At 39.0% G+C, this 65,707-nt stretch overlaps 3 protein-coding genes across 6 annotated transcripts; all 3 read right to left on the bottom strand.

Moving 5' to 3' along the window:
• Nucleotides 1-33,599: 33,599 nt before the first annotated feature.
• LOC103423008 (G-type lectin S-receptor-like serine/threonine-protein kinase At4g27290) lies at nt 33,600-37,556 on the bottom strand. Of its 3 annotated transcripts, none has more exons than XM_008361078.4 (7): nt 35,966-37,556; nt 35,729-35,845; nt 35,195-35,331; nt 34,898-35,108; nt 34,558-34,798; nt 34,328-34,478; nt 33,600-34,253 (listed from the first exon to the last, which is right to left on the bottom strand). In XM_008361078.4, the coding sequence occupies exons 1-7, from the start codon at nt 37,245-37,247 to the stop codon at nt 33,963-33,965; spliced, it is 2,430 nt and encodes an 809-aa protein (XP_008359300.2). In that variant the 5' UTR covers nt 37,248-37,556; the 3' UTR covers nt 33,600-33,962. The 3 variants fall into 3 exon arrangements, with proteins under 3 accessions (XP_008359300.2, XP_008359301.2, XP_070664930.1); XM_008361079.4 differs by having other exon boundaries at nt 35,729-35,842; nt 35,966-37,398; XM_070808829.1 differs by lacking the exon at nt 35,729-35,845 and having other exon boundaries at nt 35,966-37,382.
• Nucleotides 37,557-48,231: 10,675 nt separating this feature from the next.
• LOC139189533 (polyadenylate-binding protein RBP47-like) lies at nt 48,232-48,774 on the bottom strand. The gene has a single exon (XM_070808502.1). It carries the CDS (start codon nt 48,772-48,774, stop codon nt 48,232-48,234), a length of 543 nt encoding a protein of 180 aa, XP_070664603.1.
• Nucleotides 48,775-53,967: 5,193 nt separating this feature from the next.
• Nucleotides 53,968-59,261, bottom strand: LOC108172806 (G-type lectin S-receptor-like serine/threonine-protein kinase At4g27290). 2 transcript variants are annotated; one of them, XM_029088964.2, is made up of 7 exons: nt 57,773-59,261; nt 57,544-57,660; nt 57,242-57,390; nt 55,306-55,516; nt 54,950-55,220; nt 54,706-54,853; nt 53,968-54,624 (listed from the first exon to the last, which is right to left on the bottom strand). In XM_029088964.2, the coding sequence occupies exons 1-7, from the start codon at nt 59,067-59,069 to the stop codon at nt 54,340-54,342; spliced, it is 2,478 nt and encodes an 825-aa protein (XP_028944797.1). In that variant the 5' UTR covers nt 59,070-59,261; the 3' UTR covers nt 53,968-54,339. The 2 variants fall into 2 exon arrangements, with proteins under 2 accessions (XP_028944797.1, XP_028944798.1); XM_029088965.2 differs by having other exon boundaries at nt 54,950-55,193; nt 57,773-59,260.
• Between the last annotated feature and the right edge of the window lie 6,446 nt (nt 59,262-65,707).

The raw sequence follows: 65,707 nt of genomic DNA on the forward strand, positions 1-65,707 counted from the left end.
GTAGCAAGTGGAGGTTTTTTTTTTTTTTTGGGACAAACAATATTATTTACACTAAGGTGGGAGAGGGCTTAGCCTCGCAATAGGCTAGCAATATTGTGCCTCAAATTCGTCATTGACGAGAATCGAACTTAAGACCTTTCACTTACAAATGTAAAATAATATTATTAAACCGTAGTACTAAGTGACTTTAAGTTAATGAGAGAATGAATGGTTGCAATGACGGTGGTTTAAACTTTTAATAGTTGACTCTGTAAATCTTGATTTAATCACTAGGTTATACGATTTTTCTTTGTTTTGAAATAAATATGTGAGAGGAATTTGTAACGATTCGTTCTAATTAGAGTAAAATCATGAAAACCAAAGAGTCAACATTGCAACCAATCAAATTTCACCTGCCACCTAGTACTACGGTCTAGTAGGATTTCTCTTCACTTGTAAGTAAGAGGTCTTAGATTCAATTCTCGTCAAAGGAGAATTTGAACCACATTATTACTAGTTCATTATGAGGCTAAGTTCACCCCCTATCCTTTAGCGTAGATAATATCGTTTGTTAAAAAAGAGAACATTTGATCAAATAATATTTGAACACATGTTTTATTGTTTAAAAAGCCACTTAGTACTACGGTTTAATAATATTATTCTTTACTTGTAAGTGAAATGCCTTAGGTTCAACTCTCGCCAAAGGTGAATTTTAACTATATTATGTTAGCCTATTGTGAGGCTTACCCTATTCCTATTTTTTAGTGTAGATAATATCGTTTGTTAAAAAAAAAAAAAATCTTAGTCAACAAGCTTCTAGAAAGAACACCGCTGAAATCTTATAGTCAAATCTCTTAATGGCGTGCATATTCAATCACAATCCATCTAATTAGATGACAAATTTAATCACATCACTGGGTGACTATAATATTAAGGTCTCTTAGAACCTCGAAACATGTTAAGCTAATTTGTCAAAACAAATAATTTAACATCAAACCATAAAGTCGCAGGTCACGGCCATTAAATATACGTGCATTTCTATGTCTTATTATCCACCCATTGACTGGAGGATTCTAACCGTCCATGAAGCAACATCTCTCTCGTTTTTCCAAAAGCTCTGTTCTTGTTCGACTGGTGTTTGTTTTCGCCGCCGGCGGCACCTTTTCCATCCTTTTGTGGTTGGCTCTGAGGGAAATTATATATTATTGTAATATTTAGTTTTAAAATATGAATGAAAAATAAGAGTCAGTTTAATGTTAAAAACTTAAAAGTTATGCATCAAAGGGTGGCGCAACGAACCCATCTCCTTTAGTGATTTGTCTTTTAATGGGTATTACTTAATTACCTAAACCTTACAAATGCATCTACATCTCTTCGGCAAATTGTATACTGGGTTCTATAAAAAAACCAAGAACCATTGTCGTTGAAATAGATAATTGATGAGTCAACTTTATTTCTTAGGTATAGAGTTTCCCTGCTCTGTTTCTCTCACTTTTTGTTGTTCATTTCAAATTGTGACTCGAAAGTACGAAATATATAAAGTTCCTTATAGTAGGAATCCTTATGTGTTGTTTCTTTTTTAAGTAAGAACTTTTCTTGACAAAAAATAAAAAATAAAATTAAACACCCCCCCACCCCCTCCCCCAAATTGACTTTGGACTTTGGTCTGCCTCAACTTCATATTCTTGTTGACTGCAGATAACAACTGTGAGTTTAACAATTATCAGAATCTAGCATAGCGTGAAATATTAAAAAGAGAAATCAAGCGAAAATGAGCACACACACGTTAAGCATTTAATCTATATAATCAATCGACCCCTATCGACGCTCCAAAAGCGTGATTGATATTTCGTTGGTTGAAGACGACTGATCACCTGCTTCATGTGGTTCCTTTCTATAAAGAAACCAGGTGTTTTGGGTGAGCCATTGCAATCTCACTTCCTAACATTATAACCACAGATGCCATGTTTGGCCTATTCTCAGGATGTCCACACAACGCTTTTGATAGCGTACATGAGCTTGCTAAACATGTATCAATCAGCTCTAAAGGTCGGCCTTCATTCCATAACTTCCATGCCTGCAACGTGTCAAAACTCGGTCAATTGCCATCCATCGGTCTATATGTATGAAGAAGTTTATTCTTGCTATTGACATGTCCAATAAGGTTTTGGCTGTGATTTGCATGGTGGAATCCCTTGTTTTTCATTCCACTTATGACCTCCAATACCAAAATAATGAAGTTAAAGACATCGAATTTGACATGGAGTAGCACATCAATAACATATTCTAGTAACATATAATCATCATAGAAAGCATAAACATCATAGAGAAGTGAGATCACACAAAAAAAAAAAAAAAAAAAAAAAAACCATTCATGACGATAAAGAGTAGATTGTGTCAAATATTTTAAGTAAAACTATGTACCAACCAACCACTGTGTTTGTATTGACACCAATCTGATCTCCTCCGACTATTGTTATGGCCAAACCAAAGTCTGAAAAGATCTTTATTTCAAACAAGTAGGAATTTGGAAGAAAACGTCATGTTTGGACTAAAGTGGCGTGGTGTCCAATATAATAGAAACAAGAAAGAACAAATAGGAAAGGCTAATTCCGTTGGATATTTGGGGATAGAAAACGTGCATAATTAATTACAAATTTGCCATCTAAAATTCTAGTCATAGTTCCCTTTGATCCCTAATTGTCATCTTTTTATTTATTTTGTTGTAGGCATAATTAACTGAACAAGTATGGAGGTCAGAGAGAGGAAAGGTGCGGCATAGAGAGAAGAAGAGAGATGTGTGTAATTGTGAGGGTGTTCTATTCCACCCCATTGTGCTTTTATTTATGAGAACTTTCATGAAAAAGACTTGAACTAAGTTTATTTTAATAAAAAATCATGCTATAACTTTATTTAATTAAAAAGACTTAAATTTTAATGAAAAACCCTTAAATTTTAATAAAAAGGACAAAAGAACTTAAATTTTAATGAAAAAGACATAATTTTGATATTAAAAAAAAATTTTAAAAAATCTAACGTGCGGCCCCTTGCATCCTCACACTGTTTATGAAACCTCCACATTGTTTATGAAACTTACGATACTGTTTATGAAACTTACTGCACTGTTTATGAAAACTTACGACACTGTTTATGAAACTTACTACACTATTTATAAAACTTGATGGTACTACATTCTTCTCTCCTCTTCTTAAATTTTCTTAGCACAATCTCACATTCCAAATACATTTTCTTCTTCTAATTTTCTTCTTCTAATTTTCTTCAATACTCATCAAATTTTCTCTATATGTTTTCAATTTCTTAACTTTCTATACCAATTACTTAATTTTCTTCTATTGTTCAACCATCTACGGCTTCCTCTTCTCCTCCACCTACAATCTTACCTTCTCTCTCTGCAAAAAAAAAAAAAAAAAAACACAAATGAAATCACTAAAATCGAATTCACCCATGGATATGAGTCTAGATCGTACCTCCGCTTCATGTCCTTCAATGGGAAAAAAACGACTATAAGGTTGTGAGGCTTGTTAGGGTTTTGCTTCCACGCGAGAATGTCGTCCTTGAAGTTGAGGTTTACTGCCTTAGGTCAGATGCTTGGAGAAGAATAACTGTGATGCCTTCTTTTTCAAATACTGTGATTTCTTGGCAATCTAGATGTACCTTCTTTGATGGAGTTGTGTATTGGATTATAATGGAGTATTATCGCACTTCCATACTTGCTTTTGTTTTGGGCAGTGAGGTTTCTTGAAAGATTGTGCTTTTGTTTTGACAAACTCCAAAGTAATTGGTATCTGAGTTTCCAAGGTGCAGCAAGCAAAACATGAAGGATTTGTTATATTAGTTTATATGGGGGAATGCACCCATCACAAGTTGGGTTCTTTATAATTTTTTTTTTAATTCTTTTGTCCTTATCATTAAATAAAGTTAGTGGATGATTTTTGATTAAAATGTAAAAATTTGAAGCCCCTTTCATTAGTTTTCCATTTATTTATAGTAGTAGGACAGGTAAAAACCCTTCCCTTTAGGATTACAACATTTAATAGATAATCTACTCCTAATAGGAATACAAGAGATATTCCAAGATATACTAGAATTTACACAATCACATTCCTAATCTAATAAGACTGCAACATATTTGTTATTATTAAGTTATTATTATTTGGCTTATTTATGTCAATGTTCCCTAAAACTCACGTTCATTCTCACCTTATCCCTGAAATTTAAATGTGTCACTTAACTCTTAAAACTCAAATTGTGTTTCACTTTGTCACATGTCATCAAGTTTGTTACCAAATATGTTAAAATGGTTGACTGGCATGAATGGGACCCCCTTTTACTGACATGTATGCCATGTGACCCAAAAATAAAATAAAGATATTAAAGTTTATAACAAGGTTAAACATTAGATAAATCACTTTTAAAATGAAAAAAAAAAAACAAGAGAATTGTTGGCAATCCAAAAAAATTTAATTATGCACTCCAAACTTTCTATATTTAGAAAGAAAAATATTCGTATGAGAAATGCATAATTAGATTTTTGAAGTGCTAATTGTGGATGTAAATTTCCGTTTTCTTCTCCTTGACGAAAATGCACCTGCAAAATAATAACACCTAAGATCAAGGCCAAGAGTCTTACGCGCCCACGATGAATGGGGGGGGGCGGCTTTGGCCGAAGAATCTTTGATGCCAAAGTTAGAATTTGAGAGAGAAAGTGTTTAGAGAATTTTTGGAAGAGAATGAACTTAGGTTTTTGGAGAAATGTGGGGCTATATATAGGGGTGTGGCCTGCCCTAGACCTGTAAACTGGTTAGGTTTACTGGGTTTAGGTCGGGTTCAACCTGACCTGTTAATTTAATGGGTCATCTGGACCAACCTGTTAAGCTAATGGGTCATCCGAATCTAACCTGTTAAGCTAATGGATCACCCGTTTCAACCATTTTCACCCGTTAACCTTTTTTATTTTTTATTTTTAACATTTCATCCAAATCAATTACAACCCCATTTTATATAGTAGAATTCGACTCTCTATCAATTACACGAGTTTTCGAATCTTAACATAGATCGGGGAAATTGTTTAAGTAAAACACAGTAATTCTCTTTCTCGAGTCTCAATCAATGTCTCACTACAGAGTCTACATAGGCTCTCTTTCTTCTTCTTGCATTGCATCCTCTACTGCTTTTTTGCCTTCAACATTCACCTTTATAGTTTAAAGTTTTCAGTTAGAGAGCAAGGAGAGACGTAATAAAATGAGATCAATACAGTCGTGCTTAATAGCAACTTTAAGCTGGGAAAATTAAGATGGGATCAATACAGTCGTGCTTAATAGCAGGAAATGGGTGGCTTAAAAGTTCAAGGGTGGCTTAAAGATTCAATCTTTTTAGACTTTCCAAAGATTATAATTGCTAAACAGAAGTTCAAGGGTGGCTTAAAGATTCAATCTTTATAGACTTTCCAAAGATTATAATTGCTAAACAGACGAATACCCAATGGCAGCTAATCCTCAATGCCTAACAAAAGTAATGCTTACAATCAGTAACTAATACCAATCTGCATTCCAGCAAGAATTGAGAATATGAAATAGCACCGAATCTAATTCCAATCTGCATTCTCTCTAAAAGGATTAAAAGGGATATATCATTGAAACCCAGTTAACCATATAGCATAAACAGTCCAATTAACGAGAAAAAAAAAACACAAAATATGCCGGTTAAGTCGCGTAATTTAATGATAATCCAGAAATAAAGTAAGGAAATTAAGAGAGCAACACAATAAAACCCTAGAAAGCCCAAATATCCAATCCAATCACACAAAAACCATAGTAATCGCCATGGAAGAAGAGGTGGAAGTGTCGAAGTCGGAGAGAGTGGTAATTTATGAGGAAGAAGATGAGGGAGAGAACAGGAGCTTGAACCAGAAGCTCAGAGATGGTGTGCAGTGCCATAGTGCAATGCGAGATAGAAACTTAGAGTGAGGGTTTCATTATTGACTATTGAAATTACACAAAAGCCCTCAATAACAGTTTTAATGGCTGGTTTACGGGTTTCACGGGTTCATCCAAAATCACCTGTTATTTAACGGGTGCTTAACGGGTTGACTCATTAACCACCTGACCTGTTAAACACTCACTCGAATATTCATTTTAACAGGTTGGATCGGGTTGGGTTTGAAATGCCAGGTTTAGCCGGCCCTATTAGGAGAATTGGGACCGACCACATATGGTTGATTTGTGGGATTGATTGCAAGATATTATGTGAAATAATATCTTGCAATAAATTTGGCAATTAATCAATTAATTTTGTAATTAATCCCAATTTGAAAAGAATAATTGGAAATTACCTTGTGGGTGAGGATTTGATGAGGAGTGATGATAGGGTTTTGAATAAATACCATTTTGATCACCTTTGGACCTTGATTAAGTCATTATTGTCTATTGCATGCGCTTGGAAATTCCGGTGTGCCTCGAGGGTAATTTTGTCATTTTTACCCAAAAGTCCACGTGTTGCCTCCATAATTTTCTTGATTATTTTTTGCTCCACAAATGTCCACACACCTGTTGGGCTACTCGCAGGAAAAGACAACAAGTGTAGAGATCTTCCCTTGCTTTAGGAAACATGATATTGTTTCCTATTTTGATGTAGATTCCCACATTAATTGGAAATTAGATCATTCTAGAAAAGGGAAATAACTTACTTCTAAAGTCTATTTAAGTTTACCTTAAGTAGATTATTAAATCAACTTCAGAGAGCAATTTATTCTACCCTACAAGAGAGAGAAAGCTAGAGGATATTTGTTCTCCCTCCCCTAGCAATCTTCTACACTTGCTCGTGCAAAGGACCGTCTTTCGTTACTTTCTTTGTCTTCACGCCACACCAAGGTAAGAAAAAATTAATTTTTCCTCATCTTCATAATTTTTGGGAGCCTAGGGGCTTGAAATTTGGCTGGACGGGGGTCGAGGATGTGTGAAAAATTGGTTGGAAAGGCCACGGCGTGGCTGCTGTCAGCTTTATGCGACGGTAGCTTAGTGTGGGCTGAGGTCTATGTGCAGCGGCGTGGGCTGCGGAGACGAGCTGGGGCTCGACTTGGATTTGGCTAACATGGGCCAGGGACTACTTGGCTTGGGCCAAGGCTGGAGGGCGTTGGGATGCGAAGTCTGGGTTGTTGGGCTCAGGCTATTGGGTTGGCCCTCATAAGAGATGAGAAAGAGAAGGAGGCGCGGGGTTGCCAGCCCCCCTAATTGGGTTAGGCCGTGAGGCCTACTGTGAATGAAGGTGGAAATGAGAGATCTTCCCCGCCTACTCAAGAGATGCTAGCTGAGAAAAAGCCAAAGACTTCTTCCCCTGCTCACGAAGGTTCGTCTACTGCTAGGCTTATGATTGACTTGATTTATTCCAAAGGGAAGAAAGCTGAGGCTGCTAGATTTGAGTCGGTGACACCTGCTATGCCAAAGGTAACTAGTTCGATTGCTTATATGATTGTTCAGCGTAGAGGTTTCGTCGTGCCCCTAGTGCTGAAATTAGTGCCAAGACGATCGTTGGGAGTTAAGTCTAGTTCACATTTAGAGATGTTTGCTACTATGAAGAGCGATAAGGTGGACTATGCTGCTAAAATGGCGCTAAGACATACTCATCTTACTGCTGAGATCTGTGCTCTCTTGAAACCAAATTTGCTTGAAGACATGGACGCATGTGCCAAGCTTGTTGATGGCGTTAAAGGGGTTGTCTTGCCAAGTTTCTTTGCGAAGCATACGACCGAATATAAGAGGATTGCTTTGCTTGCTATGATGAAGAAAATCACTATTTTGGTAGCCGAGTTTATGCTCCTTGACCAAGAGGATACCAAGGCTGCCAAGGAAGTGGCAAATGTTATGGTAACCGAAGCTTACTCATTGTCTGAGAAGATCAAGAGGTTGGAATCTGAGCTTATCGCTTTGAGGGGGTCTAATATCTCTGCCCCCAATTCTCTATAGCTTGAGACGACTCGCCAAAAGATATTTGATTTGAAGACTAAGCTTGACGCAATCCGAGTTAAGTATGAAAGTGCAAAGAAGGAGATTGGATGTTACATACCTCAAATTCAATATCTTGAGCACGCCATTTCTGAGTTTCGTTCTGCTTTTTATGCAAAAGATGAAGAGTTGATTGCTGCTTATAATCAAGTGATCCACTTCAAGAAGATCATTGATAGGCTTAAGCCTCAAGTGTTGGAACTCCAAGGTGCATTGAAGATTAACGAAAGTTTGAAGAAAGAAGTGGATGAGTTGTAGCGTGTCTGTTTTGGTCTACTTGAAGAGAACGAGTAGTTGAAAGGTGAGAAGGCTGGGCTCGAGACTTCACTTGTTCAGAGTCAAGTTGATTTCTATAAGCTGGGTTATGTAGATCATCTATTCGTTAGGCCGTCCGACTTTGAGTTTGCTGGAAAAGACTTCGAGACCTTCTTTATTTCTCCGGAAGACTTTCGAGGCTTCTATTGGTGAAGTAGTAAGAGAAATTGGTGTCCAGGCTAAGGCAGCCAGGAGTGAAGGGCTGGATGATGCCGCTGCTGAGAGCATCGCGGTTGCTGAAGGTGTGGCAATCGAGTAGTCATGGGATGTCCAAGCTGCTGAAGAGTAGTCTTTTAAGTAGCCTTTAGAATTTTCATTGTTTTCCTTGTTGTCTTTTGCTTTGCTTGAACTTCTTTGGCCTTTGCTATTTGTTTATCAATTTTGCTAGAAAATTTAATAAACTTGCTTCCTTCGATTTTCTTCATCTCGCTTCTTTTGTTTACCCCCAACCTTTGACCTTTAGGCCAACGACATGCGTGCTGCTTTTCTATAAGTAGACAGACCTGCATAGCCTATGCAGCCGTATTGCAAAGTTGTTAGCCATAAGGTCGGCAACCGGACGCCTTACTTACAGAAGCAGACGAGTCTGGTGACCACTTGGCTATTAACCTTGGCTTTCTTCAATCCTTTGAGCTGTGTGGCCTGCATTACAACATACTAAAGATTTTTGGGTTATGAAATTCGTTAACCTTTCGTATCAAAAGTACGTGGTTGTATGGAATTTCGTAAGCAAAGGTCCGAGAGAACTCCTTGCTTTTTATGTAACCAATTATGTGGGTTGTGTAGCAAGTATCACAACACTTTAGGAATTAGTGTAGATCTATATGATCATTTTGCGCTTGGTAGAGGTGAAGCTTATCGACTGGGTAACATGTTGGCAGTGGATAAAGCTCCGTATATGCACGCTAACTTGTTTAACCTTTCACAAAAATGTGTGGTTGTATAAGTTTAGTGAGACTTACTACTTGAAGGGCAAGCCATAAGCAGTCTTTTGAAAATCGTAGGCTACCTTAGTGCACTCGGTAACAACTTTAGTATTCCAGGGCAGCCATTCATGAGGCATACTGCGTAATGTGCCTCCTCCGTCTTAGAGGTCCGGTTCCCCACAAATTAAGCCAAGAGACCCAAAATCCATTAATTAGCTAAGTCTTGAAAAAGACCATTATGGCTACTTCTAGAAATCCTGATGCAAGCCATCATACACCTAGTTATACCAGGGCAGCCTGACTTATCCACGTTTGGATATTTGAAGTGTATAGTTTATCCTTCCGCATTGGATAGCAAACCCTTGTGGGTGTCGAGGAATTGGTTTACCCTTTCGTACTAGAGAGCAATTAGTTTATCCTCGTGCATTGGAGAGCAGACTTAGATAGGTGTTGGTGAATCAGTTTACCCTCTCATATTGGAAAGCATGGTTGGTCCCTAGGGGAGCGCAATTCTTGCGATAAGTTCCTAAAAAGGGCGTAGTCTTTTTTTGAAGTGCATAAGTGATCAGTTGTTGTAAGCATGCAATCGAGCCAAGTTGTAGATTACTTTAGAATTCCTCATTGAAAAATAATGAAATGAACGAAAACTTAGCTGTAATGTAAGAATTGCATAACAATTGGATAGTCTTCGGCTTGCGAGGTGGTGCCCATCGAGCTGCTTGAGTCTTCGGGTTTTGATGTAGCGGGAGGTCACACATGGTACTTCCTCAGATTGTAGGTGTTTCACTGCTTTCCGATCTCTTTGTCATTCATGGTGGCGAAGTTGTAACTACCATTGCTGCCTATTCTGTTAAACTTGTACAGACCTTTCCATATGAGATCCATCTTTTTAAAGCTTTCTCTACGGTAGTGATGAAAACTTGTCTTAGGGTTGGAACTGCCGGATCTTGGCCCTTTTGTTGCAGCTGGAGATAAGCTGCTGCTGGTAGATTACGATGCGGGTGATGACCTTCTCGCATTTCTCCTCTGCTAGATATAAGTTTATGGCCATCTCATTTTTGTTATGCTCGATGCTTAGCAGTAGAGTGCTGATACTTGACATGATGACATTGGGAGAAATGATTGCTTCTGAACCAAATGCCAAAGAGAAATAAGTCTCACTGGTTGCTTGTCGTTTGGTTGTTCGATGCGCCCATAGACATCCAAGAAGTTCTTTTGGCCATTTTCCCTTCTTGTCGGAAAGGGATTTCTTGAGGTAATCGAGAATCGTCTTGTTAGATGCTTCAACCGGGCTCTTACCTCGGGGATACCTCGGCGTGGACATGTGCTACTTAATGCCATATTTCTGGAAGAACTTTGCCAAATCTTTGCCTACGAATTACGAGCAGTTGTCTATGACGATTGATTGAGGAATGCCAAATCGGCAAATGATGTTCCTCCATATAAAGCATTTTATGTCCGTCTGAGTTGTGGTTGTCATGGGCAAATGGTGAAGTAGTCAGTTTCCACGATCATCATGCCTCTACCCCTAGTAGCAGGTGGCATTGGCCGTACTAAGTCGATTGCCTACTACATGAACGACCAATGACTCGTCTGTGGGTGTTTTTCGCTAGCAGACAGTGCTGGTACCGGCTTGTAGCGTTGGCAATGGTTGCACTTTTATACTAATCTCCTTAGCATCTTGATGCATAGTAGGCCAGTAGTAGCATGAGTGAAAAACCTTCTGTGTTAAGGATCGGCGTCTAGAATGATTTCCATAAACTCATTCGTGGATTAAGCTTAGAACCTTTAGGTCGTTAGGAGGCGCTAGGCAGTGGAGATGTGGTCCAGTATAGTATATTCGGACGAGAATGTTGTTCCACATGTAGTAGCATGCTGCCTTTGTTTGGAGCTTTCTAGACTCTAATCTTTCCATGAGAGTGTACCATTGACCAGGTAGTCTATAATGGAATCTTGCCAGTTTGGAGTTGTACTAACATGTGACACCTCGACTGCTGGCTCCGGCTCAATGCTTGGCTTGTCTAGATACTCCACAAGAATTGAGCGTTAGAGTTGGTGGTTGAGGGCAGAGCCTAGGCCGGCTATCACGTTTGCGTAGGCGTTGTCTACCACAGAACTTGAGTGAGGGTGTAAGTTTGAAATGCCTCTAGTTGCTGTCATACCTTCTCTAGGTATTGCGCCATTTTCGGATGTTTTGTTGTGTACTCCCCAGTAGTTTGGCTGGTGATTAACTAGGAATCATAATGAATTGAAAACCTTTTTATCACCAAGTCTTTTGCCATTCAGAGGCCTACTAGTAAGGCTTTATACTTTGCTTTATTGTTGGATGCTTTGAAGCCTAGGGTGATTGCTTGTTTGAGCATCGAACCATCTGGGGTGACAAGGACCACGCTTTCTCTCGAGCTTTTGTAGTTGGATGCGCTGTCAACATGCAAACTAGAAGTCTCCATTGGGTGAAGCATGTGTGACTAGGGCATGCTCAGTTGCCTCCGGGACGTTGTTGGGTCGATTTGTTGCATCGCCTAGGCTAAGCGTGAAGGCGTGGTAAGGAGTCGTGGGGCTGGGGCCATGTTACACGCATCAGGAGATGTTCAACTACCAGTATTGGGCCACTCTAGAGCTGAATTATGGAGCAAAGGTCGGCAGGGGCCGTGTGACTCGCAGCAGGGGGTGGTACTCAACTAACTGTACATGTTGCTTATATGTAGAATCTTTTGGGACGACGAGGACATAACTTGCTTCCGAGTGTATCCTTTTAATGTTCGTCTGCCCTTGGCACGCCTTTTGGGCTGAGTTGTTGCATTTGTCAGAAAACTTTGGAACAACAATGTCTGCGCCTTTATCGTTGCACGTCTGGATTAGGCGGAATAGTGCGTCATGAGAATGACTGCATGGGTCTGAAGGTATAACTAGAGCTTTTGGGTTGCAACAATTGTTGCCAAAGTTAGCTTTTGAATTTCTGGTAGTTGGTTTCCTCATCAATGAGAGGTTTTGAACTGTGAAATACAGGTAGTTAGGCCCCTAGCTCTTCTTGTATGTAGGCAGAGCTCAATGCTACTTTCGAGACTGCTAAGTAGATGTATAAGTCCTCTGTTGCTTCCGGTTTAGATAGTAAGGGAGGTGATGTGAGACACTTCTTTAGGTCTCGGAAAGCTCTTTCACATTCATCATCCCATTTGTCTCATTGTGCCTTCTTGATTGTTTTGAAGAAAAAAAAGCTTGCGTTGACCGATGGACCTCGAGAGAAATCAGTTGAGCACAGCTGCTCGTATAGTCAAGCTTTGGATCTCCTTCAAGGAAGTTAGAGACTTTATCTCTAGGATTGCTTGGATTTGTTTGGGATGTGTTTTGATTCCTCGTTGGGTTACTAGGTACCCTAAGAATCTGCTCGAAAATACTCTGAATATGCATTTGGCAGGATTGAGCTTCATCTTGTACTTTCTAAGGATGTCGAAAGTTTCCACTAAGTTGTTGATGTGGTCTGGCCACTACTTTAGGTCAAAACAATGTGCTCGACGTCTTTTAACCCGTCATTGGTTAAGGTAAAGTTGTCTTTCTACACTTCAGTGACTTCTATTGGGGTAATAGACTTCTTTTTGGTCGAGCGATAAGATGAATATTCCTTAGTGAAAGCCAAAGAAAGTTCGCTGAAACTCCAGATGGATTATGGCGGCAGGGTGTGTAACCAATCTTGCATCTAGCCTTGTAGAGTGATGGTGAATATCTTGCACATGAGAGTGTCATTGTTTTGGTAGAGGACCACTGCACTTTGGTAGTGCTTTAGGTATCTCTTTGGGTTTCCATCCCATTTGAAGGATGTGACATGCAGCATGCTGAACTTACGTGAAGGCTTTGCCTGCTTGATTTCATCCATAAAGGGTGACCTATTTATTTTGGTCATGTCCCATCGTAGTCCTTGTTAATGACCTCGTTGCGTTGGAAATTACACCATCGCTTGGTCATGAGCCTATCTGTTTCTTCATGAATTTACCTTTGTTAGGGGTAGCGGAGCTCTTGGCTGTGGTGCATGTGGTACATTCTTAGCACGCTAGTGAATTCCTCGCAGGCTGCCAGTTGAACTTGAGCCTGATTGAGTGACTGTTTCTCTCCGTTCATCACGTTGCCTACTCCAATGCAAGGTGGATGATGCTCATTGCGGGCCTAGCCGCGAATGAACATTTTTCTTGGAAGGTTTCTCATGTTGATTATCGGTGTGTGGTCCTAATCGTGAGTGTATGCTCGTCTAGGGGCCTAGCCAAGAGTGCACGCTTCTCCGTGTGCTAAGACGAGAGTACACGCTATTTTGTGGACCAAGTCAGAAGTGTATACTGCCAGAACGCTCGGTTCGTGGCCAGTCGAGGGGCTGCTTGCCGGGACATTATTGCAGAGGTTTATCGCCTGCCCTTGTCCTACTTCTGGACACCTCGTTAAGGGCATGTTGCATCTCGGTACGCTGTAAGAGCTGATTCACCAAGGTGGTCTGCTGTGCGAGGGCGCTTGTCAAATCTATGATTTGTCAAGATAAGTATTGTTCTCCATTTGGGTTGGAAGAGCTTGGATGATATACGTCTCATTGAGTAGTGGAAGTGTAATGGATTCCGAGCTCGAGATTTGAGCTGGGATATGTCAAATCTGAGGAGAAATGGGGTGAAAATACCCCCGGTTCCATCGTCGGTCTCCTGGCCGGTTGAATCGATCTTGACCGGTTGAACCAGTCTTGACCGGTGTGGATTGTTTGGGAAGCCACGACAGTGGGCTGGATCTCAAATTGGGTCGCGGGAGCAAGTCGGATCACAGGCACGAGTTAGAGTAGTACAAATACCAATTTTTTCTCAGATCATTGGACTCAGTACAAAACTGTATGTTAAAAAATTGTTTGTTTTTTCTTTTTCATATTTACATACTAACCCAAAAGAAAAAATAAAGAAAAGGAAGGAAAAAAAAATGGCATTCAATTCTTTACTCTTTGCACGCCTATTGTTGCACTGCCTCTTCATGCTACGCTGTTTCCTTCCGCTCCTTCTTAAAGATGTTGTTTTCCTAATCATCAATTAAATTTACGAAGTCTTCATCAAGGTACTTGTCACCTTATCATCATTTGGAGCCTCAACTGTAACATCAGACACCGCCCCTCAAGCCCTCCTTGATGCTTCTATGGTATTGATTGTGGCATTTGTAGCTTTATACATCCATGCTTGTCTACTGTTGGGGTCGGTTGGTCATGGTTATTGGAAATGTGCTCTAAACTCAATCATATGGTGATACTTTACAGACATTTCACATGTTTTTTTTTGTAAGCAAATGATATTATCTACACTAAAGGGTAGGGGTGGGCTTAGCCTCACAATGGGCTAGCAATAATATGGTTCAAATTTGCCTTTGACGAGAATCGAACATATACCTCTCATTTACAAGTGAAGAGCAATACTATTAGATCGTAACATCCTCTTCCCATCAGCCAGACTCCCACACCTCCTAGTTTTCCTAGACAGCCCCTACATTCCTTCCCCATTGATCTAAGGAATATGTGATTAGGAGAATGTGATATATAGAAGTTAGATTGATGAGACCATTCTCTTTTGTATACATATCCTAAACGTTCTTAATCATAAGATTGCTAATTGGGCATTGACGATCCGTTAAGATCGATACATGCTATGTCTTCTCTCCAAGAGAGTGACTAGTCTTGAGTCATTAGTGTGATTGACATCAATACAAATATATAGGTGCTCAATAGAGAATAAGCCCATTGAACGCGATCGACAAGGAGTTCTCATACTCATGTCACATGAGAACACATGGTTGAGATAATGCAAAGTAGTCATTTAACTTGACACATCATAGTTAGGGGTGGGCACGGACCGGGCCGAGCCCAATTTTGAAGGAACCGGACCCTACCTATTTTAAATTGTAACGTGGCGGGCTAGGCTGCGTACAAAGATTTTTAGTTTTGGAACTGGACCTTACCCAACCTGTTTCAAATGGGCCGATTTCGGGAGGGTCCAAGGGTCTAACTCATTTTTTTCCAATTTTTTTTTCTTTTTAAATGGGGCAATAGCCTCTACACTACAGTGCACAGTAGTAACATCATATATTACACATTAGGAGTAATGAAACACAGATTGTGCGCAACAACATATAAATATAATCCCAAATCATTGAAATTAGAGTTCTTAAAGATGCCATGATCCTATTTTAACATTGGTTAAATTCCCAAAATGATACTAGTTGATGCTTAATTCTAATTTCGACCCCATCCACCTAAATCATTTGAACAAAAGATTTGAAATTGGAACAGAACAAAGGTCAAGATTCCCAACCCAACAAAATCCCTAAATCTAGAAAACCTAATTTAATTTTCAATCCTAAATCCCTAAAACATAGTACTTAAAAAAAACTATGAATCTGAGTCAGATCGATGGGATAGATGATTAGTTCTTCAAGTCGTTCGTCCTTTCGAGTTCGACGGATAGATTAATTTCAAGAGAGTGAGTGAAAGAGAGAGAGAGAGACACACACACAAAGTAGAGGTTTATGGTTACATTAGAAATCAAGGAGCACCTGATCATTGCCCACGATTGCTTTTCCCATATGAATTCCTTGCATGCATTCATAAATTAAACCCACAAAAAAGGAAGAAATTTGCTATAAATTGACAGAAAAAAAGAGGAGAGCGGATTTCAATTACCCTGGATCGAGGTTTAATGATGATGGCAGTGAACAAAACTGGGATGGTGATAACAAGTCAAGAGGAAAGATCGAAGTGTGAACTATTGGAAGAAAGGGAAACCAAATGACTCTCTGTCTGAGTTTGTGTATTTGAAAAGATTAGGATGAGGATAAAACTCCAATCCAATTAATTCTATGCTAGAAATGGGTTGGGTCAGGTTAGGAGCCTATTCCTTTCTATTTTTAAAACCACCCAGCCCCACTAATTTCGAATACCTACCCCGCCCCGATCTGTTTTTCATTTTGTATTTAGAAACGCGGGTACGTGCCTCGACCTGTACGTCTAGGACTTGTTTGCCCACCCCTAATCATTGTTGTCTTGTGGTTAGGTCCTTGATCTTTGACTATGTCAAAGGTCCTCTATCAGAGGGTGTCCACGATATAGTTAAGGTTAAGCTACTTAACCATGGAGGTAGGTGAATACACAACAAGGGATCTTTAACCTTTAAACCATTGAGGGAGAATACTCTATGATACAATTAAGAATCTCTAGCCAAGTATGAATGAGATTTAGGAAGTCGTTCCCAATCACATTCAAGGTAATCATATAAGTAAGAGAATCATATTGGATAGTAGACATGAATAAACTATCAAACCAAACTTCAAGAGTATTGTATTAAAGAAAGACAATATTGTATTCGTAATCCCAAACTAAATAGGTTATCCAACCTTTTTTGATTAGCTTGGATAACCACGACATACTGCTAGGTGTCACTCATGACTTATGAAAGCCCTAAAGGTGTATAATCACTAAAGGGATAATTGAAAGTATGTTTCAATTTACAATCGATTAGATTGATTGCTCACTGCCTCGCTAAAAGAAGCCTAATGGATCACACACCGTGTAAGGTAAAGGTTGATGGATTTAATGAAGATGAGTAAGAATAAGTAAATAGTTTAATTGTTTGGGGTTAGAATTAAGTTAATTAATTACGAATAAGATCGTTTTAGATCTCAGGTTAGTTTTGAGCCTCGGGGCCCAAGTCATGCACATAATCTTAAGTTGTGTGACAACCTAAACACAAAAGGGCACAAGGCCCTCTAACATAGTGAGGTCGGCCATAAAGAGGGGTTGCCTTATTTTCAAGTTTGCTACTAAATTGTTGGATGGTATATAAGTGAAGTTATAAGGCTTAACCTCATTAAGATTTTCCAAGATGTAAATAGAGAAAAACACAAAGCTCTTTTCTTCCTCTAGGAGGCTAGCTACCATGGGAGTTTTACTAGTACTCTTTACTCCCAAGGTTGCTCATCTTCTTCCTTAACAATCTTTGGTGTCGGAACTCAGAGGTCTCCAACTTTAGGGACTTTTAGAGAATCATTCAAGCATCTAAATTCAAGAATCCAAGGAGGCTACAAGATGAAGATGAAGGCCATGAAGTCCTAACTCAAGGAGAGGAATAAAGGCCCTCTCGTTGGTGATTAGCCTTTGCTCATCAAAGAGGAACTCCAAAGCTATAAAGAAATCTCAACTTTATCTCTTTGATTTGAGTTGAGTCTTGGTTCAACACAACTACTAGGCTTTGAATTTCATAGTTAAAGTTCGGATAAATTACACAAAACTACCTCAACTATGGGTCGAATTATAATTTCATACCTTATGTTTTAAACATTGCAATGTCATACCTCAACTCATGAATTCGTTGCAATGTCAGACCTCCGTTAAATTTTTTGTTAATTTGGCTGTTAAATGATGACGTAGCAGGAACGGGGCTCACTCATTTGTCAACTGGAATAAAAAATTTAATTAATTATTAATCAATTAAAAAATTTTAACAATTAAAAAGTAAACAAATATTTTAATTAGTTATTTTGAAAAGAATATTTTATTAATTGAAAAGGCACGGTTAAAACTTAAAAAAAAAAAACAAACAAAAAAATCTGAAGGCTGTCTTCTCGTTAAGCAACCCTTTTCGCAGGCCAGCCGGCTTGTCGTGTCACATCTCGACCCGGGGTCCACCACATCCCGAACCCGCTCCACCTTCGTAGCACGATATTGTCCACTTTGGGCCCCGACCACGCCCTCATGGTTTTGTTTCTGGGAACTTACACGAGAACTTCCTAGTGGGTCACCCATCATGGAAGTGCTCTCGTGCGCTACTCGTTTAACTTCCAAGTTCCGATGAACTCCGAAGCCAGTGAGCTCCCAAAAGGCCTCGTGCTAGGTAGGGATTGGAATATACATATAAGGATCACTCCCTTGGGCGATCAGGGTCGGGGCGTGTCATGTCGCTCTTGCTTCGGCAAGAACCCAGATCCACCCCGCCGTGAAAGTACTTTCATGTTCCTCCTTCTTTTTTCCTCTTTCTCCTCTTCTTTTGTCTCTAACATTTCACATATGTTTCTCTAGCGGTCCTGAGTTAGAGCTAGAAGCCCATTTCCTCGTCGTCATCGTCTTCGTCGTCCTTCATGGAATCTGTTGCTACATCCACGTTTCCAAGCAGTCACTCATGGAGGCCTCGAAGACCATTTTGGCGATCAGGGTCGGGGCGTGTCATGTCACTCTTGCTTCAGCACGAACCCAGATCCACCCCGCCATGAAAGTAATTTCAGGTTCCTCATCCTTCTTTCCTCTCTCTCATCTTCTTCTGTCTCCAACATTTCACATATGTTTCTCCGACGGTCCTGAGTTAGAGCCAAAAGCCCATTTCCTCATCGTCGTCGTCTTCGTCGCCCTCCATGGAATCTGCTGCTACCTCCACGTTTCCAAGCAGTCACTCATAGAGGCCGGGAAGACCATTTTTGAAGGGAATCTGAGGCCGCGACGGAGATTCTCGCCCAATTAACGACCACCTAACTTTAAAGATCTAATTTTTTTCCAATAACTTATAAATCGTTTCGAATGTGAAAATTTTCGATTTCGATTGAGGGGAAATTCAACTTTACCTCCCGGGCTACATAGACCCAACCAAAATTTCCCTTTTTGGAAGGATTTTCAATCTCAAATTCCCATTGGTTTTCTTGTGTTGTTTGGGGTTTTGATTTCATTTCTGTGGAGCCAAAAATAATTTTTAGGTGAAGAGGACAAAATTGCTCTCGAGACACACTAGGTTTCCTGCACGCGAGCAGTGGAGAATCATCCATCAACCGAGTCAAGAGTGCCTAAAATAGGTAACTAGTTCAAATTTATCTCATCAATCTTTACTCCACAACCTCTACAAGGAAATCATTACATAACCTCCCAAAACCTCCCAAAACATTTCTTTTATTATGATAATTAGCCAATTAATATATTTATACCTAATTAATATATTAATTGCTAATTGAATCACCAAATAACACCCCAAAAAACACTTAAAGGCCGGCCACCTTTTCTCTAAAGGGGACCGGCCACACTCCCCTATAAAAGGCTTATTCTTTTCTCCAAAAGGGACCTCTCATAATCTTGCAAAACTCCAAAAAACTCTGAAAATACTTTTCTCTATAAATTCTAACTTTGGAGGTTCTTTGGCCAAAGCCCCCCCCCCCAATTTATTGTGGGCGCATGAGACTATTAGCCTTGACCTAAGGTGTTAATTGTTTTGTAGGTGCAATTTTGTCCAAGAAGAAGGCGGAAATTTGCATCCATAAATTGGTGTTTTCATTGAGAGTTGAAATCCATACTCGTAGAAAACTCTCGCATAAAAAGGTTTTTTCTCTATTTTCTAGTCCATTTGAATATTTTTCATATGTTCTTATTATTAGAATTTTTTATTTGCAAAGGTTCTTTGATAAAACGTATAAGAAAAATATAATGGCTAGAAATTTAGAAAATTCCATAAGTGAAAATTCCAATAATCAAGAAATGGGATCATGGAGATCCATGAGGCAAAATGCGGTCGTAAGCAGAGTGGCACCACCACTACAAGGTTCCACCATGGCCCAAGCCATGCCATCCAAGCTTGTACTGGCCCGAGCCCAAGCCTCGCATTCGCATGCACCACGCATTGAGTAGCTTGTTCCCGCAACCCAGCCTGCTCCCGCCGAGCAGCCCACTTCCGTGGCCCAACCTACTCCCGCGGCCCAGTCTGCTCCCGCCAGGCAGCCCATTCCTGTGGCCCAGCCTACTCCTGCGGCCCAGTCTGCTCCCGCCAGGCAGCCCATTCCTGTGGCCCAGTCTACTTCTGCGGCCCAGCATGCCCCCGTGGCCTCCCAAGCAGCCCAAGTCAGCCCAAGACTATCTCAATCATCCGAACCTACCATCAAGCTGGGGGCATTTTCACCATATTTCTTCGCAAATTTGACACTTCGCTCGGAGCCTACCACACTTCCATTGCTCAAGGAGGCACATTCCTTCCAAAATCTTCCAATCTAAATGGCGAACAACACTTGTCTCAATAAGTCATAGAGTTGAGGAGCGTCCTTGCACAACAGACAACCTTGGTGAATCAACTCTTACAACGTACCGAGATCCAACGTGCCTCGGACGAGGTGTCCTGAAGTAGGACAAGGGCAGATGAACCTTTCCACCAGCATCCCGACAAGCAGCCTATCAACCAGCCACGATTCGAGTGTTCTGGCAGTTTACGCTCCCGCCTGGATCCTTGGGATAGTGTGTATTTTCGTCTTAGCGTGCGGAGAAGCGTGCATTCCCGATCAAGCCCATGGACGAGTATACGATCACAGTTGAAGTCATACTCCGATTATCAATATGGACAACCTTCCAGGGAAAGTGTTCATTCACAACTAGGCTCGTAAGGAGTAGTCTCTACCTCACATTGGAGTAGGCAGCACGGTAGATGGAGATAAACAGCACTCAATCCGACTCAAGTTCAACCGACAGCTTGCGTCAGCCTGTTTGCATGCCAGGAACATGCCACATGCACCACAGCCGTGACATAGACAAGTCGATCATAGGGAAAAGTGGCCCAAACCCATAGGTCACGACTGGGGTCAGCCGAAAGTTCCACTGCCCCAGTAGAGGCAAATTCAAGAAGAAGTTAAGAGGCTCCTAACTAAACGATTGCGCAATTTTCAACGAAACAGCCTACACAAGCAGGGAAGTCTCCATCACCACCTGAACCCCGTTTGGGCTTTTCCAAATAAGTTCGAAGTCTTAAGAAGCTTGACGAACAAGGCCTCGCAAGCCAAAGATTATCCAGTTTGTTATGCAGTTTCTACCTTCCAGCACAGTTGATTTTTTTTTTTATTCTCAATGAAGATTCAAGAAGTTACTCATAAGCCTAGCTCAACTGCTATCCACAACAACTGCTAAAAACCATTTCTGGATCTGCTCTCTAGTGCGAGAGGATAAACTAATTGCTCTCCAGTGCGAGAGGGTAAACCAATTCCCCGACACCCAAAATGGTATGCTTTCCAATGCGAGAGGATAAACTAATTGCTCTCCAGTGCGAGAGGGTAAACTAATTTCCCGACACCCATTTGGGTAAACTCTCTAGTGTGAGAAGGCCACATAGCTTAAAAGATTGAATGCTTGAAGATCAACTAGGCAACAAATGGTTAGGGGCAGCAACCACTTTTGCACTTAACAGTTCACTCATCCGACACTTCATCTTCAGCAGCTCCGATCTTGGCAGCTTTATCTTTGATTGCTCCATCTACGGCAACTGAGAAATCAAACTCAAGCAGTTTCCTCATTTTTGGCAAGCAGCCCAGACATGGCAGCCTAAACCGTTGCCCATGCCACACCACTTGCTCGGCCCATGCCGAGTTAATCCTTGGCTTCAATCAAGCCGAGAAGCACAAGCAATGGCCCCTGCCACACCACTTCCTTGGCCCATGACAAGCCGACTCTTGGCCCTTGCCAGTCGACGTGTTGCACCATCCCGATGGCTGCCCCGTGGCAGCACCTTCCAAGAAGAAGACAAGGAGAATTAAGTTTTCCTTACCTCGGTGCGGTGCGGAGAAGACGAACCGACCTGTTTCAAACAGGCCGGGTGGTTTCCAAACTCAAAATCCCTCTACCCGGCTCGTTACATTTTAAAACGGGTAGGGTTCGGTTCCTTCAAATTTGGGCCCGGCCCAGCCTTATATGACATTGCAATGAATTCATAAGTTGAGGTATGACATTGCAATATTTAAAACATAAGGTATAAGATTATGGTTCAACCCAAAGTTAAGATAATTTTGTGTAATTTACCCTTAAAGTTTTGTTTCAAAGTGCATATTGTTCGGGCCAAATCAATCCCTCGCATAACTCCCCAGGGTCTTGCCCGTCAGGCAAGATTTGCTGCTTGGTGTGCTGCAATATGCGTTTGCAGTTATTTTGATTGGTGCTTTATGGGGCCTTTGTTAGGCCTTGAAGCTCACAATTAAAACTAACATGGATATGAGTGTGTCACTGTTATTTTTGTATAACAAATTGTTCTTTTTTAGTTATGAATTGGGTTGATTACTTGTGCCACAAGTTACTTAGACTTCTTGATCTTACTGGATTGTCATAGATGGGTTAAGTCTGTATAAGGTTATTTTTCTTGTCTTGTAAACAAGGACTTTTACTCATGATATTATATGTCCACATCAAGGGAGTTCAGGGCCCTTCCAAGTATTTCCTTGATTATAGTTAACACTAAAGAAGCAAGGTTAATTAGTTTAGCTCGATTAATTGTAACTTTGAACGAAAGGCGGTCGAAAATGGTTTAAAACACAATGGAAGATGCATTAAACAACAGATCTACTATATGTACGTACAAACAAAAGAGACTCGGGCAAGATTATAACCTTGTCGGGCAAGGTTCATCCTCTTGCAGCCACTTTTCTGTGTTTCACAAGGGTTGCAATCCTTGGAGAATGAAAAGTAAAACGGTTTTACAAAAGGGATTTGATACTACAATATTGGAAACAGTAGCAAAGCTTTTCTAAATTTTGACAAAATATGACTTTTTATGGTGAATCTATGACTAAAAGAACAGAGTATGGATAAACTAAAGCTTTCTGGTTTCTTGCTTGTCTGAGAGCAAAGTGGGATATCTTTTGATTGATTGATTGGATGAGTGTCCTTGTCCTTGCTGCTTTTATAAACTTTTTGGCCCGACTGAAGCCCTGCCTTTTGGTGAGGGCTTCTGGAACATGGTGAGTCACCAACTTATTCACTTACCCATGCCCTCGAAAAGTGCTTTTTGCTAGGAGTAAGCTGTCTTCATTTTCTTCATAGGCTTGTTGCCTATTCCTTGGCATAAATGGTTTTTAATTTCTTCTTGGGCTGTTGGCTTGTCCGAGCCCAATCTCCCATTTTTCTTTTTGCATTCTTGGGCCTCCATTCTCACCAAGGCCAGCATTAAATATCCACTCAAACATATACAAATATACTTCTGCCATTTAATTGTTAAATACATGCATTATGTTGCTTAATGAACTTGGTTTTTTTACAAATTTTCCTTCTGTTTGTACCATACATGACCAATCCCGACACGACTGAGCACCGATCAACTTTATACCATCAAGGACCCAGAAGAGTTTCCTTCCAACCAGAAGGCTAATCACAGCGCGACACGTGTCGACATCAGAAGCCAATCACAACACGACACGTGTCAATATCAGAATGAAACTAGAAACTCTCTTCTATAAGTAGAGATCATTCTTTCACAATATTTCCTAATGTCATTTGTACTAAATCATTCACTAGTACTCACAAAAGGAGAGCTTGAACCTATGTACTTGTGTAAACCCTTCACAATTAATGAGAACTCCTCTATTCCGTGGATGTAGCTAATCTGGGTGAACCACGTACATCTTGTGTTTGCTTCCCTGTCTCTATCCATTTACATACTTATCCACACTAGTGACCGGAGCAATCTAGTGAATGTCACAAACTTAACACTTTCTGTTGTACCAAAGTCCTCGTTGATTTTGTACATCAACATTTGGCGCCGTCTGTGGGAACGACACTTATTCCCACTCTTTTCAGCTTTGCCAAGCTGATTTCCACCATTCATACACTCTCTTTTGACCAGGCATCTCTCTCCAACATAGGGAGCGAAGGAAGCCACAACACACAGAATGACACCCCTCTTGCACCTAGTGCGAAGCAAAGAAAGAATGAAAGAAAGAGGGTTGCTCTTCAAGCTAAAGTCGATGAGCTAGAAGCTCAGAACAACAAGATAACAATGAAGAATAAGGTCCTCCAGGAGCAGTATGAGAAGCTCTTTGAGATGCTCCACGAAACTAGGCGTACTCAAACACGCGAGCTCGTTGCCCCTGTATACATCAACCATCATCTGGGTGCCCCCAACACGGAGGGTCATCTCCATTCGACATGGGTATCCCTGATGAGGAACGAGCTAATCATCAAAACATTGATCAACATGAGACTTCTCTCAACCCAGATGCTTCAACCCAAAGTAGAAGAAGTAAAGGAAGACACCTCCTTGCAGAAGGATTAGAAGGATCGAAAGCCGTTTATCGTGATTGCCGAGACTTCCTAAAGCAACGTCGAGAGAATCCTCTCCACATATGCAAGAAGATCAATGACCCAAGGGTTTTTGAAAGACTCAGTCCCCTCCCACGACCCAGGCGAGCTACCAATCTAGGGAAGGAACGACAGGTCCCAAAGGAACATGAAGGTACGGGGGACTCTGAGGTATTCCGACAGACTCGCTCTAGAAGTCAGTATGGCGAGTCCAAGAAAAAACCACACGCCCTTGCTCAAACTTTCTTACTTCCAAGAGGCGATGGAGACTTACGAAAGAAAATTTCAGTGGTACATGACTCCACTCAAGACCCCCTTGTCCTATAGCTCATTGAAGAAGTAAACAAGTTGAAGGCTGAACGTCAGGCCGAGATACCTGATTGGAACTAACCCAGGCCTGGCATTCTCACAAGAAGGATCATCGACACCCCCCTTTAAGCGAAAACAAAACAAAAGCTTGGTTTACAACTCTATACTGGAAGGGAAGACCCAATTGAACACCTTAACATCTTTGAGTCTACCCTGGCATATCGGATGCACACCGACGAAGAACGATGTCTTCTCTTCCTCTCCACCCTCTCTGACGGAGCTCTAAACTGGTATTGCCGTCTTCCACCTGAGACGGTAGACTCAATTGAGGAATTAAGGAAATTGTTTGTCTCTCAACATATCTTCTAGACCGATCACTTGCATTCTGCAGATGACTTGTACTCTATTCGCCAGAAGCCGGACGAGTCACTACGAGAGTATGCCGGTCGCTTCAGCCATGAGTATTCTTGATGCGCTGAGGCAGATGACAAGACCGCCCTCAAGGCCTTCACGGCAGGCCTACATGATTGTTTCTTCAAGTACATGATCAATGCCAACACTTGGAAAACTTACTCTGAGGTGATGGCACATGCTTACAACCACACCTCCACTGAAGCAAGGACATACCAAGGGAACTCCCATATGGTTAACCCCTATCAACAAATGGGAAGTGGAAGTCAAGTTCTACCAAGTGAGGAGATATTGGTCATTCACATACCCATTGCATCATCTCCTGCCTCATTTAGCTACTCGCTAAGTCACCAAATGTATCTGTCTCTTGGTAAAAGGAAATATTTTTACTCTCAACAAGCCTATTACAATAAGAGGGATAAAAATTCGTATCAAGACAATCAAGGGTGAACGTACCGTCGACTATTATGATTATGGGGCCAAGCCTCACTCTTTCAAAGTGGAGGACTAGGTACTGAAGGAAATGCTATTATAAGAAGGCATACACATTACAAATGTTTTAATTCTCAACCGCTTGAGATCTTTTGTCACACAAGCCATTCGACAAATATTTAAAGAATAGGGAATTCAGATAACTTCTTATGAGACTTTTGCGTTCCTAGCACTGGAACACTTTGTCTACGCTGACCTACCTTTATACTCCAACTCAGAGCTTCAACACGCGTACTTTGACACAAAGTATGTGATACTAAATGTTACAACCAACATGGTTCACATATCAAAAGCATGGATCCCTTCATACATAGCAAAACATTCATAAGCATCACTCATATCAATCAACATAAACATTATACATTCCAACACATTCATACATAAATATCATACATTCCAACACATCTATACATAAGTCAACTGTGCTTCGAAATGATTAACATACATTTTATCTTCGACGCCTGCTACAATGTGCCTCGACACCTTACCCTTATTCTCACCAACCAGGTGATGAAATGTACAACCCGTACTCTAATATCATTTGGCAACTTGTCATTCATGCCACTAATCAGGTGAAGAAGGAACTCATCCTCGTGCCACCAACCAGGTGATGAAATGTGATGAAAGGTGATGAAGGAACTCACCTTCGTACCACCAACCAAGTGATGAAAGCAACTCACCATTCATTCCACCTACTAGAAGACGAGTGGTACAACTTGTACATGCGAACTTCTAGCATTCATAAATAATAAAAAATCCTCAAGCTTGACAACTAAACTAGGGGAGCACTTATGCCCAATAAGAGTTATAGTCACCAACAAAGTCTTATTGCAAGCCAACAACAACTTCAGTGCATGGCGTACGAAGATCAAGCTATTCAGCTCTTTTGCATTTGCTTCAGACATTTCCCCTCTGTAACAATGCAAACACTACAACTCGTAGAAAGCTTCACACTCTTGATCAAGACAATGTGAAGCAAAACCAATTTATGGTGCCAACAAGAGTTTCATCAAGGGAGTTCAACCATAATTCTCAAAAGCTTCACACATTCTTGATCAAGACAGTGTGAAGCAAAACCAATTTATGGTGCCAACAAAAGCTTCATCAAAGGAGTTAACCATAATTCTCAAAAGCTTCACACACTCTTGATCAAGACAGTGTGAAGCAAAACCAATTTATGGTGCCAATAAGAGCTTCATCAATAGAGGACAACCACAATTCTCAAAAGCTTCACACACTCTTGATTAAGACAGTGTTAAACAAAACCAATTTATGTTGCCAACAAAAGTTTCATCAAAGGAGTTCAACCATAATTCTCAAAAGCTTCACACACTCTTGATCAAGACAGTGTGAAGCAAAACCAATTTATGGTGCCAACAAGAGCTTCATCAATGGAGGGCAACCACAATTCTCAAAAGCTTCACACACTATTGATCAAGACAATGTGAAGCAAAACCAATTTATGGTGCCAACAAAAGCTTCATCAAAGGAGTTCAACCACAATTCTCAAAAGCTTCACACACTCTTGATTAAGACAGTGTTAAACAAAACCAATTTATGTTGCCAACAAAAGTTTCATCAAAGGAGTTCAACCATAATTCTCAAAAGCTTCACACACTCTTGATCAAGACAGTGTGAAGCAAAACCAATTTATGGTGCCAACAAGAGCTTCATCAATGGAGGGCAACCACAATTCTCAAAAGCTTCACACACTATTGATCAAGACAATGTGAAGCAAAACCAATTTATGGTGCCAACAAAAGCTTCATCAAAGGAGTTCAACCACAATTCTCAAAAGCTTTACACATTCTTGATCAAGACATTGTGAAGCAAAACCAATTTATGGTGCCAACAAAAGCTTCGTCAAAAGAGTTCAACCACAATTCTCAAAAGCTTCACACACTCTTGATCAAGACAATATGAAGCAAAACTAATTTATGGTACCAACAAGAGCTTCATCAATGGAGGGCAACCACAATTCTCAAAAACTTCACACACTCTTAATCAAGACAGTGTGAAGCAAAACCAATTTATGGTGCCAACAAAAGCTTCATTAATAGAGGGTAACTACAATTCTCAAACCTTCAAGGCAAATTCAAGACTGTTCGAAGCAAATTCAATTTATATGGTTCATCCAAACCTTCGACTACTACAAGGTGTGGCTTGCATCACAATCTCTTGCTCAACAGTGTGAAAGCAAAATTTGTATATGTTGTCTCTCCCACATTTTCAAATTTCTAGTTTCTTAAAAAAAAAAAAAAGAAATTCAATAAAGCTTCATCAATGGAGGACAATTACAAATTCTCAAAAACTTCACACTATCTTGATCAAGATAGTGTGAAGCAAAATCAATTCGTGGTACCCAACAAAGCTTCACCACAAAAGCTTCACCAACAAAAGCTTCATCAATGGAGGACAACTACAAATTCTCAAAAGCTTCACACTATCTTAATCAAGATAGTGTGAAGCAAAATCAATTCATGGTACCTAATAAAAGCTTCAACTCCAAAGCTTCACCTCCAAAACTTCAACTTCAAAGCTTCACCTACAAAAACTTCAACACAAAAGCTTCACCTACAAAACTTCAACTCAAAAGCTTCACCTACAAAGCTTCACCTACAAAGCTTCAACTCCAAAGCTTCACCTACAAAGCTTCAACACAAAAGCTTCACCCATAATAGCTTCACCCATAAAAGCTTCACCCACAAAAGCTTCACCCATCACAAAAGCTTCACCTACAAAAGCTTTACCCACAAAAGCTTCACCTACAAAAGCATCCACCCATCACAAAAGCTTCACTCACAAAAGCTTATCCCACTACAAAAGCTTCACCCACAAAAGAAGCTTCCCCCACCACAAAAGTTTCACCCACAAAAGTTTCCCCCACCCATAATAGCTTCACCCATAAAAACTTCACCAACAAAAGCCAAAAGCTTCATCCATAAAAGTTTCACCCACCACAAAAACTTCACCTTCAAAGCTTCAACTTCAAAGCTTCACCTACAAAGCTTCAACATAAAAGCTTCACCTACAATAACTTCACCTATAAAAGCTTCACCCACAAAAGCTTCACCCACCACAAAAGCTTCACCCACCACAAAAGCTTCACCTAAAAAAGCTTCACCTAAAAAAGCTTTACCAACAAAAGCTTCACCCACAAAAGCTTCCCCTACCACAAAAGAAGCTTTCCATACCACAAAAGCTTCACCCACAAAAACTTCCCCTACCCATAATAGCTTTACCCATAAAAGTTTCACCAACAAAAACTTCACCCACAATAGCTTCACCCACAATAGATTCACCTACAAAAGCTTCACCCATAAAAGCTTCACCAACAAAAGCTTCACCCATAAAAGCTTCACCCACCACAAAAGCTTCACCCACCACAAATAAAAGCTTCACCAACAAAGCTTCACCCACAAAAGCTTCCCCCACCACAAAAGTTTCACTCATAAAAGCTTTACCGACAAAAGCTTCCCCCACCACAAAAGCTTCACCCACCACAAAAACTTCACCTACAAAAAGTTCACCCATAAAAGCTTCACCAACAAAAGCTTCCCCCACCACAAAAGCTTCACCCACAAAAACTTCATCCACAAAAACTTCACCCACCACAAAAGGTTCCCCACCTACAAAAGCTTCACCCACCACAAAAGCCCCACCCACAAAAGCTTCACCTACAAAGCTTTAACACAAAAACTTCACACTATCTTGATCAAGATAGTGTGAAGCAAAATCAATTCATGGTACCCAACAAAGCTTCAACCTCAAAACTTCACCTATAAAGCTTAAAATATATATATATATATATATATATATATATATATATATTTTTTTTTTTTTTTTTTTTCTTTCTTTCAGAAATTCGAAAATTCGAGAATTAAAAAAAAAATAGTTTAGGCCTCATCGTCTTTGGGCCTAACAACTTTCATAACAAATATATATGAAAGAGGAGTTTTGAGCTACCACTTAGAAAGGAAAATGGTAAAGTTTTGTTACTTTGGAAACTTGGCTACTAGCGAGATACCTCATTCGTCAACTCCCTCAACCAGAGACTACCTTGATAGTCGGAAGTCTCACGACCACTCAGTGACTTGGATTTTTTCAAGTCTCCAACCGAGAAGTTTTCCTCACTCGAAAAATTAAGGGAGCACTACCTCAACCTACATGCTTCACTCACAAAGCTTCAACATACAAGATTCAACAAAAGGAAAAATTCAAAGAACTTAGTGAAGAAGGCATTGGTGTATTTAACACAATACGTTGAAATGAAGCAAAGCTTGTTTATTGATATCTCCGATAAGTTACAAATATGTACATATACATGAATCAAAATAAACAAACAAGAGGGAGCCTTCACAAAGGTTGCTCAGGAGAAGTCTCAACAGTCGGCAGAGCCCCAGAAAGAGGAGGCACCAGAGGGTGATTATTCGGAGCCTCAGTACTAGGCAGAACCCAGAAGGAGGAGACACCGAAGGTTGATCATTTGGAGCTTTATTACGCGGTAGAGCCCCAGAAGACGAAGGCAATAAATGCCTTTGGAACAAACTCACAAACCTCTAATGATCAAGTAAAATCTGACCATCAGATTCCTGCAGCTGGTCGAGATTCCTCTTCATGTTTGTAGCATAGTCATGTACGAGCCTGTGTAACTTTTTATTCTCATGCTTGAGCCCTCTGATCTCCTGTTAGAGACTTATCATTTTAGTTGCCAATGATTCAACTTGGCGGGTTCGAGCAAATAGGCGTTGGGCCATATTAGACACAGAACTTGCACACTGAACACTGAGAGCCAGATAAACCTTAACAGCCAACTCATCAGACCGTTTGGAAAGTAATCTGTTATCTTTGGGAGTGAGAAGGTTCCTGGCCACCACCGTAGCAGTCATATCATTCTTCATCACAGAGTCCCCAACGGTAAAAGGACCAGTAAGGGATAAGAAGGATGGGCGCCATATGTTGTCTTGAGAAGGCATGGCTCCCTCTTCCCCAAAGTTCAAGTCAAAACGACGGTCGGTGGGCTAGACATTCTCAGAAATGATGAAGGAGAAATGAGGTGCAATAAATCTCTAAAGTAAGGGGGAAATTCCTAAAAGCAATAACTCTCTGAATGTACTTCTTGCACACAATTGGTGCCCATATAAAAGAAAGGACAACATGGCCGTTGGTTCAAAAATCGAAAATGCACCACTCTCCGGATTCCGAAGAGGCACCACTTTCACACGTAACATCAGCTCCTCGGGTACCACAGATAACTTTGCCAAAGATTTCTGACAAAATTTAGACACATAAATTTTGAAGGTCCAATTACCCTACTATTACCCACAAGGGTAAAGGAACAGCATCACTGCTTGATAACTAGAAAGTCTCAATGTGTGTCAACCTCCGTACTACGTGGCAAGGCAGACTGATAAAAATGCCCAACCTTTACTCACATTCGAGAAAACACTCTCAGCAAGATTGCTTGCTCAAAAATCGAAGAGGCACCACCCTCCGAATCTAGAGAGCCAGACTCTCAATATGGTTACTTTATCAAAAATCGAAAAGACACTGCTCTCCGAATCTCAAGAGTCAGACTCCCAACATGATTACTTTCTCAAAAATCGAAAAGGCACCGCTCTACGAATCTGGAGAGCCAAACTCCAAACAGGATTACGTGCTAAAAAATCGAAGAGGCATGACCCTCCGAATCTCGAGAGCCAGACTCCTAACATGATTACTTTCTCAAAAATTGAAGAGGCACTACTCTCCGAATCTCAAGAGTCAGTCTTCCAATATGATTGCTTTCTCAAAAATCAAAGAGGCACCGTTCTCGGAATCTCGAGAGCCAAATCCCCGACATGATTGCTTGTTCGAAAACCGAAGAGGCACCGCTCTCCGAACTTCGAGAGCTAGATTTCCTTGGATAAAGCTTGTCTGCAATCTTCACATGCAACATCAGCTTTCCAGATACCATAGACCACTTTTTCAAAGTGCTTTGACAAAGTTAAAACAGTGAAGCTTGCAGCTTCCACTACATTGTTATAACCAAGAAGGGTAAAGGAATAGCACTACTACTTGTTGTTAGGAAGACTCCTATATATGTCGACCTCCATCCTCCACAGCCAGGCAGACCTACAAATAAAAAAATGCTCAACTTTTCTTTACATCCCAGAGGGTACTCTCAGCAGAGTCTCTCGAAATGCTCAGCTTCTTTTCCTTCCGATAATACCTCTGCAAACAAGCCACAACAGAGCAAAAGTATCTCATATCATCAGGGTTAAAAGCAAGAGCATCTCATATCATGCTTTTTCTTTGTCTTTTCCTTTGGCATTATTCTTACCTGCAAGACAAGGAGAAAGAGAGCAATCAGTCAGCACTTTGAATCAAGCTTCCAGTCAGGAACTGACTGTTTGGAACCCCTTGCCTGATTACTTACCTGGCATTGCTCTCGAGTACTCATCTTCAACATCTTATGCTTCCAGAGAAGATACCACATCTGAATGAGGAGCAAATAGGCCAAGTGAGAAGGATACAAGAAAACATGTAGAGACAAGCGTAACAGAACACGTGCCGATGCATCCACTACTTTGTCAACAACAAAAGTATTCCATATCATCAGGGTCGAACGTACTCTAGATTTGATGGACTTGTTTTGACCCTCAAATTCTTGAGTCGGCCTTATACTCTGGAGGAAACCAGAAAACCCTCCAGCCCAATTTAAGAATAGGCCTATGGAAAGTTACTTCTTCAAAAACAAAAATATCTCTTATCATCTCTTCTCTATTTGCTTCTCCTTATCCTTGTTGCTGTTTACGACACAAGGAGAAGGAGAACAATCAACCGTAAGCCGAAGTCGAACTTCCAATCCAGGTTGCTTGCTTGGAAGTCTGTTTGCTTACCATGTCTGTTACCTCCTTCGGCAAATCTCCTAGCTCGGCGACTTGGGGGACTCCTACTATAGGGTTTGTATCGCACTTGACCAAGCCCAAAACTACAAGTAAGCTTCAAGTGAAATTGGTACATTACCTTGTGCATGTTCATCGGTTAAAGATACCACCCCTTGATAGAGGAAAAATACTTCCAGAGAAGATGTCACATCTATATATGAGACAGATAAGGCAAGTGAAAATGACACCACACTTCGGTACTTAGAAGTTTCGTGATTACTCAATAGCTTGGATCTTGCAAGTCCTTAACCGATGAGCTTCCCTCACTCGGGAATTTAAGGAAGCACTGTTTGTACCATACTTGACTAATCCCGAAACTACTGAGCACCGATCAACGTTATACCGTCAAGGACCCAAAAGAGTTTCCCTCAAACCAGAAGGCTAATCACAGCGCTACACGTGTCAATGTCAGAATGAAACTAAAAACTAGAAACTAGAAACTCTCTTCTATAAATAGAGATCATTCTCTCACAATATTTCCTAATGTCATTTGTACTAAATCATTCACTAGTACTCACAAAAGGAGAGCTTGAACCTATGTACTTGTGTAAACCCTTCACAATTAATGAGAATTCCTCTACTTTGTATACGTAGTCAATCTGGGTAAACCACGTACATCTTGTGTTTGCTTCCCTGTCTCTATCCATTTACATATTTATCCACACTAGTGACCGGAACAATCTAGCGAAGGTCACAAACTTAACACTTTCTGTTATACCAAAGTCCTCGCTGATTTTGTGCATCAATACCTTTAATGGTTGAACTTGGAGAAGGAAGAAAAGTGGGGGAATACATATATTTAAATGTGCACACTGGGGTTCTTCCGCTTCTTAACAAACTAGTTCGAATCTCCCCGATAATCCTTTTTTTTGGTATAATCATTAACTCCAAAAGGAAGTTCACAAAAAGTATCAAGCAGTTTCGAACCCAAAACAATTCTGCATGAGTTGAAGTGTCTGACCACCACCACACTTTGCTTATTTTTAGGTGTTTTCTGCTTAAAGTTTATACAGGCCCCTAAAATCTTGCCCGCCCTGATGCTAACCTTGAGCAACATACAATTTAATATCTGACCATAAAGTCGCAAATATGCATCGTACCCTAAGTTAAGATTCACTACCAATCTGAAATTTATCAGGAATTGAGAAAACCTCCAAATTTATTGACTGAATAATATGAAAATTACAACCCAAAGGTCATGTCCGAGAGTAAAATGCTAAGCCCTTCTATTGTGCCTGTTGGAAAGAACATACGAATCACTCGTAGCCTCATTCAAAAATTGTTCAACAAGGCACTATGTACATACGTAAAGAAAGATGTATATCAATGTAGTATAGAAGAATAACCAAAATTTCTTTTATCTTTCTTGTCTGCTTTGAACCATCTATAACGAGCCCCATCTATTGGTCAATAACAGACAGACCACTTGGATCTGTATATCAAACTGCTTGTTTCCTGACCACGCACGTGTTAGGTGTTTAACCTATACACAACTAAACGACCCTTATCGAGGCTCCAAAAGCGTAATTGATATTTCATTGGTTGAAGATGATTGGTTACCTGCTTCGTGTGATTCCATTTTTGTAAAGAAACCAGGTTGTTTGGGGTGAGTCAATGCAATCTCACTTCCCAACATTATAACCACAGATGCCATGTTTGGCCTGTCCTCAGGATTATGTTGCACACATAGGAGACTAACGTGGATGCAACGTAACGCTTCTGATAGCATACATGAGCCTGCTAAACATGTATCAATAAGTTCTAAAGGCCGGCCTTCGTTCCATAATTTCCACGCCTGAAACATGTCAAAAAACTCCGTCAATTTTTATCCATTGGTCTCTATGTATGAAGTTTATTCTTGCTACTTACATGTCCAACAAGGTTTTGGCTGTGGTTTGGATGGTAGAATCCCTTGTTTTTTATTCCACTTATGACCTCCAAGACCAAAATACCGAAGCTAAAGACATCTGATTTGACAGAAAATAGCCCATCAAGAGCATATTCTGGTGCCATGTAACCGCTGTAAAACATAGAAACATCATAGATCAGTGAGAACATAATAATCCGTTCTTGTGGCAATAATTTCAAGAGAAACTTACTATGTTCCAACCACTCTGTTTGTATTTCCGCCAATCTGATCACCTCCAACTAATATTCTAGCCAAACCAAAGTCTGAAATTTTTGGATTCATTTCATTATCAAGTAAAACATTACTTGCTTTCAGATCTCTATGAATAATCCTTAGCCTGGAATCTTGATGCAGATAGAGGAGACCCCGAGCAATTCCACAAATAATGTCGAAACGTTTAGGCCAATCTAACAGCAATTCTCCTGTTTGATCTGGCAAGTTCATTCGAAATCCAACTTCAGTTCTGTACACAAACCTATATATGAAATTATTTAAAGCAACAATATTTTATAAGGTACAATGTTTCAAACCGAAAAGAAAGGAATCCAGGCTTTTGTTGGGCATGTATTCATAAATCAGCATTTTCTCCTCCCCTTGAACACAGCATCCAAGAAGCTTTACGAGATTTCGGTGCTGAAGCTTGGCAATCAGTATAACTTCATTCATGAACTCATTAAATCCTTGGCCAGAACTTCTTGAAAGCCTCTTCACAGCAATTTCTTGTCCATCTGCCAGGGTCCCCTGACAATTTACAGTATCTCAATATAACGAAACACATGATGAAGTGATTAGTTTGGCCCGTATTATGAAGCAGATTGGAACTTTACCTTGTAAACAGATCCAAAACCACCTTCTCCGAGCTTGTTATCGCTTGAAAAGTTATCTGTAGCAGTTGCTATTGTGGTCACGTCAAAGAGCGGAAGCTCCAGGTCCTCTTCATTGTTCCGATTTGTTTCTCTTACTTCTGTTTCTCATGTATTAGAATGGACTTCATGTTAGCTATGTAAGAGTAAGCAAATTAAAATTTGTATATGCAGATGGAATATGTACTAGGTTAAACATATCTCTCAACCAAATTATATTTGATAAAATCTTAAATACATTTCTCTGAAATACTCATCCAACTCATCCAAATAAAATAAAAAAAATCCGGGACAAGAATATTTAGCTATAGCCTTCAAGTAAGAGTAAGCAAACTAAAACCTATATGTGCAGCTGGAACATGTGCTAGTTTAAGCATATCTCTTCTAACCAAATTAAACACAATACAACTTCAAATCTTTTCTCTCAAATATCTATTCAAATACAATCAAAGAACATCCACGGATAATGTGCAAAATGGCTCATTCCACTTCATCTACCTTTTAATTTTGTCCTCCTTCGGTGAATGTAATATCCAGCTAACAGAAGACCAGAAATTATTGCTGCTACGGTAATTGCAACTATCATTGCTGTCTTCAATCGACGATCATTGTCTTCTAAATGATTGTAGACAAAATAAAATTGCAACGAAAAAAGAGAACAGGGAAAAATTAAGGTCAATTAGTTAATTTTTGATAGAAGCAGAATGGACTTTGTATCAGAGCAAATTTCCATACCTAACTCAGAAGCTGACATTCGAATATATAGCTCCTGCCCACCAACCAGAAACTGCCTGATATCTGTAAGCTCACCGAACCAGATGACACAACCAGTGCCTCCTCCTCTGATATCCGAGCTTGTATAAGCCATACATGAACAGTTGTTCAAGCATTTGGCTCTGCATTCCTCGAGATTTATAGTTTTGTTCACCCAAGAAAGTGTAGTATCTGGTAATTTCAATCCAGAAAATTTAAGAAACCCATCTTTATCTCTTCCATGGCAGCTCAGTGGTTTCTTCCGCACACATCCTAAAGACCAGTCGGTTAAATTCCATTTTTCTTGGGACTTAGGCCTGAATCCTTTCAGGCATTGGCAGACTGGATTCTCACCTATGATACATTTTCCATTGGCTCCACAGAAGCCATAATGATCACACAAGTCCCTAGGTACCGATGAATAGGCCCTCCAAGTTTGATCCGCTTCAATCCATGTAAATCGATCACGCGACCTGGTGGTTTGGTTCAAAACTATTCTTGAGATTACAGACTTATCTTGAAGGTTGTACATGTAGTACACTTCATCTTCATTATACACAAATTTGAAACTGTAAAGTGGATTAGGCTTTAATTCTGGTGAACCACTGAATCTCAGTCCGTTCCATGGGCCAGTACGATAGTATTTTGCAGTGCCTATACGCACATATGCCTCAGGATATGTATTAAGTTGCATTTGGATCCCGTAAGTGAAATCTCCCGGACAAGGGTCTTCTGAATTTTTCCATGCTGATAAACTTCGTTTCACACCAGTCCTCAAGTCCCATCCCATCTTCATTCCTGGTAACAAAGTATCAGAAGGATAATCGAAGCTTTGCCACAAATGGGTTCCTGCGACGACATCTCTTAGGACTAAATTACCAGAATCCAAAAGCTCTACCCTTGCACTTTGGACATTTTTAACTGAGCTTGTCCACCAAACGACACTCTTATTCTGACCCAACAGCACAAGATTACCTGTGCCGTTTATCATCAACATGCCGGAAGAATCGTTGATGGGGTTGCATCGGTTTGCAACCCAAACAACAGTTCTAACTGGAATGTTCTTGTACCAAATCCCCAAGTAACGGTTCGTGGAACTACCTGAATTGAAGAAACCAAGCTCAAAGCTTCCATCTTTCGAAACCAAGGTCGTGCCATCACGAACAGACTGGGAGGGACTAATGCTGTTAACTGCAAAGCAAATTGTGGATAACATGAAGAGCAAATTAGTACCGATCATCAACGAAAACAAAAGATGAACCATTGAACTTTCGTTCTTTATCTCCCTTTCTACTGGGTTTGATCCAAGTTAAGGATAGAACTAAAAAAGACCCCAGTGATTGTTAATTGAGAAGATCAGAGATGTATGTCGTGAAGGTTTCGTTATTGACGGGTAACTACGTATAGAAAACGGGTACTAGATAGATTTTTCAGTATAACCGTAACACGGAATATGTATATTATAAAGTTAATAATTTGAATTAAAAATTTTCATCACTTATATAAAATACAAGATATACTACTTATGTTCTGATCATAATAAAAAATATCTCAGAAGAGCTGTTGTGCTTTCGAAGATATTCATTTGTCAATAATGAACATTAAATAGTACATGCTCCAATTTCCGTAAAGCAGTCAAGAAAATGCATTTCAGACCTGCCCTCCCACTTCCTATATACTATCATTCTTTTTTATTTTATGCAATCACGGTTAAGTAACATCAATATTTTATATTAATTTTTTTATAAAAATAATAAAATAAAAAATAATAATAATATAAAATATTGATTTGATTTGATTTAATTGTCATCACATAAATAAAAAAGGATAAGAGTGTATAAGAAATGGATGGATCGATAAGCCAGCTGCCAGATCCTATGCATTTTCGCATTCAAGCATCCGACAGTGTTGGAAAATGAATGGTTTTCAAGTAAAAATAAATAAAAACAAAACTGAGTATCTTTTATTACCTGCTCCCTCGATCAATCACGCAATTGTATTTAGCTCGGGCCCATTTTTGCTCACTATACACTACCGTCTTCACGTGTGATTCACGTGATTTTATCATTCTATTACATAAATTTTAAAATTAAAATTCATTTAATGATAATTATTATAGTGATGAGCACATTAATTTATATTTTAATAATAATTCAATTATCGTCTTATATAATTTACAAAATTTAATTTAAAATTTGATTTGACTAGATATTTTCGTACAATTGATTCATACATTGGTAGGTCAAAAGAGTGCATCAATGATCAGGCCCCATCAATGAATGAAAGACCAACTCCTTGGAGTCCTTTCACATTCGTACAGGCTGCGTCTTGCTCTTGGTTGTTGTTTTCTGCCATGTGAATATGGCAGCTAGACTTGGCATTCGTGTCGTGTTTTTCGTGTTCGTGTCGTTTTCGTGTCATACCCGATATCTTAACGGGTCGTGTCGTGTAACACCCGTTAAAATAAACGGGTAAAATGACCCGACCCGAAATCGACCCGATAATATTAACAGGTAATATGACCCGACCCGTTACCCGTTAAGGAAAATATATTTTAAACCAATAAATAATCAAATGAAAAACATAATACTAAATAAGTATATACATTTCATATTATCACATCCAAAACATAAAAACGCAATTTTGTTTTAAGTATATTTTCGCTTACCTAAAGTCTTTAATAGTTTTTTAATTAATGTAGAAGTGTAAAAAAATATAGAAAAAAATATATAAACACTCGTAATGACAAGCTTTATAACTTTCATGAAGAGCTTAACTTCGAAATTCGCCACTATAATCATATAAATCATAGATCAAAATTTAACCGTTGATTGTTGTTTACATTTATGGTTCATTGTTCTCATCAAATTTCTTTTTTTTAGATTTTCTTTTTTGAAAACATGATCTATTAGAGGGTGCAGGTAGATGAACGGTTTGGATCGTTGGATCGTTGATATTATATTTAGAGTTCTACGTTTAGTGAAAATATTGATTGATGTTTATAAAGTTTCTACAAATTATATGACATTGACTCATATTTCAGTTAATCGTAAATATCGAAACGTGATATCATCTTCTTACATCCACCAGATGATCATGTTTTCAAAAAATAAAATTTTAAAAATGAAATTCAGTCAGAAGAATAAAGTGTAAATAACAATTAACGGTTAAATAAATTTAAGGTTTTACTACTACAAAATTATCTATTGCTGGCGGTCCAAAAACTTTTTTCAACGATCCAACCGTCAAACTTATTTGTACACATTCCAAGATTGCATACGTAAAAATCTTTAAAAAACAAACATTCAGAGATTACGTAATGGAACAAAAGTTTTCGACGGTTATAAACGAAAAATCACAATTTAACGGTTATTTTAGCTCCGATCTTGATGATTTTTTACAAATACACTCATCGACCCTATAAGAATGTAATGAATAAATTTGATCTTTAATTTAAAGTATTTACACTAGTGGATACCACAAAAACTTATTTTATACTTAATAGAAGTATAATATTAACTCTAAGTGTTTGTTTAATCTACCGTTTTGACGCAATATGCATTCTACGAAACTTTTTTCAACGATCCAACCGTCAAAATTATTTGTACACATTTCGAGATCGCATACGTAAAAAATCGTAAAAAAAAAACATTCAGAGATTACATAACGGAACAAAAGTTTTCAACGGTTATAAACGAAAAATCACAATTTAACGGTAATTTGAGCTCCGATTTTGATGATTTTTTACAAAAACACTCCTCGACCCTATAAGAATGTAATGAATAAATTTGATCTTTAATTTAAAGTATTTACACTAGTGGATTTTATACTTAATAGAAGTATAATATTAACTCTAAGTGTTTGTTTAATGTACTGTTTTGACGCAATATGCATTCTACAAAACTTTTTTCAACGATCCAACCGTCAAACTTATTTGTACACATTCCGAGATCGCATACGTAAAAAATCGTAAAAAACAAACATTCAGAGATTACGTAATGGAACAAAAGTTTTCGACGGTTATAAACGAAAAATCACAATTTAACGGTCATTTTATCTCTGATTTTGATGATTTTTTACAGATACACTCCTCGACCCTATAAGAATGTAATGAATAAATTTGATCTTTAATTTAAAGTATTTACACTAGTGGATACCACAAAAACTTATTTTATACTTAATAGAAGTATAATATTAACTCTAAGTGTTTGTTTAATGTACTGTTTTGACGCAATATGCATTCTACAAAACTTTTTTCAACGATCCAACCGTCAAACTTATTTGTACACATTCCATGATCGCATACGTAAAAAATCATAAAAAACAAACATTCAGAGATTACGTAATGGAAAAAAAGTTTTCGACGGTTATAAACGAAAAATCACAATTTAACGGTTATTTTAGCTCCGATTTTGATGATTTTTTACAGATACACTCCTCGATCATATGAGAATGTAATGAATAAATTTGATCTTTAATTTAAAGTATTTACACTAGTGGATACCACAAAAACTTATTTTATACTTAATAGAAGTATAATATTAACTCTAAGTGTTTGCTTAATCTACCATTTTGACGCAATATGCATTTTATGAAACTTTTTTCAACGATCCAACCGTCAAACTTATTTGTACACATTCCGAGATCGCATACGTAAAAAATCGTAAAAAACAAACATTCAGAGATTACGTAATGGAACAAAAGTTTTCGGCGGTTATAAACGAAAAATCACAATTTAACGGTTATTTTATCTCTGATTTTGACGATTTTTTACAGATACACTCCTCGGCCCTATAAGAATGTAATGAATAAAATTGATCTTTAATTTAAAGTATTTACACTAGTGGATACCACAAAAACTTATTTTATACTTAATAGAAGTATAATATTAACTCTAAATGTTTGTTTAATCTACCATTTTGATGCAATATGCATTCTACGAAGCTTTTTTCAACGATCCAACCGTCAAAATTATTTGTACACGTTCCAAGATCGCATACGTAAAAAATCGTAAAAAACAAACATTCAGAGATTACGTAATGGAACGAAAGTTTTCGACGGTTATAAATGAAAAATCACAATTTAACGGTTATTTTATCTCTGATTTTGATGATTTTTTACAGATACACTCCTCGACCCTATAAGAATGTAATGAATAAATTTGATCTTTAATTTAAAGTATTTACACTAGTGGATACCACAAAAACTTATTTTATACTTAATAGAAGTATAATATTAACTCTAAGTGTTTGTTTAATGTACTGTTTTGACGCAATATGCATTCTAAAAAACTTTTTTCAATGATCCAACCGTCAAACTTATTTGTACACATTCCGAGATCGCATATGTAAAAAATCATAAAAAACAAACATTCAGAGATTAAGTAACGGAACAAAAGGTTTCGACGGTTATAAACGAAAAATCACAATTTAACGGTTATTTTAGCTCCGATTTTGATGATTTTTTACAGATACACTCCTCGACCCTATAAGAATGTAATGAATAAATTTGATCTTTAATTTAAAGTATTTACACTAGTGGATACCACAAAAACCTATTTTATACTTAATAGAAGTATAATATTAACTCTAAGTGTTTGCTTAATCTACTGTTTTGACGCAATATGCATTCTATGAAACTTTTTTTAACGATCCAACCATCAAACTTATTTGTACACATTCCGAGATCGCATATGTAAAAAATCGTAAAAAACAAACATTCAGAGATTACGTAATGGAACAAAAGTTTTCAGCGGTTATAAACGAAAAATCATAATTTAACGGTTATTTTATCTCTGATTTTGATGATTTTTTACAGATACACTCCTCGACCCTATAAGAATGTAATGAATAAATTTGATCTTTAATTTAAAGCATTTACATTTTTTTATATATGAGTGATTTTGTATATATATTTTTACATTTTTTACACTTCTACAATAATTATTATTAATTTTATTAATTTTTCCCTCAAATAAAAAACATTATTCATGAGGGTTTGAAGGATTTAAAAAATCTAAACGATAATATAAGTGTAACAATTATCTATTCGTGGAGGAATAATGATAAATCACGAGTGTTTATATATTCTTTCACATTTTTCATACTTGTATGTATGTCTTCTTAGTTCTTGCATATACAAATACTATACCAGTATATTTTAATTTTGGACAAGAATATGTTATGTAAAATTTATCCTAGTAATGATAATAAGGAACTCTCATAATAAAAATAAATAATGACTAAATTTTTTTTTTCATTTTTTTATAATTTATATAGAACAATAATACAAAACTATATATTTAATATAGAATATATTGTATATATTAATATGACTATTGTATTTTATAATAAATCTTTTAGTAATTAAACTTTAAAATTATTAAAATAATTTTTTTCTTAACGGGTCGAAACGGGTTACCCACGTGTTACCCGCGTGTATACCTGTTAAGAACCCGTTATTAACGGGTTCTTAACGGGTCACCTGATAGTGACCCGATAAGTTATCGTGTTGACCCGAAACCCGTTATTTTCGTGTCGTTTTCGTATCGTGTCATCGTGTCGTGTCAAAAACTGCCAAGTCTAATGGCAGCCTATCAATATCACCGTCAGACGTAGGAAGTTGAAAATCAACAGAGGAGTAGGGGAGTAGGATTCTTCTTCATCTTTATTTGAAGGATCACAATTAAATTACATTAATATTTCACAATAATTTGTTATAGAAAGAAAAAATAAAATGAAATGTGTGAGAGGATGGGAGAGGGGAGGAGAGAATAATAAAAAAGAAGAGAATCTTATTCCGGAGTTTAGAGTTCATGGGAAACTAAAAGGTCTAAAACAAGTTTGAGTTTTTTTTTGCAGATGACACAGCAGATGTAAGAAAGGAAGCTCGAACGTTATTCCTTGGCTAGAAAACAACTAGCAAACCTCTAGAATTCTCTAGGAAGAAAGAAAGAATACTCTCCAATTTGACTAATAATAGGAATAAGATTACAAACCTAAAGCCAAGATGACCTATCTCTAATGTTCTTAACCTAGAAACCCTAGGAAATCAAATAAGAAAGGAATTAAACAAATAATAAAATATTAAAAAGATCTTAAAATATTAAAATCCCCTTTTTGATAATTAAAAGGTAGAATTAGGCCCAATTTTGACTCAGGCCAATTGTGAATCAACAATTATCTATTTTCAGAATATGATAGCATCAAATAAACTTTTAACACACGAATTACCAGTACTTCAATTAATTTCTTTATTGCTCGCCGCTTTCTTCTTTTACTTTTATGGCATGTGAAATAACCTTATTATTATCCAACATCATCAGATTTTGAGGTCCGTCTTCAATACTACTGTGAACACGGAAAATTCCTGAAACGAATGAGACAAGAACAACGTGCACAAACAAATATTTGTATTTGATGATTTTGGGTTACAATCTCTCTCTATTTTGATCCTCTGATTCGATCTCTGTAAGGTGTTGATTTGTGGATGTTTCGTTGATCCAAGGGCCGTCGGGGCTTGATCTTGGATGAACTGTTGGAAGTTTCTTCAAAGGGCCGTGGGCTTGATCTTTGAAGGTGGATTTGAGCGGATCTTCAAGGAGCCGTTGGGGCTTGATCTTGAGGATGAATGTTTCTTCAAGGGCCGTTTGAGGCTTGATCTTGAGTAACGGTGATGAGCGGATCTTCAAGGGCTTTCGAGTCGTGATGCCCAAAGTGACACCAGTTGCGACGAGGACGCTTTTGTTCTTTGCGCCGGTTGCGGGAACAGTTTGAGCCTTCCTTGATGCCATTAATTTTGGAAGTGCGCTCGGATTTCTTGAACGGAGAAAGAGATGAGAGGCAGAGATTGTCCCACTGGGCGTGCCAATTTGTGAACACGGAAAATTCCTGAAACGAATGAGACAAGAACAACGTGCACAAACAAATATTTGTATTTGATGATTTCGGGTTACAATCTCTCTCTATTTTGATCATCAGATTCGATCTCCGTAAGGTGTTGATTTGTGGATGTTTCGTTGATCCAAGGGCCGTCGGGGCTTGATCTTGGATGAACTGTTGGAAGTTTCTTCAAAGGGCCGTGGGCTTGATCTTTGAAGGTGGATTTGAGCGGATCTTCAAGGAGCCGTTGGGGCTTGATCTTGAGGATGAATGTTTCTTCAAGGGCCGTTTGAGGCTTGATCTTGAGTAACGGTGATGAGCGGATCTTCAAGGGCTTTTGGGCTTGATCTTGAAGAAACAGTGATAAACAGATCTTCAAGGGCTTTTGGGCTTAATCTTGAAGAACGGTTGGATATGTGTGGATTTGTCGACGTTGTTGATCCAAAGGGCCGTTGGGGCTTGATCTTGGATGAACGGATGATGAACGATGGTGCTTTCTTCAAGGGCCGTCGGGGCTTGATCTTGAATTGGTGGATGATTGTTGATCCAAAGGGCCGTTGGGGCTTGATCTTGGAAGAACGATGAACGAAGAACGAAGATAGCTTTCTTGATTCTTCGGGAACCTGGATGCTTGAGGGCTTCGGAGTTTCAGAGCTTCAGAGCTTCAAGGTGTAATATGAATTGGTTCCCCCCAAATGAATGAAATGGGCTTGTATTTATAGAATTTTCCAAGTCCTAATTTTGAATATAATATTCCAGATGAAATAAGTCGTTTCTGCCAGGTGTTGACACGTGTCCTATTTGATGACTTTTCCAACTCATTTCAATTTTCGTTGAGTCACACGCTACGTGTAAAATTTATGTAATACATGAGCGTTGAAACTTTGATTTATCGGTCAACATTTATTTACCAAAATTTCGATGTCTACAAATGCCCCCACTTCAAGTCGCGTCGTGTACATGTGTTTGTCGCGTGTAGGAGATCCGTTTTGAAGTCCCTTACTGTAGATGTCGAACCAAGGGCCGTCGAGGCTTGATCTTGAATTGGGCTGGAGATTTCTTCAAGGGCCGTTGAGGCTTGATCTTGATTTGGGCTTGAGATTTCTTCAAGGCCCGTTGAGGCTTGATCTTGAATTGTTGTTTGAAATTTCTTCAAAGGCCGTCGAGGCTTGATCTTGAAGGTTGAAATTGGGGCACAAGGAGCTTCATGTGGTAGATGATCTTTGGCTTTGGTAGTGGATGAATCGGCATGTATTTTGTTGGGCTTGTTGACTTTCCACAGCTTTGATCTTGAACTGGGTTGGAGGATTTTCTAGATTCCTCCAATTGTTGATTTTCCACAGCTTATTCTTGAACTAGGTTTTGATTTAAGGGTGGTAGACACTTAATCTTGAATCGGACTTGTGATTTCCTCAAGGGCCGTCGAGGCTTGATCTTGAATTTGGTTGGAAGCTTCTTTAAGGGCCGTTAAGGCTTGATTCTTGAAGGTTGAGTCGAACATATGACAAGCAGGCACGAGGTGAAGGTGACGACTTGTTGCTCTGTTCAATCTTTCTAATTCACACCTGAGCAGTTTGGTCAACGGTATGATCTTCAAGATTGACGAGTTCCTCTTCAAGTTGGTGACTTGATCTTTAAGGATTTGATTCAAGGGTGGTGAATCGGCACGTGCAGCCCACAACGCCTAGTAAGTCGACCCAAGAATTTGAGGGTCAAAACGAGTTCACCGTCCTCAGGCAGATGCGGCATCTTCTCGAGTTCTTCATCTCAGACTCTTTCTGCTGAGTTGACTGTGCATGCTGCATTCTTCTCTGCTTGTTTCTTCAGGCAGATGTGGCAGCTTCTCGAGTTCCTCAGTTCGGACTCCTTCTGCTGAGTTGACCGTGCAGACCGCATTCTTCTCTGCTTGTTCCTTCTGCACCTTGTCTCCACATGCTGCAAGGTATCATTTTCACTTGCCTTATCTGTTCTCCAGGCAGATGTGGCAGCTTCTTTGAAAGTACAGCAGCAGTGGAAGGTGAGTACTCGAGAGCAGTGCTAGGTAGGCAATCAGGGAAGGGTTCCAAGCAGTCGGTTCCTTACCCGAGTTTGAGTGGAAGTTCCGGCATATTGTTTTCTTTATCCTTGTCTTTGTAGGTAGGAACAAGGACAAAGGAAAGGACAGGGAGAGTGCATGATATGAGATACTCTTGCTTTCTACCCTGGTGATATGAGATACTTTTGCTTTGGAGTCATTGGCTTGCAAGGTACCCCAAGGAATAAGGAACACTGGGTGACTCGAGAGGCTTTGTTGGGAAGGCATTCTCGGAGATGAAGAAATGTTATGTATGTCTGCCTTGCTATGTAGGGTGAAGGTGGACAGTTTATAAGAAGTTCTTTAATACCTGTAGAGGTACTATTCTTTCACTCTTGTCGGCAACCAATGCGTGATTGATCGGTAAACTTCACGTGCTTTCTCCTTCACCTAAAAATCTTCGACAAATTGTCCGTGATTTGCGCAAAGTTGAGTGTGCATATGACAGGTGATGACGCGGCTGAAAAAGACTGGCGCATCTTCGATATCTGGAATCGGCGCTTCGACAAATTACCCGTGATTTTCGCAAAGCTGAGTTTGCGTGTGACGGGTGCCGACGCATCTGGAAAAGTAAGATGCTTCTCCGATTTCCGAGCTTGCCTCTTCGATTTTTGAATGGCCTCTTCGAATTCTGAGCTCGCCTCTTCGATCTCTGAAATCCCGTCGAGTGCAGATTTTTTTATAGAGGCATGCAGTTCGTTTCAAAGCACACTTGAATTTTCGCTTGTGAAAACTCCTTTCTTGCACTTCTAAGATCTTGATTTGTCCGATCTCTTCTTTCTTCAACACTTTGAAAATGTCTGGCCCCTCCGATCGTCGTTTTGACTTGAACCTTGGTGAAGAGGCAATCCCTTCTTCTCCAGACAACATATGACGCCCATCCTTCATATCCCCTACTGGTCCTCTTACCGTTGGGAATTGAGTGGTGAAGAATGATATGACCGCTGCAGTGGTGGCCCGGAACCTTGTCACTCCCAGAGATAACAGACTACTTTCCAAACGGTCCGATGAGTTGGCTGTTAAGGATTCTCTGGCTCTTAGTGTGCAGTGTGCATGTTCTGTGTCTAATATGGCCCAACGCCTATTTGCTCGAACCCGTCAAGTTGAATCATTGGCGGCTGAAGTGATGAGTCTCAAACAGGAGATTAGAGGGCTCAAGCAGGAGAATAAACAGTTGCATAAGCTCGCACATAGCTATGCGACAAACATGAAGAGGAAGATTAACCAGATTCAGGAATCTGATGGTCAGATTTTACTTGATCATCAGAGGTTTGTGGGTTTGTTCCAGTAGCATTTGCCTTCGTCTTCTGGGGCTGTACCGCGTAATGAAGCTTCAAATGATCAACCTTCGGTGCCTCCTCCTCTTGGGGTTCCGCTGAGTACTGAGGCGCCAAACAGCCAACCTCCGGCGCCTCTTCTTCCTAGAGCTTCGCCGAGTGGTGAGGCTTCACTTGATCGTCCTTGAAAATCCCCTCTTGTAAATTTGATTTGACCCTTTTTTTTTTTTTTTTTTATTATGTATAATGCAAATTTATGTAAAATTTCCAGAAAAATAAATAAAATGGACTTTATTTCTCTCAATGCATTTGTTTTTTATTTTATTTTATTTTATTTTAATATATATATATATATATATATATATATATATGTGTGTGTGTGTGTGTGTGTGTGTGGTGCAATCCGCACCATAGGGCTAATTAATTATTATTTTTTTTTTCACATGGTGTTGTCCACCATCATTCTTTTTTTTAATTTTTTAATTTTTTTATTTTTTTGCTTTCCACACGACACCATCATTCAAGGCATTGATGCCCCCCCCTTTTTTTTTTTTATTATTTTGTGGTGCGTGAAGCACCAAAAAAAAAAAACCTTTCACTTTTTTTATATTGTTTTTTATTTTTTTCTTCTCTTTTTTTTTAAAGATGGTGCCAGATGCACCATGTTCCCTCATCATAATTTATTTTATTATTTTATATATATATATATATATATTTTTTTTTTGCTTTAATCATGGTGCAGTGTTCCACCATATATTTTTTTTTATTTTTGTATAAATTTGGATGACGGGATGAGGAATTTGCAGGGAAGGACGAAGGATGAGCAGGATGTGGATCCTGAAGGCGAGCGACGGGCTCGGGTTGGCTTCGCCAAGGCGAATGTAAGAGAGAGCACAAAAGGGTCCTTGCGGAGCTGGAGCAGCGAGCTTGGACGCATGAGATGCAGCACTTGGGCGAGGATGAGTTGGTGGAGATTCAGACGGTGTGATGACAGAGTTGGCAACTGCGACAGCCCTGTTAACAAGCCCCGTTAACGGCAGCTGCGGTGTGCATGCTCAGGTCCTCACCCTGTGGCACAACATGTCCATACCCGCCATAACCCGGTCCTCCGTAGTGTGCTCCATTCCACTGGTTACTTGAATCCGACCTCCATTGCTTGTTCCCCTGACTGCGACCCCAAGAAAGTTGAACTGTTTGCTTGCCAATAACCGTTCCATTCAGCATCTGTATTGCGTTCTCAGCATCCTTCCTATTAGCAAACTGAACAAAACCACACGCTTTTCCAACTGGTATTTTCACAGAGACAACTTCACCAAAATGAGAAAAAAACTGCCGGAGGTCTTCATCATTGACCTCAGAATCAAGCCCTCCAACAAATATAGTTGTGTTATTAGGCTCACTGTCAAACTGGGAACCTTGGGCGACGGCACCATTTGATGCATGTCCACCACCAGCCAATACCAATGCTTGTGAAGAATACTGTTGTTGATGTGCAAGTGCTTTTTTGGGTGTGGCTTTGTTGTGTCCGCCCGTGCTTCCGAGGGAGGTTTCTTCTTTCATGGGTAGAATGGGACGTCAGTCCCACCAATAATCTCAACGGTAACAACACCGGCCTACTGACAAGAATCAGCGTAAGAGAGAATGGGGAACTATTGCTTGATGGGCCTGGGCTCGATGACGACCTATTCGTCTTGCTGCTCCTGTTCAAGCGATCATTGCGCCCAACGCCGTCGTTCAGCTGGAGGGATGAGATTCCTCCGTCGACCTTATTGACAGTGACGCCGTTGAAGTGCAGCTGAGAGTGGATCGGGACGACGTCGTTTCCAATCCGGTTTTCGTCGTCTTCGGAGTCGACGGCGGAGACTGGCTGGTAGAACTCGACGGCGGAAGCGTTATGCAGCAACGTTATGGGCCTTGGCGTCCGTTTGGCTGCGGAGAATGTTTCGGGCGAAAGTGGACGGCGGAAGGAGCAGAAGGTGAAAAAAATAGAAAGGATTATGCTTGTTTTGGGCCCTCACCAGTCCAGCCCACCATGAGAGAGAGAGAAGTGCTCACTTGTTTCGTCCTCACCAACTTAGCCCACCATTTGGAGCTTTTTTTTTTGTACAAAGAAAACTTGTATTTTTATTTTTTTATTTTATATATATATATATATATATATATTTTTTTTTTTTGTAATGAAATTGACTTTCATTAGTCCCTTGAATAAAACCTTTTTTTTTATATTTATTATGTGACTGAACTCGAAGTTAAATGTTCAAGCTGACTACGTACCCTTCCAAAGAAAGAGATCAAGTCAAAACGTAGTTCGAAATATATTTTTTTTTTCTGGTATTTTCTTTTGGTGCCGTTTGCAGTTTCAGCTTATGCAGGCAAGGAGCGTTGGTGTTGCCTTTTATGCTCGTGCAGACCAGGAGTGTTGATGTTGCCTTTTATGCTCGTGCAGACCAGGAGCTTAGTGCCATGCAGTTTAGACTCGTGCGGGCGAGGAGAATTGGTAGATTTGTCAAGTAATTTTGGAGAGGCGCTCCTCACAATCTTCATAACAAGGAGCCTTGATCGAGTGATTGAAGAAGTCTTCGGGCAAGAAGTCGCGCATCGTGATGGCAACAGACGATCTTCGTGTCAAAGTTTCATCATCTTCAACACGTTCACGTTGCTTTGAAGGTTGAAAAGAGCTGCTTTGCCCCCTTTCCGATTGGCGGACTTGTGGAGGAGACGTATGCTTCTTGTGCAATTTCTTAGAAGTGACTTGAGTCCATTCTTCAACTTTGCTTTGCTTGACTGGCATGGTTTTGGAGCATGCCCCCAGCGATTGAGGTGAAGATTTTGAGTTGACAGAGCCATAAGTAATGGTGGTATAATTTGATTTCACCACATCGTCAAGATCTAGCTCGATGATTCCTTTCTGAGCCAACTTCATGATGAGATCTTTCAGCACGAAGCACTTTTCTGTCGGATGACTGATGAAGCGGTGGAATTTACAGTACCTTGGACTGTCGGTGCGATTCATCTCTTCTGGCCGTTTGCACTCAGGCAAACTAATCACCTTCTTTTCCAGCAAGTCTTCTAACATGGCAACCACATCAGAGTCGGGGAATGGATAAGTTTTCTCCTCAAGCTCATTCAAAGTGCGTCTACGCATCTCTTGATCACGAAAGCCTTCGACTTGAATCGCCTTGCCTCGTGTAGGGATTTTGACGGGAGCTGTGTTGACTGTCATTGCTTCTTTGGTGGATTTCCACGCAGTCTTCTCCAACTTTGGCCCAAGAACTTTGTCGTTCTTGTAGTCGGCGATCGGTTCTTTCTTCCCATGATGGGCGATACTCAACTCCATGTCATGGGCGCGAGTGGCCAATTCCTCGAAAGTCCGTGGTTTAATGCCTTGAAGTATGTATTGCAAACCCTATTGCATGCCTTGGATGCACATCTCGATTGAAGAGGTTTCCGAGAGCCTGTCTTTACAGTCGAGGCTTAGAGTGCGCCATCTGTTGATGTAGTCAATGACTAGCTCGTCCTTCCACTGCTTTGTGCTCGTTAGTTCTAGCATGCTCACAGTGCGGCGGGTACTGTATAAGCGGTTGAGGAATTCCCTTTCCAATTGCTCCCAGCTGTTGATGGACTCAGGCTCTAGGTCCGTGTACCACTCAAAGGCATTTCCCTTCAGCGAGCGCACAAACTGCTTGGCGAGGTAGTCTCCCTCCGTCCCCGCGTTGTTGCAAGTTTCGACGAAATGTGCAACGTGCTGCTTTGGGTTTCCTTTTCCATCAAATTGCATGAACTTTGGTGGTTGATAACCCCTTGGCATCCTTAGGGCATCAATCTTCTTGGAATAGGGCTTCGAGTAGAACAAGGAGGTATGTGAGCTCCCTTCGTACTGTGCCTTGATGGTGTTGGTGATCATCTCCTGCAGCTGCTGGATAGAAAGAGATCCCATGAGTGCCGCTGCTTGGTCTGGCTCCGGCTTCCCATCGATTTTCTTCACCGGGGTTTCTTCGTCTCCGTCAGCTCCTCCCTTTAGTGGATCATCCTCTGGGTCGGGTTTATCGCCGTCCTGCGCCTCAAGTCGGTTGACTAATGCTGCAATTTGCAAGTCTTTTTCTTCCACAGTTCGGGTTAGCCTTGCGATTGCTTCATTCATTTGAGCCAGCTGCTCATCGATTGAAGTTGCTCCAATGGTCATGACTTGCATGGCTGAACTGTCGCTTGAATCGGCATCAGAGAGCATGGATTCGGAGTATTTCCTTGGGCTTTCCCCCCTTGGTGCCCTTAGTGAGGCTAAGGTGATCAAAGGCTCGTGCCTTGGGTGCTTTTGTTCCCTTGGCAGAGTTGATGCAGAGGTGAAAGAGGCGGCAGAAGTAGCTCTTGCCATGCTTCGAGTCGTGATGCCCAAAGTGACACCAGTTGCGACGAGGACGCTTTTGTTCTTTACGCCAGTTGCAGGAACAGTTTGAGTCTTCCTTGATGCCATTAATTTTGGAAATGCGCTTGGATTTCTTGAACGGAGAAAGAGATGAGAGGCAGAGATTGTCCCACTGGGCGTGCCAATTTGTGAACACGGAAAATTCCTGAAACGAATGAGACAAGAACAACGTGCACAAACAAATATTTGTATTTGATGATTTCTGGTTACAATCTCTCTCTATTTTGATCCTCTGATTCGATCTCCGTAAGGTGTTGATTTGTGGATGTTTCGTTGATCCAAGGGCCGTCGGGGCTTGGTCTTGGATGAACTGTTGGAAGTTTCTTCAAAGGGCCGTGGGCTTGATCTTTGAAGGTGGATTTGAGCGGATCTTCAAGGAGCCGTTGGGGCTTGATCTTGAGGATGAATGTTTCTTCAAGGGCCGTTTGAGGCTTGATCTTGAATAACGGTGATGAGCGGATCTTCAAGGGCTTTTGGGCTTGATCTTGAAGAAACAGTGATAAACAAATCTTCAAGGGCTTTTGGGCTTAATCTTGAAGAACGGTTGGATGTGTGTGGATTTGTCGACGTTGTTGATCCAAAGGGCCGTTGGGGCTTGATCTTGGATGAACGGATGATGAACGATGGTGCTTTCTTCAAGGGCCGTCGGGGCTTGATCTTGAAAGAACGAAGAACACTTTCTTCAAGGGCCGTCGGGGCTTGATCTTGAATTGGTGGATGATTGTTGATCCAAAGGGCCGTTGGGGCTTGATCTTGGAAGAACGATGAACGAAGAACGAAGATAGCTTTCTTGATTCTTCGGGAACCTGGATGCTTGAGGGCTTCGGAGTTTCAGAGCTTCAGAGCTTCAAGGTGTAATATGAATTGGTTCCCCCCAAATGAATGAAATGGGCTTGTATTTATAGAATTTTCCAAGGCCTAATTTTGAATATAATATTCCAGATGAAATAAGTCGTTTCTGCCAGGTGTTGACACGTGTCCTATTTGATGACTTTTCCAACTCATTTCAATTTTCGTTGAGTCACACGCTACGTGTAAAATTTATGTAATACATGAGCGTTGAAACTTTGATTTATCGGTCAACATTTATTTACCGAAATTTCGATGTCACAACTACATAACACTCAAGTACGAGTGTTTTAACTGTTAGATTTTAAACTATTTGACAATTTGTGAAATTTTTACTTTCTAGATTTTGTTCCATGTTTACGAGCGTTAATCAAAAAGGTTTTTGCAGCCATGATGATGGCATATGACGTGTAATGTACTTTGTTGGTCAAATGAGAAAGGTTTCATTTGATGCCAACATTATAGTTCCTCAACCCTAACATCTTTCCAAATGTTATTGATCCTGAAGTTCTAGAAGCCACTCTTAATTACATCCCCTTAACAATTGTTCGCTTTCTTTGTTTGATGATTATTTTTTGTCCTGATATCCATTAACTACCTCATGTAAAGGGAGCCATGGATGGACGGAAGGAAAGTTCATGTCAATTGCAGGACAGGCTGGCTCCCGATGATAACAGATTGGCACCTAGCATATCTACGGAAATGGAGCACAAGTGAGCATGTGATGGTAGTGATGAGGACCCCGATGTGCCTCCTGGTTTTGGTTGATGAGTTTCCATGCATTTTAGTTTTCACTTTTACCATTTAACCATCAAATTTTAGAGACAATGTAGTCCAGGCTCAATCTGTGGTAACCACTTAATGACTTTTATATTGAGTTGTTACAGTAGAAATTTTCTCAATAATTCTTTGATAGAATGCGCTATGTAGACATATGTTGCGTGTGGGAATATGGCCCTGGGTATTTAGTATATTCAAAATTATTAGCTTCATTAAAACTCTGTATACCGCACCTAGCACGCCTTTATGTACAAAAAAGCCTTTCGCAAGCGCAAAGTACGTGCAGAAAGACTAGTATGTATAATATGTGCGAAAATAACTTTTCTCAAGTAAAATATATACTTAAGTTTAAATGAGTATCAAGATTCAATACAGTACAAGCGGTTTGGTTGAATTCGATTTGGGCTATTAACTGCGCCCAACCAGAATATCAGATATGTTGTCGAACTCGATTTTAACAATTAAAGGGTTATGCAGGCAGCTTAGTTACAAAAGTTATTAAGATTATTTTTCTTTGTACTACTTGAGGTCTTATATTTGATTCCAATTCCATTGTTGTATTGAAGAATAAAAATAAAAATAAAAGACTTAGTTTCTTATGTTTCCATAAAAATAGAGAAAATAATTTGACAAGATTAGCTCTTTATCAATGATCGCATGTGAGACACCTATCATTCAAGAAAATAAGCACGGGCCACAAATTCTAACCAATCAACAACCAGATTATCTTCTCAATAAATATTGTCGCAAATATAAAACTCCAATGATTCAGCTTTTGTATAAGTGGTGAAGAACCAGAGTGGAATCGGTTCCAATCCAAAACCCAATCCCTTAAATCAGGGGTTTACTTATGCATGGAATCGAAGACAATCATTTAAATTAGGGGTCCCTTCTGATTCATAAGAGGAACAACAAGGCTGCATTTGATGAAGTGCAACAGAAGCTGGCTGCTTGGAGAAGACTGACTCAACTGAGGCCTACTGAGATATTATAGCCAAATGGTCCCTATCTTGCCTCAATGCTTGAACCAAGTAAAGACGGCTATTTATTTTTCAATAATGGATAGTCGATCCTCATCGAGGATCCAAAACCGTAATGGATAATTCGTTGCCTGAACAAGGACCTCCTTCATGCGATTCTCTTTCCATAAAGAAACCGGGTTGTTTGGGCGGTGCCAATGCAATCTCAGTTCCCAACATTATAACCACAGACGCCATGCTTGGTCTATCCTCAGGATGATGTTGCACACACAAGAGACTAACGTGTATGCAACGTAACACTTCTGATAGCACGCATGAGCTTCCTAAACATGTATCCATAAGTTCTGAGTGCCTGCCTTGATTCCATAATCTCCATGCCTGAAACATTCCAAAATTTCTTCATCAATTATAGGCCTTATCTACTATGGAATAAGAAGAAATATTACACTTGATACTTGCATGTCCAATAAGATTAGGGCTGGTTGGATGGTAGAATTCCTTATTTTTTCTTCCACTAATGAGCTCCAGTCCCAAAACACCGAAGCTAAAGACATCAGACCTCACAGAAAATAGCCCATCTATAACATATTCAGGTGCCATGTAACCACTGTACAAAGTACAAACATTATAGAGAAGTGAGATCACAAAACAAACCATTCGTGACAAAAGTGGATCAATAGAAGGTACTGAAACACAGACTTACTATGTTCCAACCACTCTGTTTGTATTTCCACCAGTTTGATCTCCTCCAGTCAATGTTCTAGCCAAGCCAAAATCTGAAATTTTCGGGTTCATTTCATTGTCAAGTAAAACATTACTTGCTTTCAGATCTCTATGAATAATCCTCAGCCTCGAATCTTGGTGAAGATAGAGGAGACCACGAGCAATTCCGCAAATAATGTTGAAACGTTTAGGCCAATCTAACAGAAGTTCTCCACTCGGTTGATCTGGCACGGGTAAATCCGAATGCAAAACTGCTTAGAACCGATACACAAAATTATTTTAGAGCTATTAACAAATTAGTTCTGCAAAACTTTATAAGGTTCCAAAGGTCCAAACCGAAAATGAAGGAGTCCAAGCTTCCGTTGGGCAAGTATTCATAGATCAGCATTTTCTCCTCTTCTTCAACGCAACAACCAAGAAGCTTTACCAGATTTCGGTGCTGAAGTTTCGCAATTACTATAACTTCATTCATGAACTCGTTCAATCCTTGGCCTGAACTTCTTGATAGCCTCTTCACAGCAATTTCTTGTCCATCTGCTAGTTTCCCCTGGAAATTCAATCTATCTCAAATACTGCTAACTTGAAAAGCTTCGGAATGTATTAATTTGCTTGACAATAAATGCTATGAGGGTAAAATAGCAACTAAGTTTGATGCTGCTGAAGCTTTTAACACTCTTTATTGGGCTTTCCTAACTCGGGTGCTTCGGGCTTTTGATTTTCACTCTTCTTTTGTTCAGTAGATTGGTTCTATTTTTCATTCAGCGCACTTCCCAACTCTCTTTAATGGCTCTCTGGTGGACTTTTTTAGTTGAAGTCGTGGTGTTCGACAAGGTGATGCACTTTCGCCTCTTTTTTTTATTGCAGTCAGGGAAAAGGTGTTATTCTCCATTAAATGAGAGTGGTCAGGCTTATCTTCTGGAAAAGTTTTGGGACATCTTGGTCACCTCTCTTTCGGCTTCTTCACTTTTTCGCGGTCGTTTTTTTCAATAATCATGGTTTGCCAACTCCTTGTACAAGAGTTCTTCTATATGGCCTGGTCTTCGTCCTCTTTTTTTGAATTACAACAGAAGTCATGTTGGATTATTTGTTCATGTCAAAATTTTTTTTTTTTTTGCATGCCAATTTGTTGGATAAATCCTTAATTGAAGTTTTAAATATTCGAAAGGCTTTGGGAAAAATTTTGCATGCACGGGTCTCCAATTTTATTGTGGATGGGAATTGGATTTGTTCTGCCTCTCTCCATGATGGTTTACATACTATTTGTATCAAATTTGGTCCGTTGTTTGCCTAAGACTACTGAAACTGATGAGACATTGGTTTGGGCTGATTATTTTGATGGTCATCTCATGCTTTCTCGTGCCTATGATATTAAACAGAGCAAGCGACCTTTGGTGGTTTGGGACCCTTAGGTTTGGAATTTTTAGTTTCATCCTTGAAATTCTCTTTTTCTATGGAAATTTGTTACAGATTCTTTATTACAGGATAGAGGCTTTTCTCTTCCCTCCGTGTCTTCCCTTCTTGGATGTAATCCTTCTTATTTGTTATTTATATAAGACTTGTTTTACTAACAACTCATATTATTGCATACACCTCACATTTACTTTTTCAATTAAAATTTATCCTAATACACCACACATATTTACTCGTAATACCCTCATCCCACACTCTCAACATACACCCCACATTTTCTACATACACCTCATACTCTTCACATCTTAGGTGCAAATACATATTATGTTTTTATTTTTTTTATTTTTATTTTTTACCCCCACAAACTCTTCACATCTTCAGATTTTTGTGATCACATATGGCTAGAGTTTATTAGTGTGTGATTGTCATCATCAACCGTACTTTTTTCAAGGAATATCATTCATAACACAACTATTGGCATGACGATGTCGTTGAACTCACTAAAACAATAATAAATATGAAGTCATACATCATGTAAAGCTTCTAAAACGTTGATTTCATGTTACATTTGTCAAAAGTAATTTTTTTTTTAATTAATGTGTTTGTAGTTCATTGGTTAGGGTTTTGTTCTATATGTTATCTTGAGAGTGAGAGTGGTTTAAAGAGTTATGAAGATAAATAATCTTGAAATATACACGTTAAAAGTGATTTGGGTGTATTTAGAATTCGTTTTTTTTTTAAACCTTTTAAGATCAAAATTGTCATTGCATATTCGGGTATACAAATCATTTAATATTAAATTTTAATGTGGGGTGTAATGAAAAAACCTTTATATAAAAATTTACTTTGAAAAAAAAAATACCTTGTAAACAGGTCCAAAGCCACCTTCTCCAAGCTTGTTATTGCTTGAAAAGTTATCTGTTGCACTAACTAATGTAGTCAGTTCAAATAGCGGGAGCTCAAGTTCCCCATTTCGTGCCCCTTCATTGTCCTGATCTCTTTGTCTTATTTCTGTTTTCTCACATGTAGTTGAAATGGACATTGTGGTTAGCTATAGCCTTTAGAAAGAATAAAGCAAACCAAAGCTTATATATACATATATCATATATCTTTAAACAAATTTAAACTCGATATTGGAAAGATGGTGAGGGTAAGTTAATTTACCTTCAAATTTTTTCCTGCTTCGACGAATGTAACACCCAACTAACAGCAATCCAGAAAACACTACTACTACCACAGCTGCAACTATCACTGCTATCTTCACTTTTCCATCATTTTTTTCTTCAGCCATAAAAAGAAGGGTCAGTTCTTTTACTTTGATAGAAGCAAAAGGGACTTGCAACGTAAAAAGTATTTAACAAGCAACTCATGAGTCATGATACAAAATACATACCTAACTCTGAAGCTGGCATTCGAATAAATATTTCCTGCCCACCAGCCGAAACCTGTGCGATATCTATTAGATCGCCAAACCAAATGGTGCAGCCAGTTCGTCCTCCAATATCCGAGCTTCTATAAGCCGTACAGGAACAGTTTTTCAAGCATTTGGCTCTGCATTCCTTGAGATTTATAGTTTTGTCCACCCAAGAATGTGTAGTATCTGGTAATTTCAAACCAACGAATTTGACAAACCCATCTTTGTCTCTTCCCTGGCAGCTTAAAGGTTCATTGCGCACGCATCCTAGAGACCAGTCCGTCAAATTCCATTTTTCTTGAGACTTAGGCTTGAATCCTTTTAGACATTGGCAGACTGGACTCTGACCAATGATACAGTTCGAATTCGCTCCGCATAAGCTATAACGATCACACAAATCTCTAGGTCTTGATGAATGTACCGTCCAAGCTTGACTTTCTTTCTTCCAATGAAAGCGAGCGCACGAACTGGTAGTTTGGTTCAAAACTATTCTTGAGGTAATAGACTTAATGGTTGGGTTGTACATGTAGTACACTTCACTATCGTTGTAGACAAAGTTGAAACTATAACGCGTACTATGCTTTTCTGATGCACCACAGAATGTAAGTCCATTCAATGGGATGGCACGATAGATTTTTGAAGTGCTGTTCCGAACGAATGCTTGAGGGTATGCTTGAAGATCCATTTCAATCCCATAAGTGAAGTTACCAGGACATGGGTCTTCTGCATTTTTCCATGCTGATATACGTCGTTTTAGACCTGTCCTCAAGTCCCATCCCAACTTCATTCCTGGTAACAATGTATCAGAGGGATAATCAAAGCTTTGCCACAAATAGGTTCCGGAATTTCCATCTTTCCCATCTGTTAGTACCAAATTTCCAGAATCTAAGAGCTGTACCCTTGCACTTTCGGCATGTCTAACTGAGCTTGTTGACCAAAAAACAGTCTTATTCTGACCCAACACCACAAGGTAGCCTGTGTTGTTTATCATCAACACGCCAGACAAGTCAGTGATCGGGTTGCATCTGTTTGCCACCCAAACAACAGTTTGAACGGGGATGTTCTTGTAGTTGTACCAAATTCCCAAGTAGCGATTCTTGGAGCTACCTGGACTGAAGAAACCAAGCTCAAAGCTTCCATCTTTTGAAACCAAGGTCCTTCCGTCAAAAATAGACTGCGAAGGACCAATGCTGTCAACTGCAAAGGAAATTGTGGACATGTACAGCAGAAAGAGCAAATTAGTACTGACGATAAGCAAAAAACCAAAACCCCCCATTGAATTCTTTTTATTCTCGAGTTCCCTTCCTCATGGTAATGGGATCATTCAAGCTAAATATATAATCAGAAAGAAAAGATCCTTGCGGTTCGATCATTTTCCATCCCAATTCGGACGCCAAATAATTGTGCAAAATTCCGAAGAATGGTTAACCTCAGACAAGTCAAAAGTAGATTTTTTTCGTTGCCTCCTGCTTTATCTATAGTAGACCTAGTTTGGGAGTGAGGTGCTTAAAAAAAAAGCACCTATGAAAAAAGCTGTGAGAGTTTTAGGTGTTTGGTAAACTGAAAAAAAAAGGCTTATTTTGAAAGCTGCTGTGAGAATAAGCTGAAATCAAAGGAAAAAGCTGAAGCTACTATTTGTAACTTTGGAAAACTGGCTTTTTTCAAAGCACACGGAGCTATAGTGTTTCTTTAATGAAAAGACCCACTATTAGACTGCTTTTTTTTTTTTCCAAAAGCACTTTTACAAAAAAATTTACCAAACACTTTGCTGATTTATTTCACAGCCGCTTATTCTCATAGCACAGCCGCTTATTCTCACAGCAATTTTTTTTCAAAGCACAGCAATACCAAACCAGCCCGTAGTCTTAACTTAATAGATACGTCCGTTCGTGACATGAGCCCGTGAATGGTGAGGCCCTACAAGCCTGGAATTGAAGACAAAGCTTGTTTTGGAGTAAAGGAGAGGAATCCTCTTGGTTCCTTCCTCTCAACAGTTTGTTGTCTATATAAATGCCAATCCAGTCATTATCAGTTCTGATTATACGGAAACCAACCCAATAGTTTACATCACAACTTCCCAAGCTAAAAGATATTTCCTGATTTTTCCTTGGTCAACTTTGAAATTTCAGAAGAGAAAGAACATAGAAACTTTTTGTGGTTTTGTAGTTGATGACTAATTCTGAGGTTTTGGTTCTTTTTAGCTGTCTTGTTTAAAGAGTAAGGCTATTATTGTAGTCTAACGATCAACTCTTATGTGTAATTCAATTCGTCAAATTCATTATCATCCTTTCATTATACATACTAGCATATGAACACACACAAAATGTGTGAGAAACTTTTTTATTTTTGTTTTTGAAATAGAAGGAGAGAGCAAGAGAGTGATAGAGAATGTGGGAGTGAGAAGTTTTTTATTTTATATTTTTTTAATTAGAAATATGTTAAGATTACATGTAGATAAGGTTTTGAAAAAAAAACAGCAAAATTTAGTTGTGTGAAATTACATTTTTGCTTCATATTTCTTATTCATATTCTGTTTTAATTAAAGGGTTAAACTTGTAATTTTATAAAATTTTGATTCATAATGAGTGTTTTATTAATTAATAGAGATAATAAATATTGACAATGAGTGATTCATACATTGGTACGATGGTTAAAAAAGTGCATCAATGATCGGGCCCCATCAATGAATGAAGGACAAACTCCTAGAGTCCTTTCTTATTCGTACAGGTTGAGTCTTGCTCTTGGTTGTTGTTTTCTGCCATGTGAACATGGCAGCCTGTCAATATAACTATCACTGGGAGGAAGTTGAAAATCAACAGAGGAGTAGGTGAGTAGGATTCTTCTGCATCTTCTCTATTTATATTTGCAACGTCACAATTAAGTTATATTAATATTTCATATTAATTTGTTAGACAGAAAAAAATAAAATGAAATGTGTGAGAGGATAAAAGGGAAGGAGAGAGGAATAGAAAAAGGAGATAATTTTATCACGGAGTTCATAGTTAATGGGAAACTAGAAGGTCTAAAACAACTAAGAAAGGAAGCTCGAACGGTGTTCCTTGGCTAGAAAACAACTAACAAACCCCTAAAATTATCTAGGAAGAAAGAAAGAATAAACTCCAATTTGACTAATAATAGGAATAAGATTACAAACCTAAGGCCAAGATGACCTATTTATAATGTTCTTAACCTAGAAACCCTAGGAAACCAAATAAGAAAGGAACTAAACAAATATTAAAAAGATCTTAAAATATTAAAATCCCGTTTTTGGTAATTAAAAGGTAGAATGAGGCCAAATTTTGACTCTGGCCTGTTGTGAATCAACAAATATCAATTTTCGGAATATGATAGCAGCAAATAAACTTTTAACACGTGAATTACCAATTCTCTAATTACTTTTCTTGATTGCTCGCCGCTTCCTTCTTTTACTTTCATGGCATGTGAAATAACCTTATTTCTATCCAACATCATCAGATTTTGAGGTTCGTCTTCAATACTACGTAACACTCAAGTACGAGTGATTTAATTGTTGGATTTGATTTCTACAACTACCACATCTTTTATTTTCAACCTCATATGTTCATCTTCTGTATTACTCAATGTTACATACCATGGTAGCAATATGTTCACAAGAATGTATTTTCCATGATACGATGCTATAGTGGAAGTGACATTGTTGTTTTAATTTTTTTTTTAAAGTAATGCTAGGAAGATTAAATTTTTACACCAAATTTTGTAAATCGAATGATGCAGTTGTTGATAATTGATTATTACTTAAATGTTGATTAACATGCTTATTTCCTATTAATGACATATTATTTGATTTGCAAATTTAATTTAAAATTTTAATCTACCTAGTATTACTCTTAAAGAATGTGTTACATGTCAATGAAGAAAATTTAATCTACCTAACATTACTCTTAAAAAATATGTTACATGTCCATGAAGAAAATTGCAGATTTTTTAGACGAATTTAAAATTTCGAAAGAGGATTGAAAGCAGAAAATTGGGTATTGGGTACTCAAGTGATAGTTGGCAGTCACACGCCAACTAAGAGGATGATACTGTATCACTCTGATTTGTTACGGGAGGCAGATTGTCTACCCTCCTGTTTGAGTGCCCTTCCTATCCCCTCTTATTTTGTGTGGTCACGGTTAAGCCACATCAACATTTTATATTAAATTTATTTTATAGAGATAATAAGACAAAAAACAATAAGAATATAAAATGTTGACGTGGCTTAACCGTGACTGCACAAATAGGAGAGGATGGGAAGGGCACCCAAACAGGAGGGCAGACAATCTGCCTCCTTTGTTACAACAGGGCTGCAGAGGTGGCTTTTCTTCTTCTGGCAGCGACAACGAAACTGATCTCACTCTGATTTGTCACTTTTCTTTGCGTTTTTATTGTTGGTTTATTTTGTTGGAAGGGATCCTCCTGACCAGCTCATCTATGACGTTCAAATTTAATCTAACGGCTCCAAACAGAGGACCCTCTAAAAGTTATAATAATTGCAACAATTGGATTAAATTTGAATGGCCCAGATGGGCTGGTCAGGAGGATCCCCATCCTGAGCTCAGGAGAGGATCATCTTCCTATTTTGTTGTTGAAGTTTTGTGTAAAACAAACAATGTGGTCCTAGTTTTGTCTGGTAAAAGCGGATCCTTTTTCCGTGATCGTGGCCGTTCATCGTACATCGTACGGTAAGTTTTCGTTAGGTACTATTTATATTTAATTTTAAATTTTGAAATAATTTCTAACCGCACGACTTATGATGAACGATCACGATCACGGGATCCCTAGGACAAAAATCCGATGATGATCCTTTTTTCGGTGAAAGGGATTCTCACACGTCCTTTCTCTATTTTATTTATGTCTAACATGGATGTGCACATGTAGAAAAAGACTAACAAGGGTGCTCGCACGTTGCTGCGGGATTGAAAATTGTATAACACATGTAAAAGTTCTAAAATATATATATATATATATATATATATATATATGTATATAAATTGGACAATACTATTCACATGCATGTGCAAATTTATTCACAACTCTATCAACAATAAGGAGCAAAATAGGTGTCCATGGGCAAAATGAAGTTTTTGGTTATAAACTGTCAAATTCCATACATGTCAAACTTCATTTAGGAAGCTGGAACCGTAAAGAATAAAATGATAAACATTCAAAGACAATTCACAATATGAAACTGTTGCTTCACTAAATAAGCAGTGCCAACAAAATCATGTTTGTTTTGTTGCAAAAGAACAAAGTAGAAAAAGGGAAACAAATATTTATTGTTGTAGAAATGGATGTCCACTCAAATAATGGGCAAGTTGCCCTTCCACTATTTAGCATGTGATTTACTTGTATAAAAACAACACTATGGAACACAACAAAAAAAAAGAGTTTCATAATTGGTGGTGGAGTTCACGGGAGAGAAGAAGGAAAAGGAAGAAGAGGAAGAGAGAGGAAAGAAGAGGAAGAGAGGAAGAAGAGGAAGATGAGGGAGAGATAATAAATAGAGTTATCTTTGTACTCTTATTATTTCAAATTATAATGGAAAGCTCCACTGCTGTCCCGATGACGTACTCCAGTCACACTGACTGTAGAAGAACCTCGTAAATTTTGTGTCTTGTTTCATTTATTCCACTGCACCCACAGTCAATTTTACAACACGTTATCAGCACGAGAAGCTCTCATGTCAGTGAAAAGCACAACGCCACAAATCCTGTTCACCTCCTTCAGCTGGAATCTCATAGATAAGAAAAAAATTTCATTTCATCTTCAAATCTCAGTACAATTGATTTTCTTGAAGCAACTATATATATTGTTATATGACTGTATATCATCCTTTGCAGAAGCAAAAGAGTAAAGACTGAAAATTTGTAAGAGAATTTGACAGCCATGTAAATAGCCTCGGAACTCCAACTTGAGGACCTCGGATTGAAATACTTTCTTCTTGAAAGTTGTTCGTCTGCTCAGTATCTAAAACATATCAAAATTTCAGAAAATGTTAACGGTGCGATCGTCGCAGATGTCTGAAATACCAAACCAGTTTCCAATTTCCGCAGAAAACTGGGCAGCCACCTTATGAGTACCAAAACTCCATTTCGGTAGCTCAAATCGAAATTGTTTCTTCACGAAAGTTGTTTGGTATCCTCTTATCCATATCATACTAAATTTTGAACTAAATCTAACGGTTTGATCTTCTCATAAGTTGCAGACACTCTTGACTCCAAAACTTATGGGAACCGTTTCGACTTTTTCGAAACTCACCGGAGGAGGAACACCAATTGGAACTTATTGTTACTATTATTTACTGAGTAACCAAAATGACTTCGAACTGTGAAATAATAATAAAAATAAAAGGGATGAAATAAAAGAAGTGGCAGACCAAGAAAATGAAAAAGCAAAACATGAGGACTTAATCATTGCATTTTCTGTTTTGGCATATTTATGTGCATGGTGTTGGTTTAAAGCCCATGTCACAAGTTCTACTTATTTAAAGCAATTTATTTACAGTGGGTAGAATTATTACCCTTTATTTTAAAGCTTTAATATTTATGTGAATGGTGCTGAATCAAAGCCCTTGTCACAAGCTTTATTTACTTTAAAACAATTTATTTACCATGGACGGTTTTACCGCCTATTGCTTTAAGTTTTAATGGTGCTGAATTAAAGCCCTTGTCACAAGCTTTATTTATTTAAATGCAATTTATTCATTATGGCTGGAATTACCGCCTATTGCTTTAATTTATTTATTGTACTTATCTTTTGTTACAATGAGTATATATAAGACCCAAAGTTCCTTGATCAGATCAGAACCTGCAGTTTCTTGATCCTCATCATATAAAATGATTGGACCCGAAGTTCCATCATACAAAAAGATCAGGCATGAAGTCCTTTGATCCTGAAGATCAGGCATGAAGTCCTTTGATCCTGAAGATCAGGACATGAAATTCCTTGATGAGTAACGTAAGTTTAAAGTGCCGCAGTGCCTCAACTTAACTATAATAAAGGACATAAGAGTCTCAGTTCACAGACTATTAAACAAGGACCAGAAGTTCCTCATGTCCATACTCAAAATGGTTTAGCAGAAGCATTTATTAAGTGGGTGAAATCAATTACCAACGCTCTGCTCATGAAAACGAAATTGCCAATTTTCTACATGGGAACATGTAAACTTTACATGATGCATTATTAATTCGATTGAGACATGTTACCAACCATCAATACTTCTCAGTACAACTCGTGTTTGGGAACCAGCCAAGCATTATACTTTCACGAGTTTTTGGTTGTGTTGTCTATGTGCCTGTAAGACTGCCACAACGTACTGAAATGAGGCATCATCGTAGATTAGGCATTGATGTTGAACATCATCTATCATTCAATATTTAGAACCCTTGACTGGGGATATATTTACCGCTTGGTTTGCGGACTGTCATTTTGATAAGACAATTTTTCCGCTGTTAGGGGGAGAAAATATCGTTCCAAAAGAACAATGAGAAAATATCATTCCAGAAGAATGACGAGAAAGGATCGTTCCAGAAGAACGAAGAGAATTTATTTTATTTTGATTCACGAAGCAATCAATGAGAAAATGAAATATGAATAATTGAATGATGCAACGAAAGTGATGAAATCATATATACTTACTGCAAATGTGTCTACAAGAATTGATGTCTCTGTTGGATAAAATAATGAGACAGTAAATGATTTATCTGTTGCACGCCTGAAGCGTGGCAGATTTTTAGACTCAAAATGTTCAGTTATTCGAAAGAAGAATAATATGGCACTACTGAACTATTGCATTCCTGAAGCATAATTGTTGCATGCCAGAAGCATGACAGTCGCTGCATGGATAATACGTTCTAGAAAGGACAATCCACAGAAATGGGAATATTGATGTCT

The sequence above is a fragment of the Malus domestica genome, chromosome 11, assembly GCF_042453785.1.
Source record: "Malus domestica chromosome 11, GDT2T_hap1".
NCBI lineage: Eukaryota > Viridiplantae > Streptophyta > Magnoliopsida > Rosales > Rosaceae > Malus > Malus domestica.

Coding starts and splice junctions, on each gene's coding strand:
- LOC103423008 (XM_008361078.4), bottom strand. CDS start 37,247: ATGGTTCATCTTTTGTTTTCGTTGATGATCGGTACTAATTTGCTCTTC. Junction 35,332..35,728: donor AAGGAGGACAAAATTAAAAG/GTAGATGAAGTG, acceptor CATGAGAAACAG/AAGTAAGAGAAACAAATCGG. Junction 35,109..35,194: donor GTTTTGGATCTGTTTACAAG/GTAAAGTTCCAA, acceptor GTAAATTGTCAG/GGGACCCTGGCAGATGGACA.
- LOC108172806 (XM_029088964.2), bottom strand. CDS start 59,069: ATGGGGGGTTTTGGTTTTTTGCTTATCGTCAGTACTAATTTGCTCTTT. Junction 54,854..54,949: donor AACAGAGTGGTTGGAACATA/GTAAGTCTGTGT, acceptor TACTTTGTACAG/TGGTTACATGGCACCTGAAT. Junction 54,625..54,705: donor GCCCTAATCTTATTGGACAT/GCAAGTATCAAG, acceptor GGAATGTTTCAG/GCATGGAGATTATGGAATCA.
- LOC139189533 (XM_070808502.1), bottom strand. CDS start 48,774: ATGAAAGAAGAAACCTCCCTCGGAAGCACGGGCGGACACAACAAAGCC.